The sequence below is a fragment of the Uranotaenia lowii genome, chromosome 1, assembly GCF_029784155.1.
Source record: "Uranotaenia lowii strain MFRU-FL chromosome 1, ASM2978415v1, whole genome shotgun sequence".
Lineage (NCBI taxonomy): Eukaryota > Metazoa > Arthropoda > Insecta > Diptera > Culicidae > Uranotaenia > Uranotaenia lowii.
This window is the reverse complement of record NC_073691.1, coordinates 33,356,119-33,427,586: the sequence shown is the minus strand read 5'-3', so window position 1 is coordinate 33,427,586 and position 71,468 is coordinate 33,356,119. Positions and strand designations below refer to the sequence as shown.

Genomic DNA, 71,468 nt, shown 5'->3' with positions numbered 1-71,468 from the left:
AAAATCAACCCTAAAGGGTTGTTTCTTTTGGACCAAACTGTCAATGGTATTTCATTAAGGAAAAAAATAGCTTGAGCCTAAAAAATAATGACTCAGTAAAAAAAACGGTGCATGTCCACATTTTTCATGTTTTTAAACTTCTTTAAGCTGTAACTTCTGACAACTGCTTATCAAACAGTTGCCATTAGTGTGGATTGTTAGATTATTGTGGTTTAAAACACAAAAAGTAAGTTAAGACAATAATTGGCTTGGTTTTATGCCGATTGAAGTAAACCCCGTCTAAAGGAGGGTTTGGGCTAAAGCGAGTTGATTAAATAAAATATGCAAAATAAATCCAAATTTTATTTTCAATAAGCCTTTGAAATAGTGCACAACATTTTTTTCATATCGTCGTACAACGTCTTATTAAGTTCATGAGCATTTAACAGCAAGTATAATACCCTGGTTATATTGAGTGGTCCAAAATAAGTCCATAATGAATTAAGTAGGACCTATTTTCGACATGGGTCAAATTTCTATCAAAACAAGTTTTCTTTGTTCTTCGAGCTTGCAAACTAGCTTTCAAGTGTTTTTTCATAGCTGTGAACATGTTTGTAGTGGTTAAATTCATCACAGCTATACAGAAAACTTCTTGAAAGTTGTCTCCAATAATCACACGTTCTCCTGAAATGGGCTTGATTTGGCCCAACTGTGAAAATTCAAAACTTTATTTTCAATTTTCTCTTCCTTACCTTCTTAATTAAATAGAATGTTAGATATGATTAGAATCATGAGAAGTAGCTTTAACTATACGTGCTCAAAATTTTCATGATTAAAAAGATTTATGAGCGAAATATTGGAAAAGGCTGAAAGGTGGTCCAAAATATGTACCCGGTCCAAAATAAGTCCGTTACCCTACTTGTTTGTGTTTTTATTCGAAAGTTAACACTAAAAGAGACCGTTTCCAGCAAAAAAAGTGAAAATGACCCAAAAGTCACATGGGACATTCTTGCTTAGAACGGCAGTAAATTCCTCATAAATGATTTTTTCTAAATTTTGTAGTATCTAATAAAAAGAAGCATTCATTACAAGTAGTAACAAGTCATTTTTTTAGCATATTTTTACAACTACATTTGAGAAAATGCTTTCCGAAATTCGAATATTTTGCTGAAACACTGCTGAATCGCTAAAGATAAACTAACTCGCAGTCAGAATATTGAAAGCTTTTGAGCATAAATTTTGCTAATTGGAACACAAGTTATTTCAAAGAATGCGACTGATTACATATTTGAACAATAAGATCCCTCACTTATCCATAAATTGTAATTTTGTTTCAAATCCCATACATATCGTTCGAAATTTCATAACTATTTTACACCCTGCGTTTACACGGTTCTGTCGATTGAGGTTAAGCGCAATGTTATACCTATTGATCTACCTATCTTGGTCAGCACCAAGGTCCGATTACTCATGGATGACGGAGAAGTGGAGGTCAATGTACATGATCTATCCTAAAGTGTGCGGAACGAAGATATTGTGAGTTTTTTGAAGCAGTTTGGCGACGTTTTTTCCATCAAAGATTTTGTTTGGGGAGACAACTTCGTATACAAGAGCCATCCAACGGGTGCACGTATAGTCAAAATGCAACTTCGAAAGCATATCCAGTCATTTGTGACAATCCAAGGCGGAGTGACATTGCTTACCTATCGCAATCAGCCCCAAACGTGTAGACGTTGTGCTAATTTTCTTCACCCAGGCAGTACATGTGTGCAAAATAAGGTTCTGTTTAGTCAGAAGGCTGGTCTTGAAAAAACATCTTCGTGAAGCTCAACAAAAAGGCAAATCGTTTGCCGATGTGCTAAGCGAAGACTCTCCGCAATCAAGATTACAACCCATTGTTTTGAATCCTGAAGTAGTTGTTCCAGCTCCAGCTGCGTCTCAATCTGCCAATGCGAAAATTGCCATCGCTGCCCGAGATTCCAACGCAAACACCACAGAAAAGCAGTTCGACAATCCAAAGCAGAGGAACCCACAAAGGGAAAGCAAGTGAATCCAATAGCCAGCGATATCTCGACAAGTGCTAGTAGGTAAAATGGAGCAGTCCATAGCTGATGAGGATCCTATTGCTCAAGGTTTGAAACTTCGTTTTCGGAAAAAGTTACCAATGCAAGTGAATATTTTAAAATACCCCCTAAACAACCCTCCATGGAGATTTCTCAGGGTGATGAGTCAAGTAGAGATTATCTTCCTGTTAAAAAATTAAATCAAGTGAATCGGGTTTCCACAAAAAAACGTCGAACCAAATCTCCTTCTAACAAAACTGTAGATAACAAATGCGAATCTGAAATTAAACAAAAATAATTGTATATCTTAAAAACTGTATTTTATATCATTGCCACCTCTTTCAATGTTCATCACTCATGAGTTTAAAATTATCTCAAAAAGATAAAAAGATAAGGCTCTAAATTATTTATCATGTACATAAATATTATCCTAGAGACCAATAATACAGTTATTATCTCCAATGACTTTTTTTAAATATTTTAACTAATATTGTATACAAGAAGTGTTCTAAATAAACATTTTTTACAAAAAAATAGCAGGTCGTGGGCTGAAAGAGATGAATTTATTTGAAATATTATGAAAATCGTACGAAAACTGTTTCGAATCACCCCAACGGTATAAGGTATTGATTTTAATAGTTTCTAAGAGAGACAAAACAGAATCTGTTAACAAAAAAAAAGTTACGAACTTTGCAGGTATAATAAGTTCAACATACTGAATTGGAGTTTCTGATTGACAAACCAGCACCTTTTGCTAACATAAAACCATTTCCATCTTCCTTTCAACAATCTCCCGATTCCCCAGTTGATGCTGTCTCAGGTGCACATTCGGAAGTGACATTAAATTTTAATTTGCAAACAATCGGAATTTATCTTACGGTCGTGTCCTGTTGGAGGGAACGAATCCGGTACTTGTTCCAGACGAGGCAGGAACATTTCGAATGTGTCTTTCTTCCAAAAGGTGGCATTCAATCGGTCACATGTGTTCTTCTAAATTTGCCTCGATATGGGCAAAAACTGCCTTTGTTGTTGACTGGTTGATGAAAAGCTACCACGAAACTTACCTTTCTTTCTTTTGTATGGTTTAGAATTTTCGGTATTCTAAGCCGGTCCACAACCGAACGAGGTTATTCGTGGAATTTGCATCCCACCAAGGGTCCCTTCTGTTGCTGGATGGATGGAATCGGCCGATGACTTTCAGGAAATTTTGCCAGCAAACCGTTACATTGTTACAGTTTTCCACACACACAAGACCTGCTGACTTTGTCGATGACACCACATTCGCCGGTGTAAGCGTCAGCCATGTCTCAGACATGTTTCAAACATGTTGACACGGATCACACGTTTTGCTGCTACCGTTGCCCGTGGATATCTGTAAGCCGATGGGTTATCTGCCTGCCTGGGACAAGACAAAGAATTTTACAATTAATCATAGCGGGAGAATCTCTTCACCGTGGCCATGCACGGTGTGGTGTCGTTGTCGTCGGCCATCAGCCATGCAGAATACTGGCTGCCTTGTGGAGAATGCTTTGCCCACCTAATTCGAAACTTGTGATGCCACGCACTGACTAGAGCTGTCACTGACGACGACGAATGCATTTGGCTGAGGATTCCAAATCAAAATAGGTTGGTTATTTACCGGTGTGCTAGGACGGAAACAATTGACATATGAAAATAAAAAACCGAACACAATTGTTCAACCCTTACCAAAACCCTTTTTAAATTAAATCGTGTAGAAAACTTCGATTCAATGATCAAATGCCTACCTATGGTTCGAAAGAAAGTTGTCAGATTTTTAGCACGGCTTTCAGAAAAAGGGATCAAAAGTCACGGATTTGGCAACACTAGGCAAAACAATCAAAACAAAGTCAGTCATATATCGATTCTTGTGAGTGATAGACGTGTGTGAGTGAATCTCTGAATTGAGATTCATAAGAATCGTGAAATCACGACAAAATGGCGAAATTGTTAAGATGAGCACATATTTGCAAGGCTGATGCTCAGATTGTTTAGAAATGGTTCCGGCTCCGGTAAATAAGACTGAGAGGATGATAAAGCGCAAATTGTTAACGCTGCTGCTGCTGATTGTTTGTTCTTCCGGTAAATAAGACGGAGAGATTCCAAAGCGCAGATTGGTGAGGCTGCTGCAAGAATTGTTTCTTATGAGTTGGCCTTCCGGTGGAAAAGACGGAATTGGCTTAGCAAGTGCATATTTCGAAGGCTGCGGCTGCTGATCAATTGTTTTGATTTGACTTTCCGGTGGAAAAAGGCGGAATTGGATTAGAAAGCGCAGTTTATAAGGACTTTTGCCACCAATTGTTTGTTTTGATTTGGCTTTCCGGTGGGAAAGGCCAAAATTGGCTCAGGAAGCACGGCTTTTAGGACTACTGCTGTTGATTGTTTATGTTGACTTGGTCTTCCAGTTGAAAAAGATGGAATGACTTAAGAAGTGAAGATTTATTAAGCAGCTTCTAGTGATTGTTTGTTTTGATTCGGCCTTCCAAAGAAAAAGTACAAAATTGGCTTAGAATGCGCAGATTTTTAAGGCTGCTGCTGCTGCTTAATGTTTGTTTTGATTTGGCCTTTAGATTGAAATAGACGCGATGGCTTGGGAAGCGCAAATTTTTCAGGCAGCTTCCGCTGATTGTTTATTTTGATATGGCCTTCCGGTGGAAAAAAGGAATTACTTAGGAAGCACAGATTTTCAGGCAGCTTTTGCTGGTTGTTTGTTTTGATTTGGCCTTCCGGTGGAAAAAGGTGGATTGGCTTAGGAAGCTCAGATTTTTTAAGCAGCTTCTACTGATTGTTTGTTTTGATTTAGCCTTTCAGTGTAGAAAGAGAGAATGGCTTGGGAAGCGCAGATTTATTAGGCAGCTGCTGCTGATTGTTTGTTTTGATTTGGCCTTCCGATGAAAAAAGACGGAAATGGCTCAGGAAGCGCTGATTTCAAAGGCTGCGGCTGCTAATTGTTTATTTTGCCTTGGCCTTCCGGTGGAAAAAGATGGAATTGCTTAGGAAGCGCAGGCTTTAAAAGTAGCTTCTACTGATTGTTTGTTTTGATTTGGCCTTCCGGTGGAAAAAGATGGAATTGGATTAGAAAGCGCAGATTTTAAGGACTGTTGCCGCAGATTTTTTTCTTCGATTGGGCCTTCCAGTGGAAAGGTACGAAATTGGCTTAGGGAGCGCAGATTTTCAAGGTTTCTGCTGCTTATTATTTGATTTGATTTGGCCTTCCGGTGGAAATAAACGGAATTGGATTAGAAAGCACAGATTTTAAGGACTGTTGCCGCACATTGTTTTCTTTGATTTGCGCAGATTTTTAAGGCTGCGGATGCTTATTGTTTGATTTGATTTGGCCTTCCGGTGGAAAAAAGGAATGGCTAAGAAAGCGCAGATTTTTAAAGCAGCTTCTACTGATTGTTTGTTTTGATTTGCTCTTCCAGTGGAAAAAGACGGAATGTGATTCATAATCGTAAAATCACGACACAGTGTTTTCTCAGTCAACAGTGATGTACCATAAGGGAGTCACTTGGGATCCCTTCTTTTCACCGCTGTTATGGCAGTGCTGCGTAACGTGTTTGTTCTGATAAGGCTATGATCATTTAGTATCCGGGCACTTTGTTTCGGTGATAGCTACGTTAATAGAGCTCGGATATGCAAAACTTTAGCAGCGTTGTGTTGGTTATGAAAAGGACTATCTTGCCTATTTTTGATAGATTTTTAAGTTAACGTGTGTTTGAGATATTTACGATGCGAAAAGACATGGTAAAAATAATTTTGCACAAATTTGCTCCTTTGCTCCTCGCATTTTGCACCTCGAAAATTCTTCATTGTTGAATTGAAAGCTCATGAACTGTTGGTTTTTTCTAATATTTTTTTCGAACCAAATGGTTAAGAAGTATAAGGAGCCACTCTAGGATCCACACGAAGTTCAAACCAACCATCGGAGTGCAACCCTTGGTCTTAAATATGGTAAAAAGTCTATGGTTATTGGGGATAACTGAATGCAGACTCCTTAAATAATGCAAAAAATCAATTTCCGGCAGGCAAAAAGTGTTGCCTGACTAGTAGACACCAAGTAAATAACTAATAATGATCAGTTCAATAGATCTCAATCTGTGCAACCAATTTTTACGCAATATGACAGATGTGCTCTGATGGACAAAAAAAATTATGTTAAAACCGGATTTCAGAGATAAAATTGTCCGAGATGCCTACTCATGAAAAGGTTCCAACCAGATTCGAATCGATTTTTCCAGGTAAGTTTGTGTAAAATATCATGATTTTGCAAAGGTTTTGCTTCTGTGGTAAAAAAATATAAATCAATACATGACTGAAAAAAGTGTGCAAAGATAAAAAACAGATTTTATGAAAAAGTTAGAGTTTTTCTTGAATTCATTGATAAATATTTTGTTTTATATTTTTACATTAAATTTCGTATTAACACCTTCATTTCCTCCATAGAAAGTTTTTCAATCAAGTTAATAGTTTTTAAAATACACATGTTTGTAACTGCCCGGATACTAAATGATCATAGCCTTATTCGCAGATGAGCTTAGAATGTTACAGCCAGTTAGAGAATGCTTGATTCTACAGAAAGCGTTCCACAAGTTTTCTGAGTGTTGTAGCTAGTTTTGATTGAAAATTTATGCTTTGAAAAATAGCGTCATAACCCTTTTCTTGAAGAATGAGTGCATACCGTCAAACGGGGCATCATGCAAAAGCAGGGTTAGATGCAACATTTGTATTACACAACACTCATTAAATGTTTATTTCAATATACTGTAATAAAATTATCATTGAATGATAACAAATTGATGATGAAATAGTTTTTAACATCGTGAAAGAGTTTTTTAAAGTTTTTGATTCTCATAAAAAAATCAAAAAATCGAGCAATACATGTACAAGTTTTTCCAGTTTTCGATGCCGTAAAAAACTTTATCTCTTATGATGGATTGCCTTAGTGATATCACCTACAAACTTTATATTGCTTTCATTATCCAATACCAACATTGTTCGTGTACAAATATTTATCAGACAATCACCAATTTTTTTTAAATAAATATTTTTATAATTCAGTTAGCTGACTGGGGCAAAATGCAACAAAATACAAATCAGAACTAAATCTCAAAAATCGCGTTTCCATATGCTGGGATATGATTGTTTTGCATTATGCGTTTGTTAACATTAAAATTTCATCCATCCTAAGATTTATTTACATGATTTAAGATAATGGAATATTTTGTAATATTTTTTTCCCCTTAATGTATGCAGCAGATGAACACTTTTTTCTTAAAAACAATTTTGACAGTAAAAATGTAAAATTTCATTCGAACAAAACCAAAAATTACTGCAATTGGTGCTATATGCGTTATGACATCACAAGTGTACCGAAAACTATAAATTTTCAAACGTTTTGATCTGATTTTTTATTAATTACAGAGTTTGTTGCAACTTACCCCTTTTTCTTAGTAGGGTGAAAATCGCATGCTTTTGTAAATTTTAAAATAACTGGTAAAACCAATACTTTTTCTGACAACGTCAATTTGATGTCCCATCAACCTTAAAACTTTTGATGTACAAGTGGTATGATTATCTGTAAGCATCAAGATTTAAGAAGACATTGAAGTTGAGAAGTGTTGCATGTTGCCCCAGTTGATGGTATACTTTCAATTCTAGCACGCAGCCAAATTAGCTGTAACTTTGTGAAACAGATATTTACAGCTCAAAATTTGGGGAAAATATTTGAAATAGTATATACCTATCTTCTAGTATATCTGGAGTAAATTTTATCTAAATCGAAAGTTGATGAAAATATGATATGGTTGAAGTCGTATTCTGGATAAATATCGCTTGTAGAATTAAAAAATGAAAGTTCCAAAACTGATTGAAATAAAAACAATCCAGATCGCAAAAACATTGATCCGTCCAAAAAGAGTGAAATTGCCCAAAAGAAATCGATACCATATTCAAACGTCAATTTTTGATTGTGTTGATCAATTTTGATGAAATTTGACCAGATATCGGAATATCCTTATCACAAAATTTCACAATAGTTTGAGTTAAAATCATAAAATTTGACAAAGTTACAGCTTATTTTGTGAAGCAATCTAGCTATGATAACGTTTGTTTAAAAAGTAAATGTAATTTTGTTTAAAAATATCATCTAAATCGAGTCTTTTGAAATATTCGTTCTAACTCCATAACCAAGACTCCAATTATGTATTTAAAATGAGGCTGTGTCATTCGCCCGAAAGTTTAGAGGCAGAAGGTCATTTGGCCGAGGTTCATTTGGTCAAACGGTAGGCCGAATGGGTTATAAGCACCCACTGAAGACCCTCGGCTGATTGTCCGAGTCTCATTCAAAATACCGAAGCCAAGTTTTAATTTAATTATTTTTCAGGAACGTCTGGCTCTCCGTCCCTTCACCGGCAGCTTCGACCATACTCAATTAGCAAGAATAACTACCTTCAATCTGCAAATCATCTATCATCGTCTGCTGGGGCCGAACGAGAACAACCGACTTGACGGTCCTTAGCCTTGTGAAGAGCAGCATCCCGAGACTATCGTGCTGCTAGTGCAATGTTGCTAAATGAACCAAGCCCGGTGTGCAAATCTCAGGGACAAAAAGTTTAATCTTATTTAGTCGAAAAATGTAGGTAAGAGGTTGCCAAGTCAAATAAGATGAAGGAAGGCACCCATAGAAACTGGCACTCAAAAACGAGTTATAAGTGTACTCATGTTACAATTTATGTAAGGCGTTTTTTTATTAGACAAATTTTTAATTCCATTAGATTTGTAATTTTTTTTAAATTCTTTTTGTTCATGTGTCTACGAGATGTTCTGATTTATTTTTTCGATCAGGCCTACCTAACTGGTCATTGCCTCCTGGCTTCATGCACTAGCTTATATAGAAGGTCTGACTGGGATACGGCCTGGCTGCTATGCATTGATGACAAGTTGTGTTACCTTCGTTTGGTGCGATCTGTAATCTACCGGATAGTCACAAGATAGGAAGACAGTCAGTCGGTGCGTGTAATAAGGATCCCCAATTCGATGGCGCACGGCGTTGCGAAGCATCAACAACTAGGTTACTGTAGCCGTAAATGACCCAGGCGATGACAGAGGCGGGAGATTGTCAATTGTCAGAGTCGACCAAATTCGACCAGCCGTTGCGATGTTCCATTAATCATGGTTATGGGCCATAAGATGAAATCGTATAATATACTAGGAATAGAATTAAGTAAGAGACAGATTCAAGTTGATGAAATTTAAACAAACAGAACTTGTTCTTAACACAATAATAAGTTTAGGTAGGATACTCTTTAGGTTAAACTCAAATTTTAATAGCATATATTAAAGTAATGAATTTTGAAATCTTTACAAATGTTTTTCAAATCCACATAAAATTTAAGTCAATGAGCCGAGAGTCAGAATCGGAATGTTAAACTAATCAAAAGTTTTAAACTTTTTTATGTTTGTGTTAGATTTTTAATTTAGTATAAGCCCCCTCGATTTTGGCACATTTTAATATTGGCACATGTGCCCAATGGGGCTAGTCGGCAAGCGCCTGTTAATATCGACCGCTTGAAGTGAGTTTGAAGTTCCCTCTCAGTGGGGAGCAAGGGGGGTACATAGAAGGTGATACGATCTCTCAAATTTCAGAATCAGCCATGTCGATTGCTTCGTTGCGTTTGTTTACATTTAATCCATAGAACAGTTGAGACCTGAGCATGCCTTCTCTTTTTAGCACACTGCTAATTTGTAAACAAAGATAACGAGCATCACCCCACTTCACAGCCCTCTCCACGCCTACTTACTTTAGAAGTCAGAGAACCTAGTAATTGAATGACCTTGGTGGGGAGAGGGAATCTGTTTAAAGAGAGAAAATTTTCTCCGTTTTATTTTGATTTTGGTTTTCCGTTTCGATTTTACACATAGTAGCCATCGGAAAACTGCACGTTCAAAAGTTTTCTGTAGTATCAAAATTGATTTATGTATCTAACTGCGGATCTGAGATGCCAGCCGGTATTACAAACAGTCAGCACACATTTTATTCAAACATTTTCCTTGATATTGCAAAGTTTTTTTGAGAATCAAATAAAAATCAAATTTATGGTCAACAAAGAAAAAGTTTCAGCTTTCTAAGTAAAAGAAACGTTATTAATTAATTTAATCGGGGTAAACGCTTTAATTGAACCTTCTCGTTAAGTGTAGTTAATATTCAAAATCAATCCGTCTGCCATTTTAGTCTCTTGCTTATAATTTACTCAAGCTCAATCACTTCCCAATCCCGTTGATTGAGTATAATCAATTTAGGAACTCTTTGTCACAGTACTACCATGGATTTTTCCGAAAAATAGCTTGACATCTGCCGTAAAGTTTTACCATAACAGTTTTAACAAAAAAAGCAAATATATCTCAACAGGCAGCCCGGCTGGCCCTAGAATATAACATCAAAACAAACAAAAAATACTCTCTCACCGACAGTTTTTCGCGATTTTAACAACTTTCACCACCTCGTTCGATACCGGCACCGGGTGCAAACGATCCGGAATATGTGTGGAAACCTTTGGAAGTTTTAAAAAAGTGTGCCAGTTACGGTAATTTTTTTTTAAAAAGGTAACTCTCAATTTTTCCATACAAATTTTTGTCCAAAGGAACCATTTTGATAAGTGCCATCTTTTAATGGGAAATTGAACTAGTGATAAAAAAAACCAATCCCATTCGAACGTTTAAAAATATCAGTTCTTATATTCTTAGTATTTCCTTAATCAAAATAATGTATACCAAAATAAACTATAAGTTTTTATGTTTTACAATGTAGGTATAACAAAAACTAAAACTACAAAATTACAAAATGGTAAAATCACAAATAATAAAAATAAAAAAGTAAAAAAATACAAATATTGCTAATTTGTAGTATAAAATATCTAATACAGCAAAATTGGAAAAAAGGAAAAAATGTGACTAAATCATGATAAAAAACGATTAACAAAGATTCAAAATAGAATATGCAAGTTTCATCGATTCATCAACTTTTTCTCCATTATTCTACGAAGAATGTTGTTTTTCAAATATACATATTTGACCTAAGATACAGCTATTCTACATAAATCGGATTTTTCAAATACTAGACAATTGTAAAACATGGGTAGATTGATGGTTGAAAAATGGAAAATGTGTGAAATTTATAAAAAGTTCTATCGGTTGGATAAAAATTTACGGTGGCTTCCATATTACAGACTTGCACCAAACAATTTAGACCAGGAGGGGTGAGCAAGGCGCGGCCCTCGAGACATGTTTGTGTGGCCCGCGAAGCAAGTTTCAAATTAATTTTTTTTTCTGTTTTTGTTAATTATCATAAAATAGCAGTAACAACTAACCAAAAAAAAAGAAATTAAAAAAAAACCAAAAAACCAAAAATTCCAGCTGCATTCGCCCCATAGTTATAGTTAAGTTTTTCATTGAGTTCTGGGGACTTGACTCAGAAATTCTGATTTCTCGACTACAATAGTACCTGTAATTCTGTGATTCAACCAAAAAAGTTTGTAACAACTACACAGAAGGGCTGCATTTTTGGTGCCTATGATTCAATAACTGATTTTATAAGATTTTGAAGTCCTGAATTCAAAATTATTTAACAGATATTGCCTATCACTTGCGTGTGGAAGTTTTTAAATTGATCATTTTTAAGTATAATCGATCTTTCATAAATGACAAACCAATAAACCTCCATAAAAAACAAAAGCTGACTTTCAATAATTTACTACCCTTCATTCAATCAAGGACTCGGATATTGCCCAGATATTCATGTATCCAAGATATAATGCTTTCAAAAATTGAATTCTACTTACAATTTAAAGAACGAGTATGAGACGGAATACTTTGTAAATAAATAAAATAATTACAATTTATAGAAATTCAAAAAAATTTGATTAAACTTCTTCTCACATCACTAAACAAGGTCATTGAATATTGGATATTAAAATTTTAATTCATTCAACAACTTAGTTTTTTTTCTCGAGGGATTTTAAGCGTCTTTATGGCTTGTTCATCCCGAAGTTCGTTGAAGACTGCGAAATGATTTGACTTACGGTTTTAAAAATATCAAAGATTTGATTTGGTTTAATTTTTCTATAAAACTTCGTCAACATTCCTTTTTTTCAGGATTGAAAAAAAAATAACAAAATGAAAACTTCCATAACTTTTTTCTCAAAATTCAAAATTACTCGCGGTCTCTGAGAAAGTTGATCATTGAGTAAATTAGTATTTGTATTTTAAAGTTTTGTCAAAAGAGTACGCAAATTAAAAAACTAATTTTTAACCTAGTTTTTAAATTTATCTCAAAATCTAGTGCTGACAAAAAATGATATTTGGACTCAGCAACTCGAAATAAGTAAAAATCAGTTTTGAGATTCCTTTGTGTCATTTTACTTCAAAATAAGCAATCCACATTACCAAGATTTTCATAGTTCATAGCCTTAGAAAGCCCATACCATAGGTAACTGAATTAAATTAAGAAAATTTAAGAAATTTGTTAAAAATTTCTAGAATCAAAAATGTTAACTGTAACATTGACAAATCTGGTTTAAAATCTGTGATATTATAAATTTTTCGTGAATTTGGAACCAATTATAAAAAACTGTTGATACGAAAGGAGGCTTTACGAAAAATATAAAATAAATTGTAGAGAAAACTTTTTCGAAAATCGGCACAGAAAAAAATCGCTATGGCCAAGCTCCATGAAACTTTTCAATGGAAGTGATGACGAAAAATACCATCGCATCGGTTCGAACAAAAAACGGTTTTTTTTTTTTTCAGAAAACGGTTCAAATCTTTTTACGAATCTTCGAAAGACTTTCGAAAATTTTCGTTTTTAACAAGTTCGTCGCCACGCTCATTTTGACAGATTTACTAGCCAGCCCCAAAAATTTTTCGGAGCGAGGAAGTAAAGAGGAAAAACTCCAAAATTTGAAACGTGTTGCTTAACTGAGCGGGTAAAGCGTTTTTTAAAAAAAAGAAGTGGAAGCAAATTATGTTTGCTTTTTGTAAAAATAGAATCTTCGCTAAACATTTCAAATCTTTAAAAACATTCAAATTATTGAAAAACGATCCGGTTTTAGTGATTAAACGAAAAAATATGTTTAATTCTACCAATTTTTATTAACTAAATTTTATTTTTAATGCGGCCCGCTGAAAGAATTTCATATTAAAAGTGGCCCGTTGCTTCAAAAGGTTGCTCACCACTGATTTAGACGGTTTGAATTGACAACATTTTTTGTATCCAATGTCTGAAAGAAGTAAGAACGAAACCGAAAAAGGAATGTAAGATTCATTCGTGTTGTAATATAAAAATTGTGTGATGTTTATTAACAATCTTGATTGAAATTGATTTACTGATTGTTGGAAATAAAATATTATTTTCGTATGTCGACTTTCAAGCCAAAGTGCATGCAAGTTAATTCCGATAAAACACGCGTTATAGTGTTTGGCCATTTTCCATTTTTTTATTCGAAAAATTGTATTTTTATTTTCAAAGTAAACGTATTTATCTTTGTAAATAAAATTCAAAATTTGGTATTATTTATTCATTGTTTATCATTTTTGCACTTATACTAAGCTTGTCAGATTGGTTCTTGTTGAAAAATGACTGGATTTTGCCTGGATTTTTGCGCTTCATTTGCAAAAAAAGAACATAAAAAACATGAATGGAGTAACTATAATTTTGGGTTACTTTGGCCAAAATAAACATGAACGATTTTACATACAATCAAAAATCTGTGAATGTGTTTTGATAGAAATATTATTTTTCAAGTGTTTTTGTTCTTGATTTTTATTCTATAATTTCTGGGTTTTTGCCCAAATTTCCGATATTGCACGGTTTTTAGTTTGAAAATTTCAAAATAAGTCACCCAAATTTTGCATTTGCGAAGGAAGTGCATGTAAAAATATTGCAATTTTGTGAAAAATGAAGAAACGTTTGCGAGAGTGTCGGAAGTTGTCTTAGTAGAACAACTGGATTAGATTTGTTGCTGGATTAGTGTGTTTATTTTTTACTAGCCGAGACATTCAGCTTTTTTTTTTAAAAAGAAAAACAACATATGCATCCCGAACATTTATCAGCGTTGGACAAGTTTCCGCTGTACTTAATCGTTTAATGGAGTCACAGGTGATAGCTTTATGGGCACTAATAGTCTAATAGAAACTTTCTACAAACTGACAGTTCCTCTTAACATCTATTCAAGGAATAATTGAGTGGACTATTCCATGTCATATTAGTGCTTCCGATTGTATAAAGTACACTTCATACAACTTCAAACGGAAAAGCGAAGTTTTGTGTAGATGTAAAGCATGGATCATCCAAAATCGGTTCTGGAATGTTTTGACGATACTTTGTTCGGAAATGTTTCCTTTATCAGTGCTGAAATTTTCATTACGATTCGTTTTGTTCCAAAAAAGTTACACGTGATGGAAGCCGCGAGACAAAAATTTATTTTGGACACCCACGTCAAAAACCGGACGTGGTCGAGTTCAAAAACCGCTAAATCTGTAAAGATGGTCAAATGGACCGTGTGCAGAGTTCTCAAACGTTTCCGTGAGATGCATACCATCGATCGGCAGGTTCATACCAAGCGTTATAGTGGATCTAAGGATCGGAAACTGTGTTTGAATCTCGGACTATGATATCGCCAAGAAATTCGATGCCGACCGGTGCACCGTCAGAAGGATTCGTTTGCGCGAAGGAATACGATCTTATCGGGCCAGTAAGCAACCAAACCGGACATTGAAGAAGAATGTAGAAGCCAAAGGGTGGGCCCGGAAGTTATACAACAAGGTTCTAACGAAGTACGACGGATGCATCCTCATGGATGACGAAACATATGTGAAGATGGATTTTGAGTGGCTTGCTGGCCAAAAATTTACAAAGCCACTGGTCGGGGTGATGTCCCCGGGTCCCCGGTAAGTTCAAATTCGTTTTTGCCGATGAGTTGGCAAGAAAGTGTTTGATCTGGCAAGGTTTTTGCAGCTGCGGACGAAAAACACAGGTTTTTGTGAAAAACAGGACTCCGAAATGTACAAGAAGGAGTACCTGAAAAACTTTTGTTTCCGTACATTAGATCTCACAATAGACCAGTAAAGTTTTTGTCAGATTTGGCAAGCTGCCACTACAGCTAGGAGGTACTACAGTGGTATCGGACCAACGGGTGGATTTTGTCGAAAAGGACATCAACCCACCCAACTGCCCTCAATGCACTCGGGATGCAACAGAGATGAAGAGATTGTGGAACAAAATGGTCGCTGAGGTCAGTTAATAGGGTGTTCAAAATATGATGAGTTATGATGAGTTCAATACTTGACGAAAAGTTCGAAATTTCTTCAGAACAACATCCGATTTTTTTATGTTTCCTTTAAAGTGCAATAAAAACCCTACATTTCAAGTACAAAACATTTTTATTTCGTTTACATAGCTCCGAGATAGACCCGTTCTAATGCGATTTAGCGTGAACTATTTATGCTTTAACAGAGGAACAAGATTAAATTCATCAATTTGCAATAGGACGTTTGCGCCAAACAATCGGTGAAAAAAGTTTATTTATTAATTATTATGTATCAACGGATCACATATTGATCCAAATGAAAAACTTTAATGTAAGACAATGTACATACAAGCGGTAATCTACGTTAAACTTAAAACTCTAAGAATTCGCGGAATACATCACGCGAAACGTCAAAGTCGAAGTACCCGGAGTAGCGGTTAAATGTTTTTATAACACCGATTAGAGCTGTGTTGGCCCCATAATTGTTCAGCCGGAGAGGGACAAAGAGCTGAAGATCACGATTCCTCAGAACTCGTGGCCGTACGTTGAGTCGATGTTCCTCTAACAATGTGGGGCAGTCTATTCTCGATGAGAGCATATCCGCAACGACCAAGGTTCGTGTGGCGGTCCGGCGGGCTTGCAGCGTGTCGATGTCGATTAGACGACAGCGGCTCTCGTAGCTGGGAAGTCGGAACGGGTCGTGCCAGTTGAGTTGTCGGAGAGCGTATCGCAAAAAACGCCGTTGGATGGCCTCAATACGCTCTGAGCCGATTTGATAATATGGGCACCAAACAGCCGAGCCATATTCAAGGGTCGATCGAACCAAACTACAATAAAGACTCTTCAAGCAGTAGACATCCTTGAAGTCTTTCGTCATGCGGAAAAGAAGACCCAGACATCTGGAGGCTTTGTCGACGATGTAGTAAGAGTGAGTCTTGAAATTCAACTGTGTGTCAAGAATCACGCCAAGATCTTTCACTTGTTCGACGCGAGCGATAGCCTCGTTTCCAAGATGATAAATGGCTGATAATGGGAGCCGCTTGCGGGAAAACGAAATTACTACACATTTACTACGATTCAAGGGAAGGCAATTTACATCACACCAAGAGGCGAAAAGGTTGAACTGACTCTGTAGGAAGTTTACATCCTCGGGACCGTTGATGCGGCGATAGTTTCGACGACAGTTTCAGGTCAGTAGCATACGCTAGTTTTGGTCCATCAAGGAGCACGTCGTTGAAGTTTATCAGGAATATTATTGGTCCTAGATGACTTCCTTGAGGCACTCCGGATTTGGCGGAGAACTGACTGGAAAATGATTCACCTATTCGAACAATGAGTTTTCGTCCTACCAGGTAGCTGCGGAACCATTCCAGTAGAGACCCGCGATACCGATACGATCGAGTTTGGCGATGGCTATGTCATGGTTCACCTTGTCGAAAGAAGCTGACGGGTCAGTGTAGATGACGTCGGTTTGAGATCCCATGGTAAAACTGTCTTGCACAGTAGACGTGAATGTCAACAGGTTTGTAGTCGTAGAGCGCTTGGGCATAAATCCATGTTGTTCATTTGAGAAATAAGGCTTGCAATACGAAAAGATGGGTTCCGAAACAATCAGCTCGAACAATTTGGCTATCGCACATAAGGCAGAAATGCCACGATAGTTGTTCACATTTCGTCTGTCCCCTTTTTTGTGCACCAGAAACATATAGGCCTCTTTCCATAAGGATGAGAACGTAGACTGATCGAGTGAAACTTGGAAGATTATTTTTAGAGGTATCAGCATATGTGATATATATCGCTTCAAGAAGGTAGCTGGTATGTCATCTGGTCCTGCGGAAAGGCTGTGTTTCAGCTTAGCGGTCGCTTTCAAAATAATATCGTCGTCTACAACAATTTGATTCAGCCATGTGTTCAAATGAGGGACGTTACAAGCCGCGCTGGTAACTTGGTCCGAGGATATTGAGTTTGAGTCAAATACACTACGGAATTTGTCAGCGAAGAGGTCACAGATTTCAGGTTCCGAAGTCGCTAAATTATCATCCAGAAACATGGAGGGCGGTAGGCCGGATTCTTTCCGCTGGTCCTTGATGTACTGCCAAAATGATTTGGGTTTTGTTTTGAAACCTCGCTGTATCCGAATTAAGTAGCTGTGGTAGCAGCGTGAGAATAGTTTTTTGTAAGCTGAGTTGAGTTTGCAATACTCATTTTTAGCGCGGAGAGTTTTGTGCCTAGTGTAATAACGGAGAGCTTTATTCTTGAGCGTTTTCATTTGTCGCAGTTCTTTCGTTATCCAAAGAGCTCGTAGGTTAGAAACTGATGAGCGTTTCGGTACGTGACGATCGATGATGTAATTGATTATATGGGATAATTTCATAGCTGCAACGTTCGGATCGGAAGATTCCAGTTCAGATTCCCAGTCGATAGCATCGAGCGTTTGTGAAACAGCGACGGAATCAGCGTTCTTAAAGTGAAGATAGAATTGACCAGGTTTTTCGATGTGGGCAACAGCTCTAGGAATATCAAGTGAAAGCAGCAGAGCAGGGTGATGAGGAACAACCTTGACCAAGGCATAGGAGCCTCTTCAATCGTAGCCAATTGGGGTTCGTCGCTGATGAAGCAGAGATCGAGCATGCGACCATTTTCATTCTCTATGCTGTTGATCTCGCGGAGAGTTGCCGTGCTTAGAGAGTCGAGAATCGTGTTGGAAGGCACCGTAAACGAAGATCTGGTTGGATCGGCAAACAAAAAATTGCCTTGCGAGGGAATCCACTTAAGTCCTGGTAGGTTGAAGTCCCCGATGATAACGATGTCGTCTTCAGGAAGCGTGAGAGAACACAATTTAGAAAGGCCGCTGGAAAAGGAATCAGCAAAAGATGCATTTCTAGTACGATCAGGAGGCAGATACACAACCCCAACGTAGAGTTTTTTCGTGCCAAGATCGATACGGGTCCATACGAATTATTGATCGTTCTATGATTCGTCGTAGATGGGGATGGCTGAAAGAGTGGATCGGATAGCAATCAGAACTCCACCACCTGTGGATTTCGTGCTGTTGTTGGGACCTCTGTCACAACGGAACACAGTGTAGTCAGAGCTGAAGACTTGACTAGACAGGGTTCTATCGTTCAGCAGGAGCATGATGAGGCTAGCAGATAATCGCTAACGCAAGAGTTGATATCACCAACGTTTTGGTAGTAAAGGTTGAGATGATCGCTTTTCCCAGCAGGCAGATCGTGTCGTTTCACACTGGAACGGGAAGATCCATCACAAGAAGGAAGGTCAACTCGATATGGATACCTACTTGCCTGAGAGAACAGGCTGGACCACCTAGTTGCCACAATCGAACTCAGGGCCGGGACGACTGATGACGCTGGCAGGAATCAGCGCGACTGAGTCGCAAGTACTCATTGACAGTAAGAACAAAATAATGTCCGTATCGAGTACACAGGCATATTTCTTTATTTTTTAAATGAATATCAAGTTTTCAGACAATTCTGAACGATAGTTCTAAAACTAGAATTTAAAAAAAGTGTTTTGAAACTTCCATGGCAATTTTCTCGAAACTCGTCTAGAGGCTCATACGACTTAATCAAAACAAACTCTAGAAATGATCTATATTTTTAAAGTAAACCCAGTGATGGACATCGACTTATGATTCTGTAAGCATTTTTTTTTCAAATTAAAATCGATTAAAGGTTACTTCAATCTTCCGGAAATAGAAGTTGGAAATTAGTACTGAAAACACATTTTAAAAAAACATCTGCCTACAGGCAGGATTAATACCCAAATCTTTTGTTGACATACATTTCGTTATTGAAATTTTTGAACATTGAGACTTGCTGATGTCTAAAACATGTGGATTGTTGGGTGGTATTTAAATTCTTTTGTTAGAATATTGGAATTTAATATTGTGAAAATGTCGGACGAATGTTCTGCAACGCCACGAGCGAGGTGGTTAGACCAAGTGGAGCGTGATCTGGCGAATGTGAGATGCTCGAGAAATCGGAAAACGGTTGCCATGGACCTAATGAGTTTTGGAAATTATGTATGTTCATCAAGTAATGTTGTGAGACGAAAAACTATATAAATAAAAATAAGGTTTCTATCGAAAATTATAAGGTTTGATTTATAATCATATTTCTGATTTTAATTTCCGGTTCAATGTAGATAATGCTGAAAATTGGTTTAAGGTTTACAAGAATTTAATATGGCATCGAAATGGTGTTTCAAGAATAAACTTCCGTACAAAGAAGGACAGATTTAAATAAGTTGTTTTAGATTACGAATATTTTTAAAATAATGTTCAAATATTCGGTAGAATATGAAAGTTCCATTCCTACTTTATAATTTACTCCCAGAATCATAAATTTTCCGATTTTCAAAAATATAACCAAAACAACAAATTAAAATCATTGGTCCAAAATGGTCTGCCAGCCAGGATAATTTGCAATAAAACCATTCAATCTGACACTTTGATGAAAAGTGTCTCGGGCGATTTCCCCACCCCCCGGAAGATTTAGGGGAATTTGTGTGCCTAACGAGTTACTCGACGAAAGCCAAAAAGAGGGGATGGGGAAGATAGATACAATTTCACCAAAACGAGCATCAGCAGCCCGAATTTATGAGTCTCGCTCTATAAATTGAGATCTCGCCCGGAAGATTGTTGCGCTGCTGCTATTTTGTTATTATTTCGCTGGCCAGTGTTTTTAAAAAGACCGATGTTATATGGAGACATACGGACTCGGCCAGAGACTTGTATAGACTAGCTAGATAACTGCCCCGATTCGAAGGAAATGGTCCTTTGGAGGCCCATTAAGGCAAACGGCGGCATCTTTCGCTTTTTGAGCGGGTTTTCGCGGTGAAGAATATGAGATCTGCTATATTGCACAATTCATTTATAAGCCGCACCACACGCATTAACCACAACTGGCACCCCGACGCTCTAGTTAAATGAGAGCAGTTTTTCCGGCACTTTGCTGCTACATCTTGGCGGCTGAGATTTGCTGCCAACTAAATATTAGGGTACTTAGGAACGTTCGTCCTCGGCCAAGTCGACAGATTTTAACGGCTTTATCGGTGCTTTCGGTGAAACGATTATAAAACCTGTTGTCGTCGTTTTACACTGGTGTTAATAGGCCTCGACTCTTTAGAAAGAGAAAACTAGGATAGAATCAAGACCAATGTTTAGGAAAGGGGAACACAATTAACACAATTGGCCGTATCAAATTACCGACACCTTCGACTTGACATATAGTACGTATGCTAAAGGTTCTTTTAAGACTAGACTTCAACGAGTACCGAGTAACGAGACTGATGGCGGGTATAAAATTTCAAGTGAGCTCTAGTTTCCTCAACTCTTTCTATTGCTAATGTGCGGTTCGATACACCTATTCCTGGCGTGTAATTTTACATCACACAACCAGATTAGCGCTGCTAATGTGCCTATGAGCTGCAAAAAAGCGAACTTTAAAATGCACTCTCCCCATGCTAATTAAGTCATGGCTGCTGGCTGCTGCACGGCTAATTTGGATTATGTATTGCTGATGTAAGTGTTTCCACTAAATCAGTGTAATCCAGCCAAAACGGCTTCTGCACTATTGCTAACTGTTGCCTGTGGCAGCAAATTGAGATCGTTAACCTGATGGGAACAATGCGTAAATGACAGCCATTTATCTCGCCATTTGTTTTGCCCTGGGTCGACGTTGTTAGAAGATATGATATGTCAATTGAGACACGTTTTTGAGCCCATAGGGTACCACACCTTAAAAAATTGTATGGAAATTCACTCATAATTTCAGTAACAATTTTTTAACCCATACATACGCAGTCTTTAAAGGGCCCAAGATCTGTTGGTAGAAATTTGAACGAATTGAAGAAAATTGCAAATTGTATGATTCGAAATCCTGGCAATTGGACCTTTCGAGAAAATGAGTCACTAGTTCTCATGCTAGAAATAAAAAAACAGGTTTATGAATATTTCATCCGCCTCAAGAGTGATCAAGAACAAATTGATTCATAAAACGTGATACCGAATTTTTATGGAAAATTTATTCCTCTGAGTAGCGTTGCGTTCCTGGAAAGTAATTTTCCGTGAGCGAAAGACATTTCCACCCTTTGCTTGTAGAAATTCAACTGGCCTAGAGTAAATTCATGTACAACAATTGTTCCATATCAAAATTGACATCACTCGTCTTGGACGCCGTAGTTGGGCGGAAATATGCGTTCGTGAGTAAGTTTTGTCCGCCCTTGTGAAAACAGATAGTGAATCTAAACAAACACACACAAAATAAAACCTAAAATATCCTCACGAAAATTCCGACCGGACTCGGCCAATCTACCGAATTGGATTGTTTTTATCTGATGATTGCACTTTCACAACTTTCAAACCACTAGATTGGTTCAGGATTTAATCAAAAATACCAAAAACGTCCCATCCAAGTTACATAAGCGGCAAAAACGACCAAAAAAAAACATGATTTACAGAAAAATAACGAAAGGACAAAAACGACAAAAATAACCAAAATGACAAAAATGACAAAAATGACAAAAATGACAAAAATGACAAAAATGACAAAAATGACAAAAATGACAAAAATGACAAAAATGACAAAAATGACAAAAATGACCAAAATGACCAAAATGACAAAAATGACAAAAATGACAAAAATGACAAAAATGACAAAAATGACAAAAATGACAAAAATGACAAAAATGACAAAAATGACAAAAATGACAAAAATGACAAAAATGACAAAAATGACAAAAATGACAAAAATGACAAAAATGACAAAAATGACAAAAATGACAAAAATGACAAAAATGACAAAAATGACAAAAATGACAAATATGACAAATATGACAAAAATGACAAATATGACAAAAATGACAAAAATGACAAAAATGACAAAAATGACAAAAATGACAAAAATGACAAAAATGACAAAAAATGACAACAATGACAAAAATGACAAAAATGACAAAAATGACAAAAATGACAAAAATGACAAAAATGACAAAAATGACAAAAATGACAAAAATGACAAAAATGACAAAAATGACAAAAATGACAAAAATGACAAAAATGACAAAAATGACAAAAATGACAAAAATGACAAAAATGACAAAAATGACAAAAATGACAAAAATGACAAAAATGACAAAAATGACAGAAGTGACAAAAATGACAAAAATGACAAAAAATGACAAAAATTACAAAAATGACAAAAATGACAAAAATGACAAAAATGACAAAAATGACAAAAATGACAAAAAATGACAAAAATTACAAAAATGACAAAAATGACAAAAATGACAAAAATGACAAAAATGACAAAAATGACAAAAATGACAAAAATGACAAAAATGACAAAAATGACAAAAATGACAAAAATGACAAAAATGACAAAAATGACAAAAATGACAAAAATGACAAAAATGACAAAAATGACAAAAATGACAAAAATGACAAAAATGACAAAAATGACAAAAATGACAAAAATGACAAAAATGACAAAAATGACAAAAATGACAAAAATGACAAAAATGACAAAAATGACAAAAATGACAAAAATGACAAAAATGACAAAAATGACAAAAATGACAAAAATGACAAAAATGACAAAAATGACAAAAATGACAAAAATGACAAAAATGACAAAAATTACAAAAATTACAAAAATTACAAAAATTACAAAAATTACAAAAATTACAAAAATGACAAAAATGACAAAAATGACAAAAATGACAAAAATGACAAAAATGACAAAAATGACAAAAATGACAAAAATGACAAAAATGACAAAAATGACAAAAATGACAAAAATGACAAAAATGACAAAAATGACAAAAATGACAAAAATGACAAAAATGACAAAAATGACAAAAATGACAAAAATGACAAAAATGACAAAAATGACAAAAATGACAAAAATGACAAAAATGACAAAAATGACAAAAATGACAAAAATGACAAAAATGACAAAAATGACAAAAATGACAAAAATGACAAAAATGACAAAAATGACAAAAATGACAAAAATGACAAAAATGACAAAAATGACAAAAATGACAAAAATGACAAAAATGACAAAAATGACAAAAATGACAAAAATGACAAATATGACAAATATGACAAAAATGACAAATATGACAAAAATGACAAAAATGACAAAAATGACAAAAATGACAAAAATGACAAAAAATGACAACAATGACAAAAATGACAAAAATGACAAAAATGACAAAAATGACAAAAATGACAAAAATGACAAAAATGACAAAAATGACAAAAATGACAAAAATGACAAAAAATGACAAAAATGACAAAAATGACAAAAATGACAAAAATGACAAAAATGACAGAAGTGACAAAAATGACAAAAATGACAAAAAATGACAAAAATTACAAAAATGACAAAAATGACAAAAATGACAAAAATGACAAAAATGACAAAAAATGACAAAAATTACAAAAATGACAAAAATGACAAAAATGACAAAAATGACAAAAATGACAAAAATGACAAAAATGACAAATATGACAAATATGACAAAAATGACAAAAATGACAAAAATGACAAAAATGACAAAAATGACAAAAATGACAAAAATGACAAAAATGACAAAAATGACAAAAATGACAAAAATGACAAAAATGACAAAAATGACAAAAATGACAAAAATGACAAAAATGACAAAAATGACAAAAATGACAAAAATGACAAAAATGACAAAAATGACAAAAATGACAAAAATGACAAAAATGACAAAAATGACAAAAATGACAAAAATGACAAAAATGACAAAAATGACAAAAATGACAAAAATGACAAAAATGACAAAAATGACAAAAATGCCATACAAATGACAAAAATGACAAAAATGCCACACAAATGTCACAAAATTGTCACAGAAATGTCACAGAAATTTCACAGAAAGTTCACAGAAATATCACAGAAACGTCACAGAAGTGTCACATAAATGTCACAGAAATGTCTCAGAAATGTCATAGAAATTTCACAGATAAGTCATAGATATGTCACAGAAATGTCACAGAAATTTCACAGAATTGTCACAGAAATGTTACAGAAATGTGACAGACATGGCCGTAGGAACGGGGGGGGGGGTTTGGGGGTTAAACCCCCCCCATGAGCGTCCAAAAAACAAGCGAGGTATTACACTCTACACTCCAAATTACAAATAATTACCAATTATAATAATATCGCTAAGTTTTTCAAGAGAAACAATCTAGACTAAAGCCTATAGCCAAAACCTCAAAAACCCATCCCAAGTTCAAAATTCAGCAACAGTTTCCCAAAACTTTCTCACTTGTTCATAGGTTGCCAGGTTTTTCATCACGTATTAGGGCCAGATAAATCCGGGCTAGTTTATATAAAAACCTTGCAAAATCCGGGTAGTGGATTGAAAAATTGTCGACCAAAATCCGAGCAATATCCGGGCAATTTTGGACAAAACCTAGGAATTACTCATCAAAAATCAAGAAGAAAGAAAAAGATGAAGAAATTAAAAATTTGAACGCATAAATGGAAAAAATTAAAACACAATTTGTTTTTATTTATTTGATTTGAGAATGAGAATGAGATTTAAGCCGGGCCAAATCCGAACTTTTCTAATGTGATCCGGGAAACCGGGTCGAACCGGACTTTTCCCTAATTTTATATTAATCATCCAGGCCAACCCGATTGAAACTGGCCAATCTGGCAACCTTGTCTTAGAAATTCAGGTCTGAATACTAAATTTTAAATTGAACCCATTTTCTATTTTTGAGGCTCTGGTTTCATATCCCCACAGCCAAAATTGTATTTATACATATTTTCGTATTTCGGATTCTTTATCAATTTTAGGATTCTTGATTTTCAGTTCGAATAATCATAAGAAATTGGGAATGAAAAGCTGTTTTTAAATCCTGGTTCAAATTTGGTTTTGCATTTCATATCAAATTTGAATCATGTTGAAAATCGTATGCATTTTCAATGTTTAGATAATAGATTTCCGAATATGAAAACAAAAATTGTTTTACATTCAAATTTGAAGTTTTTAAAGCTCTTAAGTGGCGATCCGAAATTGAAAACTTAGATTTAGATTCATCATTTGAAATTCACATTCTTATTTAGATTCACAAAACAGATTAAAAATAAATAATTGAAATAATGAATGAAGATTAAATGTGCTCAACAGAGTTTAAATAAAAGATTCATGAATGAGTGCTTTTAAAATGGCTCAAAAAATTCTGATCTGTAATAAAGATTCGGAAACGTATTTTTTGTACATTTCAGAAATCGTACAGAAATTCGGAAATAGATTCAATTTTTAAATCAGGTTCAGAATTCAGGTTTAAAATTTAAAAAAAAGATTTAGCTTATGAATGAGTTTTTTAATCATCATAAAATCACAATTAGGTATAATGTTTATTTTTGTTTGTTTTGATCACCGCACTTCCTAATGATCCTTTTCCTTCCTTTTATTTTTTTACTAATGATCACCGAGAAACATCTATAAAAAAAGATCGTAAATATAAGGTAGAAATTGAGTTAATTTTCTAAGTTTTGTTTTATGCAAAAAATCCCAAATAATATTTAAAAAAAAAATCATCCACACGATTTTCATAATGGAATTGATTCTTTATGAAAAATATTTGCTGTTAAGAAAATGTGTACCTGATCTTCACGTAAAATATTTGCACAAAATTCTATATTTTCTCGCTGTATTTTTCTAATATTTTCACGGTGTATTTTTAACATTATTAATATTGCAGTTTTTTAAAAGCCAAGTTTCAAAATTAAAACATAATTTAAGTTCAAGTTTACATCAAGCAAATTTCATCCGATTTTTTATCTCTTACTGTCTGTTGGGAAAATTTTATTTATTTTCATCAAAAGTGAGAAACTTGGAACTTGCAAAAGAGTTTAAAGGTAAAAGTCAGTCACCAAAACCCCCCCCATGAGTCGGTTCTTCCTACGGCCCTGGTGACAGATATGACACAGAAATGTCACAGAAATGACACAGAAATGTCACATAAATGTCACAGAAATGACACTGAAATGTTACAAAATGTTACAAAAACACCACAAATATGTCATGGATATTTTAAAAATTACTGAAAAAAAATGTCACAAAAATGCCATACAAATAAACTGCACAAAATTACACAAAAATTACAGAAAAAGGGAATAAGTCACAAAAATGATACAAATGTGTCACGAAAATCTCATGTTTTTAGTCATTCTAGTTTGAGTCATTCTACTGCAGGAGACATTCAGTTCGAGTCCCGTGACTGACTTTCTCCGTACAAGAATCAAGCCATTTCCCTTTGCGATAAGCCGTGTGTGAGTCGTGAACACCCATTTGCAAAAATGAGCCCCCTGTAAAGATGCCAGGGTACTTCCATAATCAACCATGCATCGGTTTGTTCAGTAGTGGCACGATGACAAGATGTTGGCCAATTTTCGAGAACCGAGAAGGAAATTGAAACCCCTAAATATTCGTGTTTTATTTTTTGTTGCGTCTTCATTTCAACTCGGCACTCTTACTATCCCTGATCGGCAGGAGAGATTTGTAGGCTATTCGATACGACCGTTGCGTGTAGAGAGGCTAGCTGATGCTCTCCAGTAAATTGGATTTTCGACGGAGATTAGGATTTGGCCACTTTTCCCAGACTGGATCTGGAAGCGATTGGGAAGGAGAACTTCTCATACGTGTAATGAGACGAGATGGAATTCGTTACAGGCAATTTAAACGCACAGAAAACGACTAGTTTGAGTTAGGCCGATTGTTCCAATATCGGCCTTTTTTGCATTCTAACTTGTAAAAATTACTAAACTTATTGTTCTTGACATCCATTAATGTCACATAGAAATTCACATTTGTCGCAGTCATATGACAGTTAAAAAAATTTGATTGGAAGTCAAATTTTTCCTAAGTAAGCGATTAAGCATTGTCACATCACGTCAAATCATCATTCCTCTCATTCCGAAGATAAAATTAGTTCCTCTTTTTTTTTGAATTTTTTTTCTAATACCTACGGACAGAAAAAAAAACAACAACAGGAATAATTAATGATTGTTCAAGCACCCTCTTACTGTCAAGTCATTACTCATCGGAATCATGTCAAATGGCACATTTTTGTTGCCGTGACTTTTAAGCAGCGGCAACCGAAATCGGTTTCTATTTTTTTTCCGACTCAAGAAAATGTCAATTTGCCCCAATAATTTTAATGCTCACAATACTTGTATCATTTTTTCCAGTTCTCAGAGTCGATTTAGGAAGCTACACACAAAATTGAACAAATGTGTTGGACGAAAAAAAAATGTTTTTTTCTCCCTTTGTTATTATAGCATGAAATAAGAATTCCTTTTAAACAGCTTTTTTGATTTTTCTATAGTATCTACAATATTTTCCCTCTTATGATCATTCGGCTTATCGTCCAGACGGTTTAGTGACCATTGATTCTATCATACTTTAGACTAATGTTTCACTCGGTACTAAAACTTTGCAGCACCCTGTCAGCTTAAGGCCATCTTGGCTTTTAAAATTCTTTGACAAAGTGTCCGCTAGGCCTAGTAACCATTAGGAATAATATCTTAAACTGAATAAAATATTCTATTTTATACAAAAGCTTATTGTTCCCTCTTCTAACTTATTGGTGTTATTTATCTTATAACTTTGTTCAAGAAGTGGGAGGACTCTTCGAAAAAAAATGTCACGAAGACTAATTTTTATCGTTTCTAATTTTCCTACAAGGAGTGTATTTTTTCCCACTCCCCGCCTACTAATGTTGTCATAACGCACGAAGAGAACAGGAAAACACAATTAAATGATAAATTAAACACTCATTTTTTGCAATATCCTTTCTTTTGTGTGAGTCCAACAAAAAAATGAAGGAAGAAGCAGCATCCGTCTTCTTGCAAGTGTTTTCTCTTTTTTTATTTGGCATCAGTAAGCGAATGAACGAAAAATTCCTGTTCAAACAATAATCAATTAACAGCAGCAGCACAACGAATGACAAAACGCCAAAAAACCCCCGCGAAAGGAAAAACAAACGGAAATGGGTAAGAATTGTAACGATTATGACATTTGTTTCGAGCACTGAACGGACACAAAGAACCAAAACAAGTAAAAAAAAAATGATCGAGGAGAGAGAAGGATTTCCCTCGGCGACAATGACGCAGTCGAAGTAGGCGAGCGCGTCATTGATCCTTGAAATTATGACATTTTTTTTCTGTTCATCGTCCTCGTCGATGGTGTCAGTCCTAAATTTTTCCTTTCTAATACGGCAATCCTTGATGGGTGTTACTGTTTAGTTTCCTAGCTAGGCTGTTCTTCATAAGGATAGAAGCCAATCCTGGCTCCAAGGAAAAAGTCATTCATTAAAATCTCTAGGCGAGAAATAATTAATAGCTTGAACTTCGACTGTAGGCGAGAAAGAAAGCCAAAAAAAACACACTACGAAAGCATGGCATAATTAACAATTTGTTTGATTTTTGTCTTTCTCGGCTTTCTTTGTTTTTTGTCTTCAAGAAAAAAGTGGGACACACACTTTTCGATTGGGAAAATGGACAAATGTTTGACAAACTCTTGACTGATGGCTTTTGATTGATGATACGAGGAAGAGTACACTTGAAACAAACTGTAAGGTCTAATCTATGACAATGAAAATAGAAACAAGATTAGTGAGCTGCTTATAAACCTAACATTTTACTGCAACGGTGCAGGATGCATGTAGAAATCTCAATTCTCAACAGTCCCATATTGTCTAGTGGTTAGGATATCCGGCTCTCACCCGGAAGGCCCGGGTTCGATTCCCGGTATGGGAAACTTTTTTGGCCAATCGAATACATTTATGTCTATAAGAATAAGTCGATATTTGAAAGACCTAGTGAAGCGACGTCTCAAATACAAAATTTAAATCGATACAAAAGGACTGTCAAAATCGATCCGAGCATTTTGTCGCAGAGCTTTTAATTTTCTTATTGAAAACTCAACCAAGAAAGTTATTGTGATTGTTGTTATAGTTCAAACAGATCATTTTAAAGCAAGTCATATGAATTTATGATAAGGTTCATTTTTTTCAATGCTTTGGTGAATCGTGTTCCTAGTTAAAAATCTAACTGATTATTAACGAAATTCAAGTCATTCATACTGTTTATCGCGATCCTTCGGGCATCGAGTTTAATGTTGTTTTGTTGGATTGAAGGAGCGTTCACTTTAGAGCTTGAACATTGAGCCAGAAAACAGTGCTGAGGATTTTTTTTGTTCAAGATTTCGGCGATGTTGCCACATATTTTATTTTAAGAGGGATCAGATGTCGCTTCTTGAAGATGGCTGGAAAGACCGATCACTAAGATTTTCGATTTCTTGTTTCGATCCTTTTCTACCCTCTTATAAAATCGATCAGATCGGTTAGTTTTTCGTCCAATTTTTTCGATATTTGAATATTTTTTCTCGAGTAGCCTAAAATGTTTAGATCCTATGTGGTTTATCTATAGGTGCGGATAAGAGTACCCTTGCACGAGTGTGAGAATCAGTTTTTTCAATGTTTTGATTGCTACGTCACAATCGTTCATGAGCGTCTCGACGTTGCAGTCGTCATTCACTGACGGCATACAAAGTTTCATATGATTTCATAAATCACAATCATAGCACTCTTGCATTTACGCCTTGTCTTCCTGACGCGCAGCACGGCGACGCTATTTGTTCTAAATTATAAACAACTTTATTTGTGTCCCAAACATTCCTCCTAAAACGTATCCATGGCTACATTTGGGCGCTTAAAGCCTAGTCCACACTAGGAGACGGTTCGCAGACAATCGCAGTTCATGTTGCCTAGTGTGGACTAGGCTTAACACTTGACTCCGTGGTGGCGTCGCTTTACGTCACAATCGTTTATAAACAACTGTATGGATACAACGAACTAATACTAAAGTTTTTGGTTGTCCCCACCTATAGATAAACCACATAGGTTTAGATCCAGTTTACAGTCCCGATTTTATGCCAGACATCTTTATACAAATAAAGTGTCGAGTGATTGAGAACCGAAGTAGGCTTTGGCAATATATGACGAAGAAAATTTTCACGAGTGTCAAAATCATTGTGCTAAGAAAAAATTTATTTTGGAAAAGAAATTAATCAAAAACTGCAAAAACTGGCCATAAAGTTAGCTCTTCCCTAGTTAAGCAGAATTATCCTGTCAGGCTATCGAAAATCGAAGCAAGAAATTCTCTTCCCAGAAGGTTTTCTGGCAGAATTGGTGATTTACTGTAAAGTTAAGATAAGTATAATAAAGTATTCATAAAAGACTACTTTAGTAAGTGCTTTTGAAACACATTGCGAAACTTTTAGTTATTATTTAGAGACACCAAAGAATGTTTGCATAGTCCATATTCAAGTTAAAGTATTCATTTCAAGCGCTTGGAAGTTCTTTCGAGTGAATAAGTTAGTGATATACTTGATAGACCCTCAATATATCTCTCTTGTTTCCCTACTAATTTTTATAAAATTCATACCCTCGGATGCCTCGTAATGTAACTCAAATATGTTTCTCAGACAACATTCAACTACAATACTTCAGTTTACCATTATTCAAAGTCTAAAAAATATCCTAAAAAAATGCATCGGAAAATGACTGTGTAGATAAGCTAAGGAAAGCTCAAGAAAATTTCGCTTAGTTTCCAAGAAATCTGAAGTTAGAAGCTATACCTTGCACAAACGGGTATATTTTTTTAATTTTTTTTAAAGATCATGATCACAAAAAAGTAATAAAGTGGTGTAAAACCCTTCTTCTAAACAAATGAACCGTCAAAATGATTTAAGTCACACCAGATATATTTTGGAAAAAGAATTGAAAAGTTGACGTAATTTGGAATATTTTTGGATTTTTAGATTGTGAAAATACGAAAAACTGAATTTTTGACGAATTTCAAAGGTAGTAGTTTTATGAACTTTTTGTCAAATTTAATTTTTTTGCACTAAAGTACAAATCTAATGTCCGAGAAATATATTTGAGTTACATTACGAGGTATCCATAAATTTCGTACAAATCGGTTGAGAAACAAGATAGATATATGTTGGTTGTAGTCACGGACTGTAACGTGTAGAAATTTCAGGGACGGAAGAGGGTTGATTTACTTCAAAAGGGAAATTATCCGGAACATTTTGCGTACAAGGAAGAAAAGGATGAAGTATAAAAAACGCGACCAAAAATTTTTGACATCAGAAGTATTTCAGCGATACAAATATATCTTTATTAGTCTTCTAGTCATTACATTCAAGCTATATTATTACAGCTAATTAAGTGTTCAGATCAATTATGATCAGTTCTACTCTTTGATTAAGTAAATTCTAAACATTATTTATTTGATTTAAATTTGCAAAAGCAAAAATGATGTGATTGATTGGAGAATATCCTGTAGAGCAAAAAAATATAAAGGTATATATGAACATGAGTCTTAACTATATCCTAAAAACTAACTTAATCGAAAGAGAACGAATCTCTGCGATGGAAGACTGCATCGATTTGCCTCTGAAGTTGGAGAGAATTTTGTTGGCTATCTCTTCGATCGATTCAAAGCCCGCAATCCGATGAAGGTCTTCGGTGCTGTGCCAAGGTGGAAGCCGCAAAATCATTTTCAGAACTTTGTTCTGAATGCTCTGGATGGCTTTTTTCCTCGTTGCGTAGCAGTTAGATCAAATTGGAAATGCATACATTATCGCTGGTCGAAACACCTGTTTGTAGACAAGCTTCATGTTTCGCAGACACAACTTGGACTTCCTGTTGATGAGAGAATAAAGAGATTTAGTGTATTTATTACATTTAGATTCAATATCTTCAATGTGATTTTTAAAAGTTAGATTCCTATCTAGTGTGAGTCCCAAGTACTTCACGCCAAAGCCGTGAACCATAACCAAGACGTGATTTTAATGTAGGCCGCTGCTGACCGCGAACAGGCAGAATGTTTGCCGGCCTGACGTGTGAAGACGAAAAAGAGGAAGGAAGAGGAGAAGAAACTTTTCTGACGACTTTGGATTTTTTTCTAGAAGCAATAATTTTTGCCCTAACGGGACAGTCTATGGAATTCGAGGAATGATAACCTGTGCAATTCGCCAACTTGAAAAATTATGTTTGTGGTTTGTGGGCCAAAAAGGCATTTAGTTTTTGCACGATCGAATGAGCCGCAAAGCATGCATCTGGCATTGATTCTACACTTTTAAGTGCCATGACAAAAAGCTTGACAACGACGACATTGCGTAATATTTTGAAGAAAATTGGTAGGATATTTTTAAAAAGGGGCGAATTTGACTCGGCAATGAAACTTAAGACGAGCCTGTTCAAGAATTTGCATATTAACATGATCCTTTTTTAAATGGATCAAATAAAGCTCAGGAGCAAAACCAACACTACTGGTATTATTCGTGTTGGTTATTCCCTCATCTGAATCACTTGAATCGGAGAAAACCCCAATAAAGAATTCAATTCGGTTGTGATTTCATCCGGTGTCTGATCGCCGGTGAGACTACGAAGTACAACATTAAAAGGACGATCACTTTTGGTGTCGTACTTAAAAAATTGGTGTTTTTTATAATTCAAATAATTTAAAAATTTTTGAAAATCATTAAAAGATTCCGCCAATATACGAGCAGTTCCACATCGACCGATCTGAAAAGAAATCTTCACATCCTTGACGGAAGTAACGATTTCTTTTCGAAAGGCATTGAAGTCAGGAATCGTGACCGTTATTGGTGGAATCTTTTCGTTTTAAGAATATAAGAGAAAGAAGGTTTCTTAGTACTCTTATCAGAATTAAATACGAATATTTCCTTATCACCGATGTTATGAAGGACATCGAGTGAATTCGAATTTCAACTTTTTTAGGCGATGGACCTGAATTAGTTTCGGCAATTCGCTTTCTTCCGGCTCTTGAGCCGGACGATGACTTCCCCATGCTGGAAAGAAAAGAGAAAAATATGAATAAAAGAAAATGAAAATAATTTAGTACTGAAAAGTGCTGATTGAAAAACAGGTAAGGATAAAATAAATAATGATGAAATGTTCCTGCAGGTACACAGCATTATGGAAAAAGCTTTGCTAAAAGGGATAGATTAATTAAAAAAAAATCAAATTGCTAGTTTATAAGTTCTTTTATAAATAGGAAGCATGATTATTTCAAAAAGCATATTTGACATTTTCATTTTCTGAGTAACATTTTATGTCACAAAAAAGCTTGACGTCTACTCTTAATCATAAGGTATATCTCTTATAATGTATGCAGATATTTGCATAGATCTGACAACAATCTGATTGTTATACATTCATTCATATCCCTGCAGCAGTAAAAAAATAAAACCAAGCCCCAGGGAAACAAACCTAAGTAAATGTGTATCTCTATTTTCCCTCAACAAATCGTTACATTCGGCCGGTGGTTCGACCTTTTTTCCTCTCTCTTAGTTGTTCCGGTATAGCACGAACTGGGAAAACATCCTCCTCCTTTTGCGACTCGTATTCCGGTTGAATCCGTTTACCGATGAGCGATCATTCAATTTTTCTAATCTTTTAATTTACTAAATGCATGTGAAAGAATCTTATCGGGGAATCTGCCTATAAACTCTCCTTTGGCATCCTCGAATGGCTCAAACGGTGTGGGATTTTCCTTCCCCGATTTCCTTTCGAATCATCTCGTGAATGTGAAATCTCACTTCTCCCCGAATGTGCACATGTGTGGTGTCATAAAATTATTACTTTCCATAAATCTTGCTTACCCTCGTGGATTTCGGCGGTGAGTCTAAGTATGTGTCCTCCCTCTTCTTTCCGTTTCGTTCCCTGATGGAAATTGCCTTCGCGTCTTTCGCCCTGAAGAAGGCGATCATCATCATCGTCGTCGTCTTCCGCTTTTTCAAGACAATTTTCTTTGGGAAAAACCTTATTTACCGCATACACCGGGTCATAGCGAGCGGAAGATATCCGTAATCCATTCCCGTGGTGGCTGCATTTGTCGAGATTGAACTCATTCTTCCTGGCTTGGAGGTGGCACCGGAATCAGGAAGCATCCAGAAATTCTGTTCCATGTTCAACCGAAACGAGTCAAGATCTTCAATTTCGTCCTCCAAGGACGCACTTCAAAAAATATGAGCCGCTGAACTCTATTAGCCTTTCACATGCCACTTTGCCATATTAGTAATAATCCCAAAGTATACACATTTGTCGTATTTTTTTCCCTCTTCTTGTCGTGGTCCCGGTTGATGGGTTACAGGACTAACGTACGAGCGCCCATTGCTCTCAGGGAAACCTGTAAAATCTCGGAAAATCGAGAAATGGTTCTCATTCGGAAAATATGACGGATAGGTTGATATGCTCGGAGAGTTGATTATGAAGAGTAAGGATTTTCTCCTGGCTCTGGTCGGTATGTGGAAAGCAATGATTGCAAATTACCTTTATATTGTAGGGATATTGTAACTAGAGATGTACCGAATATTCGGTCGGCCGAATATTCGGCGCCGAATACCGCCAAAAAACCGTTAAGCCGAATATTCGGCTCACCGAATAGTCGAGCTAGGTATTCGGCCGAATAGGCCGAATAGGCCGAATATTTATTTTTTATAAAATTTAACCTAAACAGACATGTCAAATTTGTCATCTGATGTTGGATAATTTATAAAATATCCAAAAGTAATGTTGAAAAAGCTTTAAAATAATCAAAAACTTATGGTTTCAGTAAAACATTTAAGGTTTATCCGTGTATTTTTCACTGTAGATAGCTTTATATATCGATTATGCTTCTTGATATATCCAGGCTTGTCCATAAACCAAATAAAGAATTCAAGAAAAGTTAAATCTTACCGGTATTGACACATATTTTTTCAAACTTTACGGATTTTACCCGGGTTTACTCAGAAATCAAATAAATAACTCAAAAGTCTCTTTGAAAATTTATAAATATGCGTTTCAAAACGATTGTTTAGAGTAAATTAATTCGTTAGATACGATTTGAACACTGCAGTTGTGATTGGATGAAAACTTTAAATTTCAGGTAATTTTATTTCTTTTCCTTTTGTATGTTTGAGAATGATGCCTAGTTTCTGTTCAGATTTTCCGTTTTTATTACAAGTTTTTCAAAGAATCGTTCAGACCCGACCCAGCCGTGTGGATACGTGTCGTAGAAAGTATTGTATGCTTAAGGTTAAAGATCATCGTTCTTTTTGGCACCTATTTTTAAGACATCTAGCAAAAATTCGACATTCATCTAATTCGACATAGAAAAAAGCAAATTCAAACAGCTTGACACCTGTTTTGAAATGTTTTGTCCCAGATTTCACTGGAATCCAATATTCGGCCGAATATTCGTTTGGCCGAATAGTTGAAAAGGTCACTATTCGGTATTCGGCCGTCCGCCGAATACCACTATTCGGTACATCTCTAACTGTAACAGTATTTTTCTGGTTGATTTAGACAGTTTAATCTGATTGATTGAACGTTATAGAAAAACCTTTTACAATAATTGCTCAGTATAAAGAATTAATTGAGAATTGGAATAAACTTTTGCTCATACTGTGGTGCTCCTGGTGGACGGATTTGGAAGTTCTTGGCGCCGGGAATTTCGTCAGCTTCACGTATGTATTTTTTACATTCCGCAAATCGACTGTACTTTGTAAACAATCAACATGGAAGCCGAAAGGAGGGAAAAACATTCTGCATAGTTATTTGGAAAAATCCATTGTGGTCTGCATCAAGGCAAGCTTAACTAGCTGAAATCGCCCAGAAATACCGTATGGCGCGTTATCAAACGGTTTAAGGAAACAATGACCACGGTTCGGAAGTCTCAAGCCAATAGTCGGAATGGAACTGTCCACCGAAAACTGCGTGGTAAGCTTCAAAAGACGATTATGAGGAATTCCAATCTGTCGGACCGTGAATATCCGGTGATGCCTATAGTACCATGAGGAGAATTCGACTCCGGGAAGTAATCAAGTCGTATCGATAGAAAACAGCTCAATCGGACCAAAGAACAGAATAGTGTTGCCAAAATCCGTGCTCGGAAGCTATAAGATCAGGTGCTGACCAAGTTCGACGGATGTCTTCTAATGGACGATGAAATCTATGTCAAAGCTGACTTCGAGCAAATCCCAGGTCATAAATTTTACTTGGCAACGGCTCGGGGGAATGTTACAGCCACATTGAAATTTGTTTTTCCCGACAAATTTGAACGAAAATTTATGATTTGGCAGGACATTTGAAGCAAAGGAAAAAAAAACGAGAGTGTTCGTTACAAATAAGACTATGGCGTCGGAACTATACCAAAAGAAGTGTCTTCACAAAAAGAATTTTGCCGTTCATTCGGTCCCACGACCATCCCATGATGTTTTGGCCAGATGTGGCAAGCTATCATTACATAAAAGTCGTTAAAGAATGGTATACAGAGAAAGGGGTCCAGTTTGATTCAAAAGACCTTAACCCATCCAACTGCCCAGAGAAATACTGGGCAATCATAAAGAGGAGACATCAATCAGATGAAGACCTGGTGGAATATGATAGCTAAAACGATGGACGAAGAAGGTGTGCGCTGCCTAACGATCTGTGTTTCGGGAAAAATTCGAGAATTCCTTCCAAACCGTAAAAAATAATTCTATCCGTTTTTTTTTCTTAAATTAAGAAAAAAAATGCTAAATTTGTATTAAAAAATATCTAGAATCCAATAATGAATAACTGTATTACAGGCAATGAGGCAATTTTAAATTAAGCAAGAATAAGAATAAGTATAAGTATAAGTATAAGTATAAGTATAAGTATAAGTATAAGTATAAGTATAAGTATAAGTATAAGTATAAGTATAAGTATAAGTATAAGTATAAGTATAAGTATAAGTATAAGTATAAGTATAAGTATAAGTATAAGTATAAGTATAAGTATAAGTATAAGTATAAGTATAAGTATAAGTATAAGTATAAGTATAAGTATATAAAAAAAGATTAGTGTTTTATTTGTGCTTTTAACTCTCTACTACATCTGTTGAGAAAACATTTTTTTAACCTCTTACCTAGAAATTTGGCCAAGAAACAATTTTTTTTTCAAGGGATTACTAGCAGCAATTTGGTGGAGCTGCAGAATCTAATAAAACAATTTTCTGAAATCAAATCACAGCGAACCCAAGATACAGAAGATATTTGGAAGAACGATTTGAATATATCACGCGTGTGCTTTCGTTTGGTCGTATGAAACAAAATGTAAACTTTTATTACAAAAAATAATACTGACCTAAACTAGCCACAACTCCATAAAGTATATTTGTTGTCTGAATACCATATTCTAGTTGTGAAATTGAAGTTTTTCAGTAGCCTTTGTAGCCGTTTTGTGTGAATATAATTTAAAAAATATGTATTACTAGCTGACCCGGTGTGCTTCGCTACACCCCCAAAAATAATTGACCCTCGAAAATTATGTTAACTTGTTTTTTAAATTTTCTTTTATTTGCAAAAACATTTTAATTCAATTTTAGAATCATTCAAATGTTTTTCCAAAATAAAATTGCAACCTTTTTTATATTTTTAAATCTTAATTATTTTTTTTTTAAATCCGTGTTCGAATCTTTTTTATGACTCTGGGTTTCTTTGCTTCAAAAGTTTATAACTTATGCCAACATATTTTTCATATATGGAATCTTCATTGTTTCGTTACGGGACACCTTTTTGACCTATTCGTTCTCGAATCAATATACAAATTGTGAGAGTGACCCCCTCCCCCATTCCTTTATCTTTAATGGAAGGAAAGGGGGGTCTTGTAACATTAGAACGTACCCTCTCATGACACTACCTTCATGAGTTGTTCGTTTGCTTCATTACTTGTCGAGTTATGCTATAAAATTTGTATCGGAGTGCCACTTCCTATCTATCTTCTACCTGGAAGGAGGGGATCAATGTCAAACATTTCGTGTATTTAAATACACTCCCATGCCAAATTCTGTTCCATTTGATCGATTGTTTGATCATGTCCCATGTCATATTTGGTTTTATTTGTTAGATAAGTTCTTGGTTTGTGATAAACAATCGAATGTGAGCTCCCGTCTTCCCTAACTGTATCCCTAATTGAAGGAGAAAAAAGCCTAAAATAAGCATATAACCATTTTACGTAACCAAATGCTTTCCCATGCAAAAGTTGTTTCTATTCGCTCGATTAGTTCTCGAGTTATGCGAAAAATTGTAAAGGAGTCCCCCTCTCTCCTTCCAATCTCCCAACTGGAAGGAGGGAGTAGTACCAAATATTCACAGAAATATACCTTGAGCTTAAATATTCTCCCAAGCCAAATTTCGTTCCATCTGCTGGGTAAGTTCCCCAGTGATGTAAGAAATTGTATAGGAGCACTCTCCTCCCTTAAGATTGTCCTACTTAGAGAACGGAGGGTTCTCAAAATATCATAGAAACATTTTTCGTAATCAAATACCTTCCCTCGCCAAATACGATTCCATTCGCTTGATTATTTGCCCAGTAATGCTGAAAATTGGAAACCCCCCCCCCTGCTTTCTATCTTCTCACTGGTAGGAGGGAGGGGTACCAAATATTCATAGAACTATTTATCGTAACCAAATACATTTGCAAGCCAAATTTGGTGCCATTTGCTCGAAAAGTTTTCAAGTTATGTTGTGACAAAGAGATTAAAGCCCCCTCCCCCTTTTTCCTGTACCTTCACTGGATGGAGGAAGGGGTCTGATATAATCATAGAACCATTTCTCGTATTCCACTATCCTCCCATGCCAAATTTGGTTCCATTAGCTTGATAAGTTCTCCAGTTATGTTAAAAATTCCCCCCAGTTATGTTAAAAATTCCTCCCTCCTTCGTATCTTACCAGTGGAAAGAGGAAGGGGTACCAAATATTCATAGAAACATTCTGCGTACCCAAGTACCCACCCCTTCCAAGTTTGGTATGATTTGCTTGATCAGTTCTCGAGTTATGAAGACTTATTACTATTATATAAGAGACCCCCTCCCCCCTTCCAGAAAGAGGGAGGGGTCCCACACTATTATAGGAACCTTCTCCGGCATCCAATACCCTCATATGCCAAGTTTCACGAAAATCGGCTCAGTAGTTTTCTAGTCTATAGGGAACAGACAGACAGACAGACAGACAGACAGACAGAAATTCATTTTTATATATATAGATTAATGAGAACCGTACTCAAAAAACATTAAAACTGACTTTATTGATGGTTTATTGCACAAACATTTATCAATCTTTGAACCAAAAGCATGATTTAAAAATTTCAATGACTAACAATTCAAATTGACTTCCAACAGAATAAGTTTAAATCACCGATCAATGTAACAATTTATTTTGCAGAAAACAGTTATCTTATTTTATCGCGACAAGCGTGGCAAATTGCGAATTTTTCTGCACGCTCCACCGGTACCTTTCTATGTTTTCCGGTACGCTAGCTAGTTTATGAAGATCTAGAACAATAACCAGTAGGTATCCTCGAAATCCATTCATGTGCGTGTGCGTGCACATTGCCAAAATTCGCCACACTTGTAAATCATCAATAAAACCATTAACTTTTATCGGTCGATTCTCATCTCGGAATGTGTTGTGTTCATATTCAATCGCCATCTCTCGTCCAGAATGAAGGAAAATACAAAAAAAAGAACGGTGAAAAGCGACCGTGTGCCGTGTGCCATTCCGGATGTCCTGTAATCGAAGGTTCGAATTAAAATTCACTCCTGTCAGCAAAATGCTCTTTGGTGCTGGTTCCGGTTCTGTTCTAGACTGAAATAACCAACAGAGATCAGCCGGGGTTCGATAGTGGGTAAATATTTATATTAATATTTCATCCAACCGAAACACGGAGGGAAAATTTCATCTGTCATGTCATAACCTTTACGCGTTCATTGTTGTTCGGTTCGGATGCAATTGCACATCAACCAAACAGGCAAGGAAGAAAGGGGACGAAGAAAGGACGCCCTCAGAGTGGGCACGTGCCGATTGAGAGTTGTTGTCACCCGACGACGATGACGACGACGACGAGAATTTCGATTCGAACCTGATGGCGACCGCGATTGGTTGATACCTAGGTATATACTCTGCAGAAAAGGAATCGGTTCGATCCGATGCGATTGTTCCACCGAACGAATGCCGGAAGGAAGCTGCAATCGTTTTGTTCAATTTTCACGCTCGTATCCTAAGGCAGTTTGCGAGATTCAATTATCTCGTTTCGGAATCGGCAAGCATGGACATGGGAACAAGTTTTGTTCGATTTTTGAACCATCGGTGATTAATTTACACCTTTTTAAATTACATTAAACGGAGTTTACATTTTTAAACTGCCGTTTTCAATAATCTAATAAATAAAAAATATATACACTAAAGGGGATACTGTCAAAATTTGATCAAGGGAAACCGCCTGTAAATTTGTTGAATCGTTAATAAAAAAAATCAAATTAATTTTTTTTTTAAGTTTAATTAGTATAAAATTCAAGAAAAATATTCAGTTAGGCTTCCGCTTTCCCAAATCCAAATTGCCGGGCCTTACGCTTAACCCCCACCATCAGATTTTGCACAGCCAGTTTGCCTTGAACTGCTGCTCATCCTTAGCAGTTTTTTGGTTTTCTTTAGGTTCCGCTAGCACAATAGCACAGTATTTCTCAATTGGGCGGAGCTCTGGCGTGTTGGGAGGATTCTTGTCCTTGGGAACCACCTGCACGTTGTTGGCGGCGTACCACTCCATGGCTTTTTTACCGTAATGGCAAGATGCCAAATCCGGCCAAAACAGTACGGAACAACCGTGTTTCTTCAGGAAAGGCAGCAGACGTTTATTCAAACTGCTATCTTTCCCCTTCCTTTTGCCGTATAAAACTCCTGTCCTGGAAGCTGCTTGTAGTCGGCTTTGACATAGGTTTCGTCGTCCATTACCACGCAGTCAAACTTCGTCAGCATCGTCGTGTAAAGCCTCCGGGATCGCGCTTTGGCCGTCGTATTTTGTTTATCATCGCGATTTGGAGTCCCTACCTTCTTGTAAATCGATAGTGCGGCTCGTTTTTTGGCTCGGTTGTAGACGATACACCCAGCTTATTTGCGGCATCTCGGAGAGAGAGGTTAGGGTTTCGCTTGAAACTACCGGCAACTCTTTTGGTCGTCTCAGCGGCTTCCGGTTTTCCATTTCCCCCCGATCCAGACTTCCTGGCTATCGGCAAACGTTCCCCAAACATTACATTTGTAACAGTTGATTTGGCAACTTTTAGCGATTTTGCCAGCTTTGCGAGCGAGTAGCTCGGATTTTCGCGAGCAAAATTTTGATACGCTGCTCTTCTTCCTTGGACGGCATTTTGACAACTGAAGAGTGAATTTCAAAATCAAAATAAGAGCACACACCTTCAAAATGAGGGGTGTTCAGGTTTTTTAAATGCAAAATTGAAAGAAATACGTCAAGTTGATATTGACCAAATTTTGACCGTATCACCCTTTATTGTCCGAAAATTAAAAATTTTTAGTGGAACACCCTGGAACCAGCCAAAGGCTGAAAGTCTCTTAAAATAAAGAAAAAAAATCCCAGTCTGACGGTAGTCATTGTTAGATCGCGATCCTTCCAATTTAACATCCTTACCACATTTTACACCCACATCCGGCACCATTTGGATTTTCCTACACCGTGCATCAGTCGGATCTCCCGAACAATTTCAAGAGATAACGTTGTGTAAGTTGAAAACGTGTGGACCCGAGTAAAAATGTGCAAGAAGGATTATCGCATCCCGTACACATTTTTCCTTGGTGTCCCATAAAGCACCTTTTTTTTGCAGTTCATATAGCTCGCATTGTGTCCTTTCATATTCAGTAGGATAGGTAATGTCTCTGTTGAATTTTCCCCCGGAAAGGATTCCGCTCCCGGAAAACTGCCAAAAGGGATAATTTCACCAATGCTGAGGAGAAAAAATGTCCCAAGGAAGGAGCTTGTAAAATTACTCTAGGAAGAGGTAACTCGTCTTGAGCGAGCGTTCCTTAAATTGGAACCGGATGGAAATGGAAAACCCCTAAACGGAAAATGTATGCACATAAATTAGTAAATTAAATTTAAGGTAAATTGCAGCCGGCCTCTGTCGGTGAAAATGGGACGAATTTCTCGGTGAGACGACCCAGAGTCGAAAAAAGCGAGGGGAATTTCGTTCACATGTGCACATTTACATCGGCAGATCATTATGATCCCACTTCTATCTCTGACTGTTTTAAACGGTAATCCACTTTCGGAAAACATCTGTGAAACAGACTCCTATTTTGCTGAAAAAAAAGTGGTAGGAGATTAGCAAAAATTTGCCGGTTTTTTTCTAGTTGGATTGGTTTATTAAATTAAAACATCGGAAACCTATTTAACGGTCGCCATGTGAACTGACCTGATGGACGAAAAATGGTTATTTGAAGAGTTTTGAAGCTGAAAACATATGGAAACTTAAAACAATAAAAGGTAGTCGAAGCTGAAATATGAAACATATAACTAGACACTTGACACATAAAACATGTTGAACGAAATTTTAAACATACATATTGTTTAAAAAGAGAGAGTAGGAAAAATTCCAGTCTGCATTCCAAATGTTTTCACATCCAAGGTTCTACTGCAGCTCAAGATTTTACCTTTCGAGGAACCACCAACAGCAAACCGATCCCACAATGATTTATAGCAAAATTAGGTTAAAAGTTAAATCAACGGTAGATAAATTGCCATTTTAACACGACGTAATGCCTATGTTGCATCGGATTATGGAAGGGAACAAAAAATACCAATGTTTCCGACAGTCACGGAAACACGTGGAAAACAAACCCCCAAAACGATCTACCAGAATCGGAAGAATACCGAAACGGCTTTCACTTGCTGCTTCCAGGCGGTGAGGATATCAAGCAGATTAACATGTCAAACCATTATGAAATATGTTTTCGAACCAGGCGTGCGAAGGAAAAATCTGGAGGCTGGAACAACAACCAACCAAAGTGAGCTACATTCTCGAACAACAAAAAAAAACAGACAAAGAGGCGCGAAACGAAAAATTGTACATAATCCGGTGAACAAAAGTCGATGGATTTGTGATCTAAGTAAGTAATAGAGAGCGCTTTCGCTTTCGTTGCCTAGATGTTTGTTTAAGACTTGTTGAATTATTATTGGGCGTTGATTTACAGTGGAGGCTCTGTTTTGGATTAAGTTGTTTGGGTGTTAAATGGGATCCTGAAATTAGATCTTTGAACCAAAACTGCCGTAAAATATTCTAAATTTAGGGCTAATAAACTATTTTAAAATTGCAATTTTACAAGAGAACTTATATTTGGGGAAGAATGGGGATATTTACATAGTCCACGGTGTCTCTGGGAGAAAACTTTATTTTTCGAAAATTAGCATCGCTAATTTTTGCACCATTCGAAAGCAGGGACTTTCCCCTTTCATTTGAACCCAAATTTTAAATAATCCACCGGGGGGTCTAGAATATTTTTTTTTTAAAGATTTTTTAACCTTTTTAACGGGTTTTCAAAGAGAAAATCATACTAATCACTGTGGAAATGCTCGTCTTATCTTTAGCGTAAATCCAACATCATATGGTAATAACATGATTTAATATTAAATTTCTCTGGCTACAATATTGTAGAAGACATCAAAGTGATACAAATTGGAAGAAAAGAGTTGGAATGTCACAAACAGAGTGATTATTATTTAATTTTAAAAATCTTATAAAACTTCTCACCACTGAATGTACTAAGACCAGAAAAAATATTCTACGAGCTTAGTTATTGATTGTAGAGTGTATAAATGTTCAAAATATTTCATTTACAATAGAAAATCAATCTTTTACATGCAATTGATCAGGATTATCTGAAATTATAAGCATTTGAAGGGTTTATTCTGGAAAAAATGTCTCCCACCTCTCTTGAAAATTAAGTTGTTAATATTTTGAGCTAAGTTAGTTTGACTACTTTATGAAAAAACATTTGGGATTAGGAAACAAATTAGATTTATTTCTTACATTTAATGTATTTTATGTTATGTATGTTGGTTATCCACCATGGGTGCACGGATTCACCGCAGTTTCTGCCTAAGTATGTGCTCACATGCATTCTTTAGATTATTATGTTCGACAAATCTCCAATGCACCGCGTTAATCATACCCGGACCCCATGGCTTCGTGTGAACTGTTATGGAGTGAGTGTATTGTGTTGATGTATGTTTATTTTGGAAGAACGAGTCAATCAGGTGGGCTAGTTTACTTACAGGTATTCCGGCATCCGTGTATATACCTGACCAGCTGGCAACTGATTGAACATTCTTATTATATAGTCAGTTATATGAGGAAACACATCTTACCTGTCGGCAACTTGTGGGATTCGAACCCAAAAGTTTTCTTGCCGATACCGGGAATCGAACCCAGTACGCCTGGCATACTAAAACCAGACTCGCGCCAGCCTATCCACTAGACCACATCGGCGCTTTAGATTTATTTCTTACATTTAAGCCCAAATTTTAAATAATTCACCTGGATTTCAAAATCAAACATCTTTGTTGAAAATCTTTCATCCTGTTTGATGATTTCTGAAGGTTTTCATACTTTTCACTTTTGATTGATTAGACACGAATGCCATAATGCTGGTAAAGTGTCAAAAATAAAACCTAAAAAAAAAACTTTTGATTGATTGTAAAACCTTAGACACGGGTATCACAAGCGAAATAAAGTGTGATATATAAAATTAAAAAAAATATTCTTAGTACAATCAGTGGTGAGAAGTTTTATAAGATTTTTAAAATTATATATTACTCTGTTTGTGACATTCCAACTTTTTTCTTCCAATTTGTATCACTTTGATGTCTTCTACAATATTGTAGCCAGAGAAACTTCCTATTAAATCATGTTATTAACATATGATGTTGGATTTACGCTAAAGGTAAGACGAGCATTTCCACAGTGATTAGTATGATTTTGTCTTTGAAAACCGTTAAAAAGGTTAAAAAATCTTTAAAAAAATAAAATGTTCTAGACCCCCCGGTGGATTATTTCAAATTTGGGCTCAAATAAAAGGGGGAAGTCCCAGCTTTCGAATGGTGCAAAAATTAGCGATGCTAATTTTCGATAAATAAAATCGTTCCATCAGACACACCGTGGGTCCCTTTTCTTATTTTCATCATATCTTTTTGAAAAAAAATTAGCCATTCGCCGTTTTTTGCATTTTATGACAGCGTGTAATTTCAAATTTATTTTCAGAAAAGTTAGAACGGTACATGAACCAGTTGATGAACTATAAGCATTTTCGTGAGACAAAAAAAATTGATATATTTTTTGAATGGCCCTAGGCAAAAATCTAGCAAAACAAATCCAAAGATCCGTTGCAGTCTTGAAAAAAATCGTTTTCATTTTGCTGACAGCGCTTTCCATTGAGAAAAAATCTCAATCACTCAGATATTTTTCGCAGTTCATGATAAATAAACTGGAAGTGAGTTCATGATATCCAATAGCAATTATTTACATCCAACATTTGTTTTTTTTTCAATTTCTTTCACACTCATTCGTTAACTGCTGTCATAGTACTTTGGAATATACAAGCTAGGCCATTCCGCTCTCTTTGAACGTATTGGCAAGAGGCCCGGAAAATAGTTATGGAAAAAACTGGCAAATGTATGAAATTGATCAAAAAATTACATTTTTCTTAAAATTTACTAGCAATAAAACTATGACAAAAATATGCACTGATGCATTTTAATGCAACGAACAATATTTGGCTTTTCAAGACCGCTAAAAGTAATATGCAATGGGCTTTTTGTCGATTTAAAACTAAAATTTGGTGATATTTTTGCCTTGTGTGGCCTTTTTCTTGTGTGATTTGAATAAAAATTCAAACAAATTGACTTTTTATCACAAAAATATGAAGTATTTTAGATCAATTATCAAATGTTTAACATAGACAGAAGAAAATATTACACTGCTTGCTCTCAAAAATGAGTGAGGACGATGAAAATTTCTATTGAATGCTCATTATTTATGGTTAAGATCCAAAAAGCCAATGCAAAAAATAGTATCCGATAAGCCTGAAGAATCAATCTTTAATCTGAAGCCCTTTTCAAAAAAATTGAATGGCTATCGACGGAAAAAATAAAAATTAACAATTTTGATTGCCATTCTATATGAAAATGCCAAATTTTCATAACTATTTTTGTTGGTATGCAAGCATGCTGTGTTCATACTCGGACGGAGCTTTGAAGTGAGGTTAAGCGCAATGGCCTACCTGTTTTTTTTCAATGTACTATGAACTGCCGTCACTGAAAATGAACACTGGAATTTTTCATTTTCATGGCGATCTTAGTGAAAGTGAAAGAAGAAAAAAATCATTCATAGATACATATGTCATCCGGCTGATATTGTTCACAAAGTTTTCCTTAGCGTTATAATTAACTTACAGTTCAATTTAAAAGAGCAAACTTAATAAGTTTTTTTTTTGCTTTCAGTCCCATATGGCAGTTCCAGAGGAAAACCGCAGAATTTCGCAGTTCCGCTAGCCGGCAACAAGAATTTCGGTGCCTGTTATTATGCTAGAAAGGAATCAGAACAACAAAAAATGTGGTTTTAAAAGCACTTGAAGAGTGAGCGCATCGAAAATTGAATTTTAGTTAACAAAACGGTTTCCGAAGATATTACTAGATGTAACAAGCTCTGATGGTATCCGAAAGTTTGAGTTGCTCTAGTTGTGTAACGTCGAAGTAAGTATGCTGTTTTCATGCTGTAAAAATATTCTTTTGATTTGTTTTGGAATTTCATGCAGAATTTATTTCATCGTTCCTTCGAAGCTATCGATTGCATTTCAATCTACTACTGAAGGAATAAATAGTGATTCACTAAACTTTAAATCAGCGACGAATAGAGATTTTTTCCCTCGGCTGAAGTGGTGAATTTAAACAAAAGTATTAAAAAAAATGTACATGATTGTAATTAAAAACGAGTATAAGTGTATCATTAATTGGAATCACCATTAAACTGAATAAAAATATCAATGGCATGCTAACTATCGATCTCGTATTTGAATTCCAACATGGCTCAATACCGGAGTTGCAATTGATTATCCTTGTGAAAGATACCGGCCATACAATTTAACTATTGAAACTATTTTTAAACATGGAGGACCCAGTTTAAACCTTTTATCGGTAAAAACCGATCCAATATCGGGCTTGTGTCAAATTTCCAAAAAGACCGGCTTATAATCGCATTTCGAAACATATTTCCCAGACTTTGTTTATGTACGGTTACGAATCAATCTCGAGCTAGGTTGTTGAATTGGATTTTTCAAATATGTTGAGAAAGGTCCGACCCAATATCGGACTTAATGTTCGATAAGATTGAACCAACCCAATATAGGATTTAATATTCATTGACCGGTCGTCAACGGCTGACCCAAAATCCGACTTCAATGTCTGTTAAGGCATGGTAGAACCGACTCAAAGTCGGATTTGGATGTTATGTGACCGATCCAACCACCGAATTTTATTTTAATTGATTGTTTGTCAATGGCCGACCCAATAGCAGATTTATGAAGCGGTACCTTTATTCAGCTGGTAATGATGGCGTCCATTGGCAACTGAAATGAAAAATTACCTTCTTTTATCATCCGGTTCGAAGGACCACTGTTATGTGTAAAACTGAAAGGGTTATGAGGCATGTCAGTTTAGGTCACTGGTTGAGAAAAGATTGAACTAATAGAACCAGACGGGGGCAGTGTTGCCAGAAATGATGAGTAGATTTATCAAAATACTCCTTGAGAAATGAGTACTTTCCTAATTGGGGAATATGAGAAGTGGTTACCGACAAAAAGCCATTTACTAGACAAGGAAAGGGAAAAAAATATAAACTCAATTCCACCACTGAAACCTGCGTTTTCAACAATAAACTTCAAATTCAAATTGAAAATCTTTAGTTCAGAGTCAGTTTTATTCTATCTTAGTATTTACGTTTCAGGTACTTGCATTTTGAAATTGGTTTTCTGATCCATTTATTAGTTCAAATATTCGACATTTAATCATGTGTCAAATTTACTCCGTTAGACGATATTTTTCTAATAAAACTGTCTTCGTTTTAATTCTCAAAGTCGATTCTATCACTTTGCTCCCCCTTTCAACTTTAAGTGAGACAAACGGATTCTGTTCTGATTAAATGGTTCCACGGTGAGTTCCCAGATACTGGTCCAAAAAGTCTCTCACGCACAAGTGCCTTCAAACTTCTACGCATCGTATGTAACACTTTAGCTCGGTTATCTTTATGGCCCAAAATCCTCATTGACAGAACCCGATGACAACACAAGACCGAAAAACCAAACGTGAAACACCAGAAACGACGACGCCCCAAAGTCACACGCGAACAACCCGCATATACATAGGCTTAGCGCCGAGTGAAGTTCCAAAATCCTACACCCCTCCCCCTGAAATTGTTTTCGATTTGTCGAAAGATTGAACCAAAACGCGACTCCTGGAAATCCGCCGCTTCCTAATGATGGTTTATGGGAACGTTGGAAAACCGGGGAAAACTCGACAAGCCGGGAGGAGAAACTCGGAACCAATGAGATAATTTATGAATCCGAAAACGCACGGGAAATAAATCAAAACCTGCATATTTTTCCCGGGATTTGTCCCCGGTTGTTCGCTGGCTGGCTCTGGCCATGGCCTGGGTATCGCTTGTTTGTGTCACGGACTTGTAGGAGATTTGTAGGCACGGATTTCCTTGTTCGCAGGTTTTTTCGTAGACTTTTTTCGATTCTTGGAGGGCTTAATCCAGGTCTTTCAGAATACTGGTTTCAGACAACTTAACACGACGTAAAAAACCACAAACCAAAACAGAATAAAACGTTATTCGATTTCGCTTTGCTCTTGAATTACAATCCTCTGAAATGCCAGGTTATTACTAAAATAAGTACCACTCCATAAAATGTCTACTTTATACTTCACATTTCTTGAAGTGCATTGACAAATGGAAAACTACTCAAATCTACATACATACCAATAACAGAAACAGAAACTATTCCACGCTCATTTGTTAAGTTGACGTAATTGATTTTCTTCGGCTCTCGAACGAATGGCCTAGACTAAAGTGCATGTCGAAATTGCATTCATCTTACTTTGAGTTGATGTGGGTAGGTCTGTTTTTCTCTTCTTTTGCTTTGGAAAGGTCTAGGAAGGGGCTTCTGAATTTTCCGAAGGGCCCACAGTTAGGGTCAAATGAATCGGTTGCTTTTACAAGTAAATTTTCAGGGAAGGGTCATTGAACATTAAACATCACTCATCGGATTTAGGAATAAGAAACTTGTGTATAAAGTAATGAATTGACGACTAAGAATATTTAGGTATACACAACTTTTGATTCAACATTTTTACCTATTATAACGTCTACATATATTCGTGGTATAACCTTTTCAAGTAAAAGTCAAAGATATATCGCTTCTTCGATTGAAGCCAAAAAGCTGTTCCAGATCAAACCCAATCGTGAGATACACTTGCAGATGCTCGCCACTTTAAAAAGTGAGTACCGTAAAATGGGGTGAGATGGTACAGTTTCTAAACTTTTTCACCTTCCGTTTTGCTTCAAATATTTTTTTTTTAAACCTGAACTATACTGCCCATATTTGATAAACGGTCTAATATGCCATTTTTTTCTAAATAGAGAAAATTGTGCCATTTGATAGCTTATACTCTAAATAATATCTCTACTTCATTCATTTTTCAAAAAATCCATTGGTGGAGGCATACAACCCCAAAGAAAATTTGTTTCATGTGCAATATATTTGATAAATTGTCTAATGTGCATGATGTGTTGAATCATCCTTCGCAGCAACCGGTGTCTTTGTATGGAAAGTTTTTTCTAATCCCTTCTTGTTGTGATCTTGTGGCTTGGTGGTTATTGGCGTGAGCAATCGCAGCAATATTTGAAAACGTATGCACATCAGGCAAATTCAGAGCTATTTGTCAACTTTTGTTCACGTTATATTTGATAAAGTGACTTCTGAAATTGAAATAATTTTTTTCATAAATTCTTTAACTAAGTTTGCAATTTAACTCAACCGCCTATGTCCTACACCTACAATGATTGTTATGCACATTAATCTACTTTATTTCAAGTATTAGGTTGCAAAAAAATTGTTAAAACATTTATTTTGCGTTTTTCTCGCATTGGTGTTCATGGCACATTAGACCGTTTATCAAATATGGGCAGTAATAGTACCTAAATTATATGAAATATAAAAAGTTGCGGGCTTGTGATATAGCTCAGTTGGCAAGTCTGTTGCTTCCTGAGCCGATGTCCGTGAGTTCGAGCCCAAGAGTAAACATCGAACACAGTTGTACCGGATGAGTTTTTTCAATAACGATCCGCCAACTGCAACGTTGATAGAGTCGCGAATGCCATAAAGATGGTAAAACGACTATAATCGAAACAAAAAAAAAAAAATAAAATAAAATAAAAAGTTGCAGACATTTTCTTACATTAGATTTTGAGCAAACACATTTTTCTAGTAATTGATAAAAACGTAAACTGAAGAACAAAAAAATCATTAAAATTGAGGCCCTCAGGCAATTTACAACATTGAAAATCGTTGAAAAATGAGTTTTGCTTGTATTCAAAATCTTAAAATATGTTTTTAAATAAGCTAAAATAAAGGAACTCAACAATAGTTTATCAATTGCAAAAATATATGTAAAAACAAAATTGTAAACTATAATAAACTTCAATACGATTTTTGATACATTTTTATGTGAAGACTAAATGAAATAAAATTTTATCATTTGCTGTAAATATATCGCATCAAAGTTTTTGATTTAGCAATTCTTTTTTTTATCAGTTTCTCTAGGAATTCAGGTAACAATTTTTACTCTTTACATGATAAAATCGTCGTAAGAAAATTTTGAATGAAATTTAAACTTCTGAATATTACAATTAAAATCAGAAGAGTTTGTCTTTAATATTTTTTAATTATGTTTTTGATGTTAAATCATTACACTAGGACTAGGCAAAAGTGTATCCAGATCGAATCCCTTTCCCCCTATCCACCAACAAATTTGTTTGCTAGGATGCAGAGGTAACCTCGGTCTTAAAGCACAAAATTATTCTATCATCTCTTTCTCTCTTTTCATTTCTATCATTTGACGACTAGGACATGGCCGGCGCCGTTATTGATGTTCAAAGAGAAAGCGTCACTTTTGGGCCTTGTGAATGTTCTGTCAAACCCAGACACCATTTTTTTTGGCCTTGGAACCACATTGATGGCAAATCACGGAGAAGCAACCATTGGCAATGAATCCGAAATGATATTCAAAAAAAAATCTCAATAGAACAATTTTTAAGTTGTGCTCCAAATATGAAATTTCGGAAAATTAAAAAGAAGTACTTGTCGTAGATTCAAATATCTCAGACTGTATAGCTTTAACTTAAAATCTACTTTTGGCAAATAATAGGTGAATAAATTTGCTATCAATTATCTTAACTTAATTTTTGCATATGATGAACAAAATTGTTGATATGAATGAATTTTTGATAATCGAAAAAAAGAACGCATTCATTGGGGAGCGCATCTTCAATCTTCAACAAATAAAAATATAAGCAGCATGGGAGTATCAACCACCAAGGCTTGATTTAGCTATCAGGAGGCTCGGAGCGATTTTCCTCGGGGGCCCCCTACAAATTAATTTCAAATTTTATGGAGATACGGATACAGTTTGAGAGTATAATACGAACCCCGACATCAGATTTTATTCAGAACCACAATTCAGTGTCCCAAGTTAAAATAATATCTTCAAATCAATATTTGTGAAACGAATAATAAATGCAATCCATATACAAACTTGAGAAACAAAGTAACAATCAGAGCCAAAGAAGGAATTACTAAATTTTTAATTCCAAGTATAAATTATTATTTCATGTTCATATTAATAAACTAAGGTTGACAATTTTATTCAAAAACCTGGCAAAATCCTTTCATTTGATTTCTAAATTGACGACGAGGGCAATATCCACGCAAACTTCGTCAAAACCTAGAACTCAACCAAATTCAAGCAAAAACATGAAAAAACATCTAAAACTCATCGACAGGTTTAAAATCGAATTTTTGGCTTCCAAAAACCATTCATGATCTTATATATTTATAAATGGAGGCGTTTTCTTTAAGTACAATAATTTAAACCTTCTTCTTGTGGTAAACGGATTAAGCATCATACTGCCAAAACTTTGTTTTCTTTCAACCGTTTCAATGAACGTTAAACTGCTTCCTTACGATTATTCGTGTTCCGGCGTTAGTGCAATTTGTTAATTAGCTCAAATACACAGCCGATAGCTGCTCAATATTTTAATGGCATCGTAAATCGTAGAAATTTTACGAGCCCTTTCACTGGCTGGAGACCGCTGATGGATGACGGAAGTTTGCTCCGCCAAAGAATCGAAATCGAATGTTGCATTTTGCGGGAAAATCAAAACCAAAACCAATCAGACTTTGGGAAGCGGGGAAAAGCCAAAAATTATTCAAATTAAACTCTGTGTGCCGGTTTTGTCATAAAAGTCAACAACGGCAAAAACGGAGCCGTAAAACTGTCCCAAGTTGTCAGTTGTAGTGCTGAATAGTGCTGGGAAATCGAATTTTACTGAGTTCGATACGCACATATATAATTACTTAAGCTAATCGATTAGTTGTCATTTCATTTCGTTGTTAGTCTCTAAGGAAGGGGTTTCGATTTCTTTTTCGAAACATTAAGTCAAAGTTTTATGAACCGTTTGACGGTTTTCCGAGACTTACCGAATCTCGCGGTAAAGTTCAATAGGCATAGAGACAAAAGTTTAAGACAGAAAAAATGGACAGTAAAATGAGGGTTTGAGAGATCCTCAAATAACGGTCTAAGTTCAATTTTTCCAGTTCAATTGACGCAAGCCTGCTTTAGAATGTTGCTAGTGTGACTTGTAAGCTATAAAAATGATTGATTATCTGTAGGTTTTTGTGATTGTCGTTGGATCGGTTTATGTCGATTCTGGTTACTGAAATCTACATAGAGGGAGAAGTTCTGCTTTTTCCTATGCCCGACAAGGCGGTTTCTTTTGGTGTCTGACAAGGTCCATAAAAATTGCGCTAATCTGTAATGTGTTACTTACTTAACGATCTATGCATGTTAGACTCACAGTAAATTTTATTGATAGTAGATATGAGTTTTTTTCTCTTTTAAAATCACTTCCAATGTAACATTGTAAGAGAACTATGCGTCTCGAAATCTACGCTCTCCTAAATAGTAAAAATTATTCTATTATCCAAAAACCAACCGCTGATTATGCTTCAGCAAAGAAAAAAATGTCGCAAATTTATAAAATAAGCACATAATTATACTGTCAGGTTCCGAGGCTCAACATAATTCGAAGAATCCCCTTATTTGTATGACGGTTTCATGCGCATCTCACTTCCCTTCCAGCTACTTTTTTTAAAAGCACAATAATTATTCCAACACATCATTATAAATTAAACCCGAAAATGTTTTCGAAATTTTACATCCGAAATTCTACTTCATGAGTTGAAATCATTTTTTTATTGATAGCATATTTCGTTAAAGCACTGGCATAAGCATTATTTTGTTGTAATTAACAATTATTTGAAGAAGTATCATTAAATTACAAATCGCTTGATGGGGAACTTTATGATAACGATAAAAGCTGCCCACTAATCCTTTCAATTTTTTGGGTTTAGTACCACATTCCGATGTTTGTCTGGATTAGATGGTTGTAAATTATGTATTGGTCGGGATTCGACCAGACCCATCAGCCATCAGCATTTTTCTTGTCACTTAATTTGATGGACAAATATTTTAATCTATTAACGAAATCTGTAAAACTTATCGACCAGAATGTCGTGAACTTAGGGTTTGTCCTCACCTCTTTACCGTCTTCTGGTGGTAATCGTTCCGTGCCTCCGTTATGTGATCTTCACAGTACAACATTCGAATTAAAAATGACCATATATTTTTTTTCTGGGATTTTCATCCTGTTGGGATGCCGTTCTTTTTATAGGCAACTTGTTCAAGCGTTCCGCTTTAAATCTAAGTAAGCTATTTTTTTTTAAAACTCTCTTTGCTTCTTCCGTCAGTCGGTCAAGCATATTGAGAAATCATCGACTCTGGGCGTTCCCTCTTTTCCTTCTATTATCTGTATCCTACACTAAATTAATAGTTTTAAATCCAAGAAACCTATCCCAGTGAATTGGTGAAAATTAACTGCGTACTTCCGTTTTTTGTTTTCGAGGAAGAGTCCTCGATGAAATCGATTGTATTGAAGATAACAGCACTTCCCAAGTAACAATTCAAAGCTTTATTATGGTCAACAAAGGCATCGTTAGGACTATATTATCAATCTTCAATCTTCTATAACATCACCACCAACTCTAATAAAACTAAAATTTTGCTATTTGACTAGAAACGTCATCATGACTTATTTTTTTTATGCTTCGGTAAAATCATTATGTTATAGAAATTTTGGCACTAAAGCTCTTATAAAGCTTTCATAAAACATGTAAGCCATTTTTGTTTTTTTAATTCGGTGAGTTCTCCGAGTTTTTTTTTAATTTAAATTAGCATAAATGATGGTTGGTGATTGATGATTGCGTTATTGAGATATGATCTGGTAAAATTAATAGCCAAAAAATCAATGTTTTAATCATAATTTATAATTAATCATAATTTATTATGCACATATTTTCTACTCCAGTGAAGATTTAAGGTAAAATGTGCTTGAAATAGTATCTTAAAATAAATGGGCCTCGTCAAATCTGATGGTCAATCATGCTGGAGTTGATGGAAAATAGGCGTGAAATAATATTCTCAAATACTTGCATTGTGAGTTCATCAACATGGCGTAATTTTGTTGCCACCAGTATGGTTAAAGTAAATTCAATGCTTAAAAGATTTATTATGGTAAGATACATGGCTAATTAGTTTTATATTGATTTTAATAGAGCCATATAAAATGCGTCTAATAGCGAAATGCAACTCCCTCCAGCTTATCCCATTAAACTAATATACATATTTTGGATGTTCCATTTGATATTCAATGACTTAAAACATTTTTTAATACCGTTTTCGTTTATCTCCACTCGCGCGTGGCAAAACTTTTTCTGAATAAACAAACAGAATCGTTACCCGGGACGATGCAAATATATGGTTGCTATACTCACCCTTACGCTTACCCTCAACACTGACAACTTTTACGGGGTGCAACCGCCTGCTTGAGGTTCAAATCTCGGGCAAAACTAGTGGACTTCTGAATTAATAACCGAACATAGTAACATCTTTTCGTGTTAAGCGGTGGCCGCCATCTTGTACTTCAAGATGGCTTCTGACAATCAAATTCGATTTCTTCTGGTTTAGCCCTTTCACCTTATAACCCTTTGTGGAAATATCATGAGATTTTCAGTCATTTACAGCTTTGAAAAGAAAAGCGGAAACCGTTATCTTGGATTAATGATGGCGTCAGATAGCAAAATTCGACTTCTTCGAATTTAACCACTTCATAAAATACCAATATTGTGGAGTTTTCATGCAATTTTCAGTGATCAATAGCATTTTAAACTTGGATTTCAAGATGGCGTCAGATACAAGGTTGCCGAAAAAAATTCTGTGTTTTTAACGAAAAAAATTCCCGAATTCTGTGATTTGAACCTTGAATTCTGTGACGGTTTTCTGTGGCGATTTTTTATGAAGTTCATAGGGAAATCATGTCAAACCTTAAAAAAATTGGAAATTTCTTACAGTTTTAATTGAAAATAAATCATTTCACATTACTTTGTTTTCATATTTTCATGAATTATAGTCAGAAATAAAAAGTCGAAAGTAGCAAAAAAATTGTTATTTTGGAAATCTGTACAAAATTTAGAAAATCTGTGAATTCTGTGAAAATTTTAAAAATTCTGTGATCTGTGACACGGATTCTGTGACGAAATTTTGCTCAAAATTCTGTGATAATACAGATTTTTCTGTGATTTTGGCAACCTTGGTCAGATAGCGGAATTCGACTTCTTCTCGTTGATCCCTTTCAACTTATACCCATATTGTAAGCGTTTTATGCGATTTTCAGTAATTTTCAGTATTTTCAGGCAGTGAAATTCGACTCCTATTCGTTAAGCCCTTTCATCTAATAGAGGAACATGCCCTATTATGCGCCACCTAGGTGAATCCCTTATTTTCTATGTATTCCACGTACGAATTGTGTTAAAAATGGGTGCGATCGTTGAAGAAAATTGTTTTCTACAAATGCTTATGACTTTTTATTACTTAAATTGCTACACAGCAAAAAATAATGTAACGATGGTGGATGTAATTTGAGGAGATGTTAGACGTTCTATGTATTATTTGTTATATTCGTTGTTATATTACATCAAACCGATGTACACACTGCGAACATGTCGTTTAGTGTAATATCACAACCTGTTCTGTAGTATTACATCAAGTAGCCAATGTTTATCTAAATTGACGTTTTTGAATTTCTCGCATTAAAAAGTTGGGGACCGGTTGTAAACTTTAGAGATGTGTGTTTTGCCGGTAAGTGCTATCAATGTTAATAAAAAGTCTAAGCAAATCATCGCACTAAGTTTTTTTTCAATTCTTTTTCGTTTTAAGGTCCATTTACTTCGAGACGTCTGAATAAAAAAGTATCAACGGATTTCAAAACAACCGGAAGGTTAGTTTGTTGTTCAAAAATGTGTAAGCCCTCAATTGTTTTTTCATTTTTTTTTTTAGAAAGTCTTGTGAACATGCAGTGGTCATTTAAAGGACAAATCTGGGGGGTATGGAACCTCAACAATAAGTGGATCTGGATTGGATCTTATGCATTGAACATTCCATTGTGAAATCGAGGATCGAAAATTCGTGAAATCTGTGATCGGAAAGCTGTTTTCAGAATGCAAATAATACTTCATACCAACTTGTTATGTCCAGACTAAAGATGGGCTATTTCGGATGAGAAAGACATCTAGTCTTGTTACCGTCCAAAACTTAAAGAGGGATTTTATTGGGCATCGATTAATTATTACAATTTTCCCGCGTAAAAATTGTACAAAATCATAAAACCGACAACACTTAATGAATAACAACAAAGACAAACGCTTCACAAAGTTGAACAATAAAAGTGTGACGTTCGTTCATAGAGTGACCAAATTGTTGAGAATCAACATACTGGCCACCTAAATGAATGTTTTATATCTGTCTACCCTAATTTTGTTTTGGTTTCACTGCCTGATATGCACCACATAGCTATTCCTCACCTAACTGTTGGAACTTAGCATTGATCTTCGGAAGGGTCACAGCTTTCTAAGAGGTGGGCCACTAGATGTTGGGTCTTGAATTCGGGAATCGCAGGTTGGGCCAAAAAACTCTGGACGTGGGACTTCGGATTCTTCAGAACTGGTAGGTACATCGGACATCAAACAGCTTGCCTTCGAATTACATTTTGTGCGAGATAGTTTGGACTATTCGCTATGCTGCATGTACTGGGCGGACCGCCAGTACTGCATCTACTCGGATGGCTGATGTTGGACCGTAACATCAGTACCGTCCATCCGAGTAACATACCTTATCGGGAACGGGACAGGATTGTCGGCAGCAAAACGGCTGGGAATTTTGAAGAATCGAAGTTGTGTCGGAACGGAGATCAATTATCGGGTCGGTTGCATCGATTCTGGTTGTGACGAGGTTCTGGCTAGGCGCTTGGATCGTCGATTACAGGCTCTGGGTATTACGTTGTTCAATGATCAGGTACAAGCAACAAGGTTCGGCGCAAGGTTACACAGGGCAGGATATTGCTTTACGCTTATCAGGGGTGACAAACTCCTGGCGAAAGCCTCCTGCATCCTGGTCACGGCACCAAATGTTATGTCCAGACCAAAGATGGGCTATTTCGGATGAGAAAGACATCTAGTCTTGTTACCGTCCAAAACTTAAAGAGGGGTTTTATTGGGCATCGATTAATTATTACAATTTTTCCCGCGTAAAAATTGTATAAAATCATAAAACCGGCAACACTAAATGAATAACAACAAAGACAAACGCTTCACAAAGTTGAACAATAAAAGTGTGACGTTCGTTCATAGAGTGACCAAATTGTTGAGAATCAACACAACTTGATTCCAATATTTCCAGCGAAACGGGCAGGATTTGTCAGTGAAACAGTAAACAGTCTTCTCGACTAATAAATAAAAAAAAATCACACTTTATTTAAACCATTTCGTTTTTTTATTGTGATTGGAATTTCTCATCATATTCAATTATTGAAATCTGAGTCGTAAGGTAGACCCATGCCCCCTGTTACGAATACAATCGGAAATTATTATTGAATTGTCAGGAAGATTCTAAAATATTGAAACTAATGACGGCTTGCCATATCATTAGAAGCAGAAGCTCTACAATTTGCGTGCTTGAATTCGTCTACTGTGATACAAATACAAAATATAACATTTTTACATCAAATGTATGTAGCTGGGTACATCGACAGAATGTAATATTAGATGCCTTTTGAAACTCAAACTATGTGCATGATTTTGATGTAATATCACCAAATTTTTTTGCTGTGTATAGTTGCTTCAAAAACTTGATTTTTATAAACCTTATTCAAAGCCACAGAACAAATCTGTGTTGCTAAAGCAGCCGAAGACCGAAAATACACCAATACTTAGAGACACTTTGACTGAAAAGAAAATCAAAATGGAGTAATCAAAATTTAAAAAAAAAATTAAAATAGATTTTTGGGCTGAGTTACGCTCAAAATAAGGTTTTAGACCTTTTGTTCATTTTCAATGAAAATTGACCTTTTTGAAAAATTATTGCTATTTTCAGCCTACTACGATTGGCGCGTTATAACAAACGCATGGGCTGTGGTAGAACATACCCATAAAAAGCATACCTTAGCGAGTTCAGTATTCAGTAATCATAGTCTAGATTCACCTCTATCGAAGTGTCAGAAAATATTGTCTTATTCGTTTTTCTCTGCTGGGTGACACCTTATTGAAAGTGTTTTAAAATTTAGATCGAAATGAAGAAAAACTTAAATTGTGAAATTATCACGACACAGGGGCACTTTAAGGAAAAAATCATACTTGTCATGACCAATCACAGCATTTAAAACAAATTGGTAATATTTTGCAGGCTTAAAATATTTCAGATTCTTCAAAACAAGGGTGGCGCGTATTAGCCACATGGGGCGTTATATGAACTTTTCCCCTACCCATGTTGCCGATGTTTTGAGATTTTCAGGATGGTTGAGATGTTCAGTAATTTGCAGTTTTGAAAATGAAACTTGAAGCCGCCATCTTGGAATATTGATGACGTCAAGCAACAATATTTTTTTTTCTTATAGATGGGCCCTTTCACTCAATTCTCATATTGAGATATTCATACCACTTCCGGTAATTTGAAGTTTTTCAAAGATTTATGATTTTTTTTTAATTTTAATTCAAAACCAACAAACATAACTCATCAAAATAGACCCGAATAACCCGGGTGGTTAAAGGTCTCAAATAAATAATAATAATAATAATAAATAATAATAATAATGTGCTATCTAACCTGAGTGTGTCCTGTTTTGACATCTTGATCGAGAACTGTCATTAAGTTTCATGTTGGTTTAAAAATCAAGCACTGAGTGCTTCTGGAGAACATGCAAAAGAAAGCTTGAAGCAAACTTCGAAGTTTGTGTTTTATTATAGTTTTAACAGAGCATTCATGACTCTTTCAAAACAACAAAAACAATATGCTTAGTGAAAGCTTTATTTGCGTTTTCAAAACTATCTGAAAACAAATGGTCGGTACAAGAACATAAGCATTTTTCATGATCATAATAAAACCATGATAAATCGTTATAATGCTAGTTGGCTGTGTTACTTGGGTTTACACGTAAACTTAAATCTAAAATAAAAATTTTAAACTTTTAAACATTTTGATACGAAATAAAATGTCTACATTCTGCTCCGGAAAACTGATTTACCTACCTCTTGCTTTTAATGGAAAAGACATAAATTGCAACACACATCTTAGGATGTTGCGCATTCGATTGAAACTTAAAATCCGCAATGTGGGTTTGTAATCTCGACTGGTGTTGGTCGTTTTTTTTTATCAACAGACATTAGTATCTTTTTAGAAACTTACGTCCAGCATAAATGTAAATATTTTCCTGATTATCAAGATGTGGTCATTTTAACGAGCACACTGCCTGGAGCTACAATCAGTGATTTGGCTATTCGGTACCGGCCACATTCAAGCCTTTCAACTAGCTTCTCTTTCATCCCAAAGTTTTTTATTTCGTCAAACCAAAAGATTCCTCCATTCATTCAGCTAGTGCTCAGTTTCGAGGTTGGTTTTATAATTTGTTGCATTTTTATTTTGGCTATCATTCTATGTTCGAGATCTTTTTGATGCAGTAGTTTTTTTTACAATTTTCTTCGGTAAAGAGCATCATTTTTGTTTGATTTTTTTCCTCTTTCAAATGAACAGGACATCCACCTCTGATTTGATTCCCATCTACGCAAAACCGTGAATCTTTCCGAAAAGTCAATCAAATCGAGTGACGATACACATTCGTCGGGGCTAATTTGATTACCGACACACGGCCAGATTTGGCACCAACAACGTCGCTGAAACCCCAGGGAAACTGTTGAATGCACGATTCACAATCCAGGGAAAACTGAAGTGGAGGAGGGTCGACGCTAATCGAATTATTCCCGTTTTAATCAGGAACGAGCGACGACAGGTTGGGCTACCCTCTGATCCAGTTAGTAGCTGCCTGAATTTTAGAAGCCCGTTTAGGGGAGGGTGGGGCACAAAACTGTTGCAGAATCCATCCGAGGCACACTTTCGCCACACGGTACATTTAAAAAATTGATATTAATAGTCCACGGAACGTAAACTCCTGCCCAGCTTTCGGTGATCATTCCGAGAGCCAAATAATAGGTGATAATCTAATTAAATATCCATTTAACGTGCTCGCACGTCTTTTATGGCGCATTAGTCAGGAAAGTGAATGATGTCGAAAGATGGAAGTCATAGGGTGGGAAGCTAAAACGGTACTTTTGTTTTCCAAATAACCTTCCCCTTTTTCAGAGGAAGGGAAAACTAAACGTCAATCGGTGGAAAAAAACCCAACCTACAGACAGAGCCCATCATGAGTCATTAGAAACCGTCAAGTTTTTTTCTGCTGTTGTCTTTCACATCACAGCTCGACAATCATTTGCCTGACATCGACTCATGTTCCATTTTCCGAAAGCTTTTACAGCAAAGTGTAATCCTTGAACTGTGAGCTAAGGGATCCTGAGAAGAAAAAAAAAAATGAAGAAAAACCATGGAGGCGTAAATTTGTAATTAATGATCTGGTTGGGAGCGAGTTTTTTTTCGGCTGAGTTAAAAAAAAATCCAAAGATTTTTACCAATTCATCTGTCGAATCACTAGATGCCTGGATGGATGGGGAGAGTGAAATGTAAATTTGCTGCCAAGGCTTTTCCTGTGACCATTCTTCTTAGGAAGTGTTACCCAAAAAAAAAAAAAAACTCAAGAATATCAACCATTCATAGCAATAGGGATAAGTGAGCTGAAGGAAAAAACAACTTATCAACAGTCGGTATCAATTTCTTGCAAAAAGCCGACATCCTCCCACGTTAAACCGCTTCAAATTAGGCAGATGCGTGCTAGGGAACAAAAATTAATCCATTTATGGGCTGTATTTTACTAACTTTACAATTTGATCAGTTCGAAATGCTCAAAAAACTCACTTAGTAACCAAGTAAGCATAAGTTAGAAGCTATACGTCGCATATAAGGGTATATATATTTTTTTATTTTCTTAACATCATGAACACAAAAAATTAAAAAAAAACTGTGGTGAAAAAACCGCACTTTTCAATCAATGAACCTTCAAAATTATTTAAGTCAAACCATGATAATTTTGAAAAGAGGATTGAAAAGTTGACGTTGTTTGGCACGTTTCCACATCTTTAGGTTTTTCTTAGACTTTGAACAACGGAAAACTGAAGTATTTGAGCTGAATATTGGATGAGAAGCATGTTTGAGTTACATTACGAGGTTTCCGAAACTATAAATTGTTTATAATTTTTTTCAAGCTGTTCTTACAACCTGCTCGAGTTTTCATTTTCACCAATCTGCCATCTCAACTCACTTCAAGGTGTTTTTTAAATAATTTATGACAAACTGTCCTTTTAACTTGCTTGATAGCCAAACTGTTCACTGCTTATTGCTGTTTTCCATTTATCTGAAGCTGTCTTCTCAATCCGTTTAATTACGAAGCTGTCCTTTCGTATTGATGTTTTAGCTGTCTTCTCACCACGGTTTAATTTTTTCCCCTCACTAAGCAGTCTTCACAACCCACTTGAAATTCGGGTCAATATGCCCGGGCGGTCCTCCCAACTCACCTTCCAATCTCAAGTTGTTCTCTCAACTTGCTTGAAATTATAATCCAAACGCTGTCCTTTCGATTCGTCTTTTTACTCAAAGCTGTTTTGTCAACCAAATGGAGCAGCCGAGCGGCCTTGACGTGGTAGATGATATTGTTTTAGTCACCCAAGAACAACAAGACATGCAGAGCAAACTCGACGACCTCACCGAAAGCTCCAAGGCAGCAGGTCTCGAAGCCAATGTCGGAAAGACCAAGTCTATGAAAATCAACACAGTTAATCCTTTCAATTTCGTGGTAGCTGGGCAACAAGATGGGAAAGTGGAGATACTGGACTTGGTAGCCAAATAACGCCTGATGGAGGTACCAAGAAAGACATCGAAACCCGGATCAGAAATGCCCGATTTGCGCTTGAGAGTTTCCGAAACATCTGGCAGTCACGAAAATCCAAATCTTCAATTCAAACGTCATATCCATATTGTTGTACGGGTGCGAAACTTGGTGCACATATGCGGTGACGACGCGAAAACTGCAAGTGAATCGCTGGCTGCGGAGTATCATCCGCGCTTGGTGGCCTGGTAACTGGATCTCAAATGACGAACTAGATTGCCGGTGTCATCAAAGGGCGCTAGAAATCGAGATTCGGGAACGTAAGTGGAGATGGATTATGCATACGCTGCGAAAAGATGAGAACGAGATTTGCAGAGAGGCGCTTGAATGGAATCCAGAAGGACATCGAAGGAGAGGCAGACCCAGAAACTCGAGGCGGCGAAGCCTAGACACCGAAATCCAAACTGTCGAAGAGAATCTTGACTGGGACGTAGTAAGGACGCTGGCTCCGGATCGTGAACAGTGGAGGTCTTTTACAAAGGCCGGAGAATCGACGCAGGTCAAATTGTTCAGGTGGTTCTCTCGACTCGATTTTTAATTTAAAGCTGTCATCTCAACTCGCTAGGAGTCGCGTCAGCATGTTCCGGTGGTCCTCTTAACTCACTTTCCAATCTCAAGCTGTCATCTCAATTCGCTTGAAATAATAATCAAAACGGTTAGGCTGTCCTCTCGACTCGCCTTTCAATTTCAAGCTGTCCACTCAACTCGCTTGAAATTGACAACAACAAAAAACAGTAACGGTTAAATGTCATAAAATTATTTCTTTTGCCATGTTTCTAGCAGAGGTACTTCCAACGCGAGTTTGTGCAATCCATGGCTCCAACAGACGTATTTTGCCTTTGCAAAGTTTGTATGCTGCCTGAAAGTGCTGAATCTAAATTTCCCAGCTTTGTCTAACAAGTGTTGGCTAATGTTCGTTTTCAACTATGCAATCACCAAGAATCAGACAATCAGACGAATGTTGATGAGAAAAAACTGACCACAATCTAGCTTGAAAAATGTGCGACGATAGCGAGGGATTGCAAGAGGAAAGTAAGATTAAATAGAATAGCACAACCAACGATAGATTTTTTAAAAACTGTCTTTGAATTTTCATATTATTGCTTTTCTTTATTTCTTAGAAAATATTTTGATCAAGCAAATGATTTTTAAAACTAACGCAGTCAAAAGTCCCCTTTTTCGGTATTAGCAACGCTTCTTGACTATGTTGAAATTAGGAACACATTGGAAAAAGTGTTCCTGATGATGGACATAGTATGGATAGTCATGATTAAAAAAATAAAGCATGTTTAGTTCAGCATTCTGATAATAAAAATCAATTCAAATACCTACTTATCACACGAAAGTTTTCTTTAAAAATGGTTTACGATAATGAATTCAATCATGAGTTTTAGAAATATTTTTTTTTTAATAATGTTAAGAATTGCGATCAAATCGGATTCCAATTAAAAAGATGTTTGAACACGTTCGTTGCCAAGCGACACCTACCTAAAAAAACGCCCAACTTTGAAAAGCCAAAACATCAACGGGAGATATCATTTCGACTCCAAATTTCGACTAGAGAACAAAGGAGAATATGGTTATAATACGAGAAATTTGAATTTGGCTTTTAACGGACTTGGATACAACGATAGTTTTTTAAATAACCGACGTTTCGGTCTTTTTCAAGGGATAATCATTAATAAAAAAAAATATCTCCAAACATGCTGAACTCTTCAGATCGGCTTGTTCAGTGAAAGTGAGTGAAATTTCTTTCGTCTGCTTCCCACATGCTGTGCGGGGAGAGATAAATTGCACTGCAATCAAGAGTAAAATTTTCTACACACTATTGCGCACTGTGTTGAGGAGAAATCTGAGAGCTAACACAGTTTTTTTTCTTGTTATGTTTACGAGAAAGGACGCTGCTATTCGAACCAGAGGTATTTTGATGTTTCAGGGTTTGTCCTGATTTTCGAGAAATCGGCCTGACTCTCAAATTTTCCTGATTTTTGAAAATTGGTTTAAATAATGTCCTAATTTAAAAAAAATTTAAATTAAAATTGTAGTTAAATGATTAAAATATCAGAATAATCTGTAATAAACAGTTGATTCTCTTCAACCGATGGAAAGCTTCAGTTCAGATGATATCCAAACGATGTTTTTCGGTATAAACTGCAGGACAGCCTAGAAGTTTTTCTCTTTTGTTGCATAAATTAAGGCGTCTACAGGACCAGTATTTCGCCTTCATTTATGTTATCTAATTAGAGCTGTATATTATCTCCACAAATCTAGTGATGTCTTGAAAAATCCTGATTATTTTTTCTTCGCGGTTCCTGAATTTTTGACAATATCACCTGGCACCTTTGCTCCAAACGCCACCGTTGACAGTAATTTTTGCAAGAAATAAATAAAAAACAGCAGTGGGTACGATAAAGCTTACTCAGACCCAACATCGTTCTGAAGTACGTTCCATGCAGCCCAAAATTTAGGTTCTTATTGATACTTTTATATTCTTATTTAATTTTTGGCATTTTGGCGAGTTGTAGAATAGGCGAAGGTAGAATATTTAGAAAGAACATGAAAGTATTATAGGCGGAAAGATCAAAGCTAGAGCGCTTTGGGTAGAAGAAATTGAATAGTTGGTGAAAATGTGAGCAGGGTTTTTGTTTTGTGAACAGCTTTTGAACTTCTACACCATACTAAGGGGTGATCCCAAACTTTTGGACGATAGCTTAAGTGTCTATTTTTTAAATTTAAAAGTACATTCATTGTTTTTTAGAAGGAAAGAATATGGATTCTAATGCAACTCAAATTTTGAAATTTGGTCCACCCTATCCGGAGATGATCGGCTTTGAATATTGAATGCTATTTTTTGAAAATGTTCTAACGTTAGGTCAAGTTTAAGGTACAAAACTTAAACATTATTTTTGAGCAAAACACCTGAAATAGCTATTGCTCATTATATTTCAAATGAGATCAGAAAATTTGCAATATGTCCTAAGATGGCAGTTGGCGTGACGAGCGTGTTAACAGGTTGATTTGGTGTCCAAATCTCTCGGATTGCTGAAAATATGGAACACATTGCAAGAAATAAAATCTACGACAACCTCTTAAATAAAGACAAAAAAATCTACTACTGAAAAGTATGCAGGTAACTATGTCTAAATGGTGATCAAGACATGAAACTTTCCTTTATGAGAAAATTCAGATCAATGAAAGGTTGTCAAGCTGTCAAATGGTCGAAAGATTCAAATGCATCATGTTGAGGTTACCAAAGGTTCAATCACATATTTAGACTCGTTGCTCACAATTCAGAATGTCTCGTACATACTTAATAGTTTTCTAAACCCAATCAGTTGCTACCAAACTCCCGCAGCTGCCCCTGCTACCCATTATCGTGAAAGCAAACCGATTTATTGATGAAGAACTAATCGACAGAAGCCACGTCGCGGCGCCAAGGGGCTTCGAGGAGTTCGGATGAAATCAAGAAAAAATAACTGAACCGGCTAAGACAAAAGCGTGTCGCGGGAAAAAAAATCTCTTCACCCGAACAAATAGTGAAGGATCCAATAATGGTGGGAAGCGAAAAAAAACTTCCTGCGTCAATTTTCTCCTCCATTTAGCGATCAAATTGAAATATTAAAAAGTAATTTACGGCAAAGGGCAAATTCCTTCCTTCCATCCGATCCTACGCCTTCCGGATGACTCTGTAATGACGTTCCAATGCAGAAAGGTCTTGTTTAAATTTGGGGATGGAATGACGTCGTGAAGGATATCCCAGATCCGGTAATGGTAATGGTTCAGCTTGCCGGAAATGATGTGATAATGATTGGACAATCGCTCAGTGATTGGTTCGGGCAATTGAAATTTCCACTTCCGGGAATATTGACACAGTTATTGGATCTGATCTGCTCTGCACTGCGCGGATTGATTAAGTGCAACGATGCATGGGGAACCGTTGATTAATCGGCAAATGAATGGGATCAAGCGCGTGAAATGTTTGATTATCGGGAATCAAAATTGGAAAAATGTTACACTCGACCTTCCTTCTGGTTTTTACCTAATAAAAAAAAGTTATGGGCAGATAAACTGATAGATAGCAAGATATAAATAGATGGAAATAGATTTTTAATGCTTATTCATAAAAGGCCCTAAGAATGTGAACATTCAGCATCACATCCTTCCATCAGCAATAAAAGGGCGAAGAAATTTTTCCTTCAATTAAATCCAAAGATTTCTCATTTTCCATCCCACTCATCAGGTCCCTAAATGGGATTCAACCCAACCATTCTATTCAATTTCCATCTTGCGGAACAGACTACTGGAGAAAACTGGTCCGGGAGAAAAAAACAGTCAAACCAATAAGCAGTAGCAGTGATTATTGTCACTGTAGATTTCCCCGGAATGGCCACGAGAAAACCCCCGAAAAGATACAGCTTCAGAGCGCAGCTAAATGAAATAGAAAGGAAATCATCAACCGGTCAAAAGAAGCACAAAATTAATTCTTTCTTTTATCACATCATCACCATCAGCAATAGCTTTCGCCCGACCCAATCCTCCCAAAAATATTTCTAACTAGAAAGTATTAAGATGGCCTGCTAGCTAACCGAATGCTGCATACAAGATCTCTCGTCGAATGTGTCCAGTTAGAAGGCCAGCTAATGTCCCCGGATAGAACAGGAGTTGAGAAAAAAAAACAACAACAAACCACCCCTTTCTCAAGATATCACATTTTTTGACTAGGACTTCTAGCTAGTCTAGTTATGAAAGGATTCAACCCGGATTGGCTCTGCCGAGTTTGATTGCGGGGAAAGGGAATTTGTCCTGACTGTATTCAACCCTTTTGGGTTTTTTTTCCTTTTTACTGACTGTTCTTCTTCAGTGTCGATTCTAAATCAAGAGCTTCTTGTGAAGAAAGATACAATAAGCTAACCCGTTTTGAGCAGCAATAGCAGAAATACCTTAATTCCAAATAAACGCCACAGAGATGCGTGTTTGCCCAACGAATTTGGTGCGTTGCCTACTAAAAGGCGTTAAAAATCGTCGAAAATTTATGACTTAGTATCGATAACATACATCTAGGCGTTTTCTGTGATGAACATCTCCCCAATATTAAATTTTGATGGCAAAATTACAAATTTCTTACTGGGTTTTAGATCATTGAAAATAAAAACCTACTACTGGATTTCGGTTCATAATGGGTTAAGAAACCGAAACCGAAGGGCGCCAAACCGCTTCCGGACTAAGGAAGTATTAAAACAAATTAAATAATAAAATAATTTCAAGAAACTGAAAATTGGATTAAATTACCCCTTTATTTTTCGTTTCTGTTGCCTTTCGTCCGGTGGCTCCATTCGGTGACCAGAATACGAACGATGAGGATGATGATGACGTTTTTTTTTCTTTCGCTGCTCCTGTTTCGCACTTCTAAGTCTTAGGAAATCCTTATCGCCTGACTGACTGGCGAGGACAATCACCGACTTCGTCCGGTGCTAATGGGAAAGGTTTGTATTTTCCCTTCCAAGACAGTTGATACTCAGTCCAGCTAGGGATGAGAAGAAGAAAAAAAATCAGCGGCCTGTGACAAATAACTCAATTTGTATAAATAATTGTCAGCTCTAGCATCCCTGGTGTACAGGAAGAGGTTGGACTGGTCGATTCCAATTTTTTTTACTTGGTCGCTGATCACCATCATAATGAAGGATTTTGTTCTAAAGAAAATCCTGGTAAAAAAAAATACTTCTATCTGATTCTGATGGAGAACATTGCTCATCACTTTTATTCCTTCTGTTGCAAAATGTCAAATGGATTTGTTTTGGCAGTTCTAGGTAGGAGAAATTTGAAGTTACAATAAAATTTACAAATCATCTTCTCAATCTCAGATTTGCTTTTCAAATTGTGTTTTTCAAAAGTTACTTTTAACTATATTAATAAAATATGATTCCAGGACAAAAATTTGCAATTTAATCATTTATTGTACCGTAAAACGGGGTAACTATAATCACCGGGGAAACTTTTACCAACAATAAATTTTGGCACATTATCATCAGTCAGTCAATAGCTTGAATTTTTGAAAACTGTTTTCAACATTTGAAAGCCTATTTATTGAGTATCAAATAGACAAAATTTTGTATGTATTTGAATTTTTTCTGTAAGTAAAAATTCAATTTTAAAATCCTAAAATATCTTTGTAATCTAAGGCTCGCAAACAAACACCTCTCCTGATGATACCAAAAAGCATTTAGAAGCAAACGGGTTGTTGAAAGTGAAATAACAACCTTTGTGTATATTTATAGTGCTATTTTTCATTTAGTGATAAATTTTTTATAGCATAGCATAGCATAGCATAGCATAGGGTGACTACACACATCTAGCATTGGCTGATACACGAGGTACAACTAATAATCAAGCCCAACATAAGATGCCAAAATAAGTATCTGGATTCAATACTCATTTCAAGTGTTGTTATTGAGAATCAGTGTGGTACCACAATGCACACCGTGGCAAGTCAATGTAATCATATAGGGATAGTCTGAACAGCTAAATGAACTTTTCAGGTGCAGAGAACTCATACGACCCTACATATAAAGATGCTGTTTCAGACAGGAAAGGGAAAGGTTATTTGTTTTGTTGGAAAATCCTACTTGGCAGATAGGATTGATGAATAAGGAAAAGTGATGTAGTTTAAACAACAAAAGTATTCAACACTTCTTCGAAATGAACCTAAATTAAATGGACAGATCTCACCATAAAACGACCATTACTGCGCCAAATGGGACTGGGATACATCCAGAGGAAACTTGTAAGCGATTAACTGCTGCCGAATCTGCCATGATTTTGAATTAACTTCTCCGGAAAGCTCTTCCGGCCATTTCCATTGCAATGCAGGTACGTTATCCAATCCGGAAAATTCAGGTCCACACAATTCGATTCACTTCACTTTTAACGTTAATTTTTGAAATTTTTCTCTATTTTTTCATTTAGTGATAAATTTTTTATATTTAAAAAATAAGGACATTTTCCAAGAGTAAGTTCGTATTGGACAAATGGGTAGGAACCCTATCAAATGATTAACTTTGAAGAAAAAATTAAAATGATAATAGTGGGGGGCCTACTGAAATGCGTGAAAGTGAAATTTCATTTGTATTTTGTAGCTCAAACTATTTAACAATCAATTTAATTTTTGCCCCTAAATGTATGCAACATACTGGTTCTTTTTTCGATTATAATTTTTTTTAAAGAAAACGTTAAAAAGCAATGTTAAATTTATTAACTAGAATTAGTTAATATTATGAAGGTGTTTTGTATCCTTTATGATCAAGAAAATTCGTGAAAACCGTCGAAAATAGAGGCTGGTCAATGTTACCCCAAAGAATCAGATTCAAAACAGAGACGAAATCGATTTTTAAATCAAACTTAAAGTAGTCTAATAAATTTCTGCAACCATGTTTTACGTTCATAGGAGTCCAGTACTGGTTTTAAAAATATGATTCATGCCACATTCTCCTTAACAGGAAAAATAATCGAAAAATATTGAAAAAAGTCATCAATATTACCCCGGATTACGGTACACTTTTTTTCAGACACTTAATAATTGAGAAGAATAAACTTATTTTAATAGAAAAATTGCATAAGTTTTAAGTTTCACACAATCTAACGTCTTAAAATTCCTTCTACGAATATCCTTTTTAAAATAACCGTCATTTTAATAATTCTACAAGGATTTAAAAAACTTAAAATCAAAAATGACTACACAGCGAGAAAAGGGGTTAATTGAAACAAAAAAATGACATTTTTCTTTACAAAATTCACTGCTTTTGGGGTGCTGATTTGATTTTGTCCAGCGGTCAAATGAATGGTATCTGAGATTGACAGCACATTCACAATGAACAAAACTGATGCTCGCTCTTTATACATCAATAACGGCGCCGGCCACGTCCTAGTAGTCAATGGATAGAAGGAAAATAGAGAAAGGGATTGAAAGATTAATATTTCATGCTTTAGGACCGAGGTTACCTCTGCATCCTAGCAAATCAATTTTTGTTTGGATTGGGTAAAAAGGATATGACCAGGAAACACTTTTGACTAGTGTTATGTAATCAGTGTTAAATTCTATTCTCCTAAGCTCCTGTTATTTGGTTTTAAAACTGTTCAATTCAGATGAGTTTTTTTTAAATAACTACATAATCAAAATTTTATCAGAAATCAAAAGAATGAGGCCTTATTGATCATTATTTTCAAATAATGATGAATTCGAAGCTTGTTGGTTTTTTACACTGGTTTTTGAATATAATGTAAAGATGAAAAAATTAATTCAACGTAAGGCCCTAAAATAT

General features: G+C 35.8%; 1 protein-coding gene and 1 non-coding gene across 2 annotated transcripts; one reads left to right on the top strand and one right to left on the bottom strand.

The window, feature by feature from the left end:
- Positions 1 to 16,709: 16,709 nt before the first annotated feature.
- LOC129759116 (uncharacterized) lies at positions 16,710 to 34,441 on the bottom strand. The gene is made up of 4 exons (XM_055756535.1): positions 34,312 to 34,441; positions 34,136 to 34,264; positions 17,922 to 18,177; positions 16,710 to 17,874 (listed from the first exon to the last, which is right to left on the bottom strand). Exons 1-4 carry the CDS (start codon positions 34,439 to 34,441, stop codon positions 16,710 to 16,712), a joined length of 1,680 nt encoding a protein of 559 aa, XP_055612510.1.
- Positions 29,125 to 29,196, top strand: Trnae-cuc (transfer RNA glutamic acid (anticodon CUC)). Its single transcript has one exon. It is a non-coding gene; the product is annotated as a tRNA-Glu (tRNA).
- Positions 34,442 to 71,468: the final 37,027 nt, after the last annotated feature.

Excerpts from the sequence above, each read along its gene's own strand:
- LOC129759116 (XM_055756535.1), bottom strand. The coding sequence starts at position 34,441 with ATGGAACAGAATTTCTGGATGCTTCCTGATTCCGGTGCCACCTCCAAG. Across the intron at positions 34,265-34,311 it reads TCCGCTCGCTATGACCCGGT|CGGAAGACGACGACGATGAT; the intron begins GTATGCGGTAAA and ends GTCTTGAAAAAG. Across the intron at positions 18,178-34,135 it reads CACCGCCGAAATCCACGAGG|ACGACATCGTTATCATCGGG; the intron begins GTAAGCAAGATT and ends CGCTTCCTGAAG.